This window comes from Bidens hawaiensis, unplaced genomic scaffold (assembly GCF_021521415.1).
Source record: "Bidens hawaiensis isolate Kalapana, Puna unplaced genomic scaffold, B.hawaiensis_p1.1 tig00019471_1, whole genome shotgun sequence".
Classification (NCBI taxonomy): Eukaryota; Viridiplantae; Streptophyta; class Magnoliopsida; order Asterales; family Asteraceae; genus Bidens; species Bidens hawaiensis.
In genome coordinates, this window is record NW_027492959.1 from 308,992 (window position 1) to 369,939 (window position 60,948).

General features: G+C 37.5%; 3 protein-coding genes and 1 pseudogene across 3 annotated transcripts; 2 read left to right on the forward strand and 2 right to left on the reverse strand.

The window, feature by feature from the left end:
* Positions 1-40,430: 40,430 nt before the first annotated feature.
* LOC143558451 (uncharacterized) lies at positions 40,431-42,874 on the forward strand. Its single transcript, XM_077047289.1, has 2 exons — positions 40,431-40,973; positions 42,364-42,874. The coding sequence occupies exons 1-2, from the start codon at positions 40,431-40,433 to the stop codon at positions 42,643-42,645; spliced, it is 825 nt and encodes a 274-aa protein (XP_076903404.1). The 3' UTR covers positions 42,646-42,874.
* Positions 42,875-43,951: 1,077 nt separating this feature from the next.
* Positions 43,952-44,715, reverse strand: LOC143558440 (dynein light chain 1, cytoplasmic-like). The gene is made up of 2 exons (XM_077047280.1): positions 44,290-44,715; positions 43,952-44,207 (listed from the first exon to the last, which is right to left on the reverse strand). Exons 1-2 carry the CDS (start codon positions 44,425-44,427, stop codon positions 44,022-44,024), a joined length of 324 nt encoding a protein of 107 aa, XP_076903395.1. The 5' UTR covers positions 44,428-44,715; the 3' UTR covers positions 43,952-44,021.
* An 8,233-nt stretch (positions 44,716-52,948) lies between these two features.
* LOC143558452 (F-box/kelch-repeat protein SKIP11 pseudogene) lies at positions 52,949-53,852 on the reverse strand (annotated as a pseudogene).
* Positions 53,853-55,887: 2,035 nt separating this feature from the next.
* On the forward strand, positions 55,888-59,438 carry LOC143558441 (small ribosomal subunit protein uS7m-like). The gene is made up of 3 exons (XM_077047281.1): positions 55,888-56,013; positions 56,738-57,407; positions 59,207-59,438. Exon 2 carries the CDS (start codon positions 56,773-56,775, stop codon positions 57,361-57,363), a length of 591 nt encoding a protein of 196 aa, XP_076903396.1. The 5' UTR covers positions 55,888-56,013; positions 56,738-56,772; the 3' UTR covers positions 57,364-57,407; positions 59,207-59,438.
* Positions 59,439-60,948: the final 1,510 nt, after the last annotated feature.

Below are 60,948 nucleotides of genomic sequence, written 5' to 3' on the forward strand. Positions count from 1 at the left end.
CTTGAGGAGGAATTCTGGAACTTGAAGCAGTACAGTGGCGAAGCGCGCGAGTACGCGACGCGCTTCCACGAACTAAGTTTGCTTGTCCCTCACCTTGTTACCCCTTCCCGCCGAGCCATCGAAAAATTTCTTGGGGGTCTTCCCATGGAAATTCAAGATTCTGTATGGGCGAGAAACCCAGTAACCCTCTCTGACGCCATCGAGTTGGCCGCTGTGCTCAGCGACAACCATGTCAGAGCAGGAACCCTGTTCCTGCGGGGAACTGAAAAGACCAAACCCACCAAGACTGACCCAGAACCAACAGAAACCAAGCCAGAACCCTCAAACCATAAACGAAGGCGCAAAACCAATCATCAAGCTTACGCGCTTACTAACCCACTCGTTGTCCAGCAACCCCTTTACCAACCCCCAGTATACGCGCCTAACCCACTGTCTACCTACCCAACTCCCCCTGTAGTCCATAACTATGCCTTAACTAATCCTGCACTCCCTACCCCGCCAACTAAGAAACCCTACACAGGAAATCAGCCCTTCTGCCCAACCTGTAAATTTCATCACCCAACTCAAGCCTCGTGTAGGCAATGTAACCAATGTGGCCGCGCTGGTCACTCTGCTGAGTACTGTAGAGTCCCTCCCGCCAACCCAATTGTGCAAACACCACCAACCTACCCGCAGAACCCACAACCAACATACCAGAATCCCCAACCAAGATCGTGCTTTAACTGCGGTGATCCCAGTCATTTCCGGAACGCGTGCCCGAGGCTACAAGTACAGATTACGCAAGCGAATCCGGTGAACCAAATTTCGAACCAAGTGACGCGCTGACAAACTTTTAATATAACCGCGCACCAAGCGCAAGCGATTAATGACGTAGTTAATGGTACATTTTTTTTAACGGGCATTATGCATCTATACTTTTTGTTACTGGTGCCGATAGAAGTTTTATTTCTCGCGCGTTTGAGCAGAAGCTCGCGCGACCGCGCATTAACTTAAGGAAAACTTCTGTTGAATTGGCTAATGGCGAAACTATTTTAATAAACTTTATAATCATGGATTGCACGCTTAACCTTAATGAAAACGATTTTTTTTTTTTTTCTTTGATCGACCTTATCCCCGTACCTTTTCTTTGCGCATCCTACTTCGAGATAAATTTCGGGACGAAATTTCTTAAAGTAGGGGAGACTGTAACATCTGCCCGAATCCGACCCGACCCAGATACCCGTTTTCTGATCCGATTCTTTTTATGATTTAAAAATTAATTATAATCTTTATAAATCTAACCTTTAATAAATCTTTATGTATATATATATTTTTAAAATGTTTCTTCCGCCTCTCCTTCCTCTTCTTCTCTTTTCTTTCCGCCGTCCCGCCTTCTTTTCTCTTGTCGCCATCCCCCCCCCCCCCCTCTTTGTTTAACCCTTGAGCCTTGAACCCCTTTTTCTCTTAACTCCTTGCTTGTCCTTTGGCTCTTCCCGCCTAAGGATGTCTGCGCAGCTCCACGCGCTAAACTCCTTACAAGGAAGCCTGCGTGAAGATTGACTGTTCCTGCGCTACGCGCTAGGAACTATAGTTCTTCCCGCGGCGCGCTAAGAATGATACTTCTCCGCGCGACGCGCTAAGAATTGTAGATCCTCCCGCGACACGCTGTAAATTTGTAGTTCTTCTCGCAGCGCGCTAAGAATTGTAATTCTTCCCGCGACGCGCTAAGGATTTATGTTCTTCCCGCGACGCGCTAAGGATTTCAGTTCGTTCCGCGACGCGCTAAGGATTTGTGGTTCTTCCCGCAGCGCGCTAAGGTTTGTCTGTGTCAGCCTTCTGTGTGTGCCTTCGCGCTCGCGCACTCAGCTTTCTCGCGCTAAGTCTTGTGTCTTTTATCTTGATTTATCCAGCCGTTTACCTTTGGTGATATCTTATCTTTTGGGCTGTTGACCTAACTTGCTTTGTGTCTGAAAAGTTACTTTCGGCGCAGCATGCGCGTCAATCCTATTGGTTGACAGAAAAAGGTGACTGACAATATCTTTTGAGATCTTCTTTTCCTTATCTTGAACAGTGTTTGCCTGACATATCCCATGTGCTGTGAACAGTAACCTGACAGCTTTTTCCCCTTTTCCTGCTGCCATATCTTTTGCTTAGATTTGGTGAGATATTTTCCCCTTTTTCCGGGATTATGTTCCCTAGGGTTTGCCTATTTATACCCAGCCATTTTCTTTAACATTTCACACGCAGACACTTAATCTCTTCTCCTTCTCCCTGCTGAAGATCCTCGCAGCGCAGCCGTCAACATAACTCCAGCTCTCCTTGCCCCTGTTTTTCTTTCTCTTCTTTTCTGCCCAGATCTCGGTTAGTAAATGTTTATAATTTGTTTAAGTAAATCGATGCATATTACCTATGGTTAGTTATAATCAAGACACTAAAACCAATCGTTAAACCGATAATCTTATTTATAGGTTAACTTTGCTTGTTTGGTTCTTGCTTTATTTATCTTCATCGCACCGTTTATCATGTGAGTTATCTCGTACCTAATCCCTTTTTATTTTTAATGTTTTGGGATGTTCATGTGTTCATACAAACTTAGAGTCTTAAACTGTTTATGAACTTTAGTCGCGCAGTATCCCATGTGTTGAGGATGTTTACTTGGCTGTTATTTGTATGTGTGTATCATTAACCGCTTTGTTCGGCCTATTCCGAAGTTTTCATGGATCCATTGGATGAACACGGGAGACCTATCGTTTACGGTTTTTCTTTGTTTACACTTGCACTGATGTTTTCTCGTTTTTGTGCTCAATTGGGAGCACGGATTGAACTATGAGCTATGATCTATCTTAGGCTTGATCACAATCTGATTACACCCTTGCTAAACTCTAGACATACACGTGTTGCGCGCAGATTTACTGTATTGCATTAAACTTGATTTCTCACCAACACGCAAGTGTTTGACGTTTATTTTAACACATGTTCAGGTTTGCAGTAGCTGTTTTGGAGCTTGAGGTCACGTAGGAAGTTTTCTTTTATTTTGGACCTAGATTAAAATGTATCAAGACAAGTATATGTTGATCGAATACTTTGCTTTATTATATAATGATTTTTGTTGATTTATGTTATCTTGTGTTGCGCTGCGCAGCGCGCGATAAATGTGTATTAATAAATATTGACACCCAATAGTGTCACGGGTAATGAAACAATATGTGGCGCCCCGATGTATAATCCGCCTTTGGTCGGGGTGTGACAATAAGGTCCCTCCCAGTTGGGAGACATCTTTCCCGGGGGTATTGCGCGACTAGCTTCATTGTTTCGAAGGACAAAATCATTCTTCTTGAAGTGGCATTCTTTCACGCGCTGATTGTAGTATTTTTCTAGCTTTTTCTTGTATTTGGCTTCATTGATGATAGCCGCCTCTCTGCGTCCTTCAAGCAAATGTAGATCCAACCTCCTTTCTTGCTCGTTATCCGTCTTACTCATTATGAGCACTATATAGGATGGGCATCCAATCTCTGCTGGAATCATAGCCTCAGTTCCATAGGTTAGGCTGAACGGGGACTCGCCATTACTGGTTTTGCTTAATGTCCTGTGCGCCCACAGGACATTAGGTAACTCCTCGACCCATGCATGGGACTCTCCCTCCAACCTTTTCTTCAGCCCATTCAGCAAGCTTTGGTTCGCGCGTTCCACTTGACCATTCTCTTGAGGGTAGACTTCTAAGTTTTTTCCAAACTGCTCGTTGAAAATTGCATCCATGAGTCTTTGGTAAGTGGCTCCTGCATTCTTCAAACCAAAGGGCATTTTTGTGTAACAGAAAACACCCTTGTCAGTTCTGAAAGCAGTCTTGTCTTCATCCTGTGGTGCCATTTAAATTTGGTGATAGCCCTTATAGGCATCCAGGAAACATTTGAGCTTAAATGGCACCACAGAGTCCACCTTCATGTCAATGTTTGGGAGGGGGTAACAATCTTTTGGACACGCCTTGTTGAGGTCCTTGAAATCAATGCACATTCTCCATGACCCATTGCTCTTCTTTACCATCACAGGATTGGCTACCCATGTTTGATATCGTATTGGGCGAATGATATTCGCGCGCAGTAGATCTTCTACTTGCTTATTCATGGCCTTTGTCTTCTCGTCTCCCATGACTCTTTTCTTTTGAGCAATTGGCTCCACGGACTTGAATGTGTTGAGAGAGTGCTGCGCCAGGTCTCGCGGAACCCCAGTCATATCAGAATGTTGCCACGCGAAGACTGACATATATGTTGTGAGCAATCTTTTCATTCTCACTCTTGTGTCATCTGATATCGTAGCTCCGATTGTGATTGTTTGTTCTGGGAATTTTGGGTTGAGAATCCATTCCTCTGGCGCGTTGTTTGCCACTGGAAGCTTCATTCTCCCCTCTCGAGGTATACTTATTACTGCGCATAAGTGATCTCGGTACACAAATGTTACTCCTGTTGGTGTTGGGAACCCCAACGCGCCATGCGCTGGTGACGGTATGGCGTTGAATTGGGTAATCGTTCCTCTGCCCAAGATCATACTATGGCATGAAGTGGTGGGCAAGACCAGGAAGTTGACAATTTCAGCTCGCTTATGCTTCTCATCCCCCATAGTTAGTTCGAATTGTATCTGACTTAGGGGGTGAATAATTTCGTTTGAGACACCCGAGATTGGTGCACTCACAACTTTAAGCCTTGCTTGGTCTTCTGGATCCAACTTCCTGAAACATTGCTCATACATGATGTCTGACTCACTACCGGTGTCCACCAGGACTCTTGACACCTCATAATGAGCGATGTGTGTAGTGATGACTAGAGGGCTGCTGATAGACGGGCCTCCTCTGATTCTTGGAAAGATTACTTGTTGCTCGCGCCAATCCCCTTGGATTTGCGCGCTTTTCTTTCTCGATCTTTGCCCTTGCCTTCTTCCTTCAGCTACACAGATTCTTTTAAATTTTTTACTGGCTGAGGCTCCGTCTGGTTGTTCGTTCTCTGGTCTTGGATTTTTCACCAGGTGAGCCAACTTGCCTGATTTCACATCTTTTTCGATCGCATCCTTCAAATGATGGCATGCATCAGTGTTGTGCCCTGTGGATTTGTGAAACTCACAATATTTGCCACTGTTCGGTGGTCCCTTATGGAGTAATGGTCTGAGGTTTTTAAACTGGACATTCTCTGTGCTTAACACTTGCGAAGGCATTTTGGTGATGGGAGTCCATATTCTTGGTAGAGGTCTGTTAGGCTCTCTGCCGCCTTCCTTCTTGTCACCTTCTCCGCGATTAAGAATGTCTTTTTGGGTTTGGGGTGAACTTTGTTGCACTTGCTTTTCTGTAGGAGAATAATTGGTTTGTTGCAACCTGGACCATACGGAGTTTTGTTTGCGCCTCGTTTCATTGTAGCGTGGTGCTTCTGTTTGATGCCCTTTATCTCTTGCTCTGTCTTGGGCAATTTGTTTTTCATTTCGCGCGAAGACTCGCGACGCTTCCATAAGCTTAGCCCAAGTGGTTGGCATGCCTTCTCTGCTCACGAGAGCTCTGCGGAGTTGATCACTGCGCGCACCTTGTATAAAGGCCACGCGCAAGAGTTGTTCAGTGATGCCTCCAATTGCAAGAGATTCCTGATTGAAACGAGTTATGTAGTCTTTAATGGTTTCATCATTCCTGCGTACGCAGTGCATGATGTCATCGGGGTCGCGCGTGTGTCTGCGCTGCTGTACAAAGTGAGCCTGGAACTTTTCCAATAGCTCTTCGAACCCATCGATTTGTCCTGTCGGCAAGCTATCAAACCAGACACGCGCTGCGCCCGTGAGGCAGCGAGCAAACATGTGACACCATGTTGGCATCGTCCAGCTTTCTAAGTTTCCAGTGTTATAAAAACCTTGTAAGAAATCATCTGGATCTATTGTACCATCGTACTTGCCTAAACCACTTGGCATCTTGGTTTTGTGTTGAATGGGAGCCTTCGCGATGCTCTAGGCGAATTTTGAATGTTTTACCAAGATGGCTGGCCTATATGGTGTGGTTACGTCTACTTGCTCTTTCGCTTGTGGGTTGTATGGTGTGTATAAATCCATATCAGCTTTGGCTCCAGGTGCTATGTGCATGTGTGCGCGAAGCTGTGAACCTCCTGCATGAGTATCTCGCGTCTTCTTCATGCTGTGCACCTCTTCCTCATCACTAATATCAGCTTGTTCGGTGTGAACAGAATGACCGTCTTCCAGCGCGCGCGTCTTTTTTGTTGTTCCCTGAATGGTTTGTTTATCAAATGCGAGCCTTTGTGTTAAATCGGCTAACTTTTTGTGTTTTACCAACTCATTGTATTTGTCCATTAAACGCCATTGTTCGTTTATGAGCCAATCTTTAGGGTCATTGGTTTAAACTTCCGGGCCCATTGGTCCTTTTTGTTTTGCACCAGTCAGATTTTGGAACGTGACATCGTCTGGGGGAGTTTCAGTTTGACTATGAGGTGTTGTGTTGAAGGGATGGTTACTGGTGGTGCGCGCAGTGTCACGCGGCGCCCTCAGAACCTGATGTCCCTCATTAACATCCTCAAGCTCATTATCCTCCAGAACTTGATCATTGTTTCGAACACCGGAAACCATGGTGAAGAGAAAATTGATGAAATATTAGTTTTGTTGCCGTTGTAACAGGTGATGGCGCCAATGAAGAAGCGTGTATCGACTTACTTGTATACGATCAACGTTCCTCGGGTACGAGTGTGCTATATCACCGATGGTTTTCCGGGATACGAGTTCTTCCACCTACAAAACGAACAGCACCGTGAGCTTACCCCTCAGAAAGGGACAGAGGGGTCCTCTTTGGGGTAACCCTCCGGTGTGAGAATCAGGTATTGTAGGAGAAGATAATCAAGATGTGAAAATGAGTAAAGGACTTAGAGTATATTTTCTTGCCTGCCTCCAGCTGTGGAGGGGGTGTGGTATTTATAGTATTAGGGTTTCCAATGATTGGGCTCATACCCAATTAGGGTCTTTTTGGCCTCCTCCTATTGCTTCGCGCCACGTGTACTTAGGACACCTGGTGCTTTTTCATTGATTATTCTCTGACCAAGGTATTTCACCTGACCCATGTGCCATCACGTGGTGGCACATGGGCTTTGCTGAGTTGTCCACCCTTCATAGGCAGCTGTCAACATCAGCACATTCTTTATTCCTTAAAAGATACCTTCTCGAAGGTTGCCTGATGAGTACAATCATGGTTGTCCTTATCCTGATTTGGATTAGACTATTGTCTCATTTGTTGTGTGTCGCTTACGCGCGGCCTTTATGCGCCTATCCCGGGGATGCGCAAGGTCTTCTCTTTATTCTCACAGATGTTTCATACGCTTGCGCGTATGTGATATGCGCCACGCGCAGATGTTTCATGCGCTTGCGCATAGGTTTTGGCTTTGTGTCTTCATGACATCCTGATTTCAAGCCTCTTGTCTATATCTTGTGGGTTGACCCGCCCCGCTCGATGTTAAGGCGGGTGCATACCCCTTCACCGACGATGCGTTTATGTTGCTAATATAACATATGGTTGACGATGCGTTTATGTTGCTAACATAGGGTAGCAGCGATGCGTTATCAACTAATGCATCGTGGATCCCTGCTTTAAACATTAACGCATCGCTGCTAGCCTATGTTAGCAACATAAGGCAGTGTTAACCCAATGTAATGTTAACACATAGTTGGTGTTCGCTAACATGTCACCGACGACGAGATACCAAAAGGACAAAGTTGGAAACTTGAATTTGGAGGAACAAACTTGAAACCATATTTTATAAATAGACTATTTTGGGAATTTCCCCACTAAATTATTTGTCTTTATCACAATTTTTTTTGGGACAACTTGAGATGCACAATATAAGTGACGCTATTTTATATGGGAAAGGTGGAAAATAGACTCTTTAAACATATATAAATTCCATTTACTTTTAATACGGGGAAAATCACATATTTACACATTTGAATAATTGTTCATGAGCTAAGCCGAACTGAGTAAGAGCTTGCTCATTGCTTGACTCGTTTACAAATTGAACCGAACTGATCTGCTTAAATCAAGGCGAGCCAAAATCAAACAGAGTCAAAATCAAGCGAGCAATTTTCAAGCGTTATTTAGCCATTTTCTAAGCATTACTTTTTTTCTTTTTTACCATTTTTAAATTTTCTTTTATAAAAAATAGATATGAAGTTGAATATAATGTAAATTGAAATAAAGTAACATATTTTAAACTAGTAGTAGCATGCAAACTTTTATAAAATTTAAGTTTAAAGTTGGATATCAAAGAAAATAACGGTTGAGTTATTCTATAAAGGCAAATGAGAAGTTTGAGAATTCATAATTAATTGGTGACCAAATAAAAATTCATAATACCGTAACCCGAGAAAAAAAATGTTTACATATCTACCCGGACTGTAGCCCAAGAAATCACAGATATAAGAACTGAAGGTCGACCCCTTGGGTCGCTTCGGGCATCGGGTACCATCGGTCTTGGCGCTTCGGGTAGAGAAAAGAACGAAACCGGTTGAACTTCAAGCAGACTATAAGAGCAACCACAACGGTTGATGAGTAAAAAGAAAGTAAATGCGTCATATCGGCTATCACATCAGATTTTCACTCATCCACTTTAAACATAAGAAAATCTCATTTCTTCTCTAACACTACATCCACTTTTGAACACCCCTATATTTTACAATATAATCACCTACTAAATAAAACAACCACACCAAACACACCAAAAAAAATTATTAAAATTAGATAAACAATAATATTTTTGTGTTAAAATTTTTTTCTGTTGAAAGTAAAGATAAACAAAAAGAAATTATTTTTTAATTTAAAAGGAAAGATAATTAAAATTGAAGGTTAAATTTGGTTTCAAATTTAAATAAAAATTAATTAAATTGAGCCTACTTATCATGTTTACTTACATCCAATTTTGTGAATATGCTTTAAACTAAATATCATCTTCATGGTATATTTATATAGTTTAGAATTTTGAATTTTGTCATATCAGAACTCAACACCTATTAGAGTTGCTCTAAGTTTGGATATCATCCTCATCCAAATTGCTTATGAACGCAATGTAGAAGAAAGTAGGGATGAGCATGGTATCGGGCCGGTACCGACCGGTTCCGATCCCGAAAATCTCTAATTCTTGGTACCGGTACCGGTATCGAAATATTTGGTTCGGTACCGGTACCGGGACGGTACCGGGATTATACCTGTACCGGAGGTAATAAATCGGGAAATACCGGTACCGTACCGATCCCGAAACTTAAAACTTTGGTACCAATTCGATACCGACGGTACCATATCGATACCGATTTCGGTACCGGTACTGATTTTGCTCATCCCTATAAAAAAGGGTTGAGAAGTGAGATAATGTACTTTTAAGATAAAAAATAGAAAAAGAAATATAATAATTATTAATTTATAAGATTTTGGGTATGATTTTTTCATCGTCACTATCTTCAAAGTTATATGCATCAACTTTTTCAGGTTTCCAATGTGTTATCATGTAAACTTTTTAATTAAATTTCCTTTTAAATGATGAGTTGCATACATAAAAAAAACAAAAAAAAACAAAAAAACTTTAGTCTTTAATATGATGGATATTAAACAGTTTTCTTCATTGCTTGTCTTATTTGAAAGAAAACATTTTTTTTTTTGGCATTTAGGGATTCATGCATTTATCACGGGGTGTCTGGGATTTCTTATTTAAGTGAGAAAAAACTTTTTGTTAAAAGATCTTATTAACTTATAAATTTTTTAAAAGAAGTTTTAAAAAAATGTTTGGATTAGCTTATGTGTTGGAAAAAATTAAAATGACTAAAAATGACACTCTTTTTTAGAAGAAGTGTAATGTGTTTTGAGGGTTAGAATGGTGTAATAGGTAAATCAAACACATTAAGTTAATAAGTTAGAGATTCCTAACTTTTCAAAACCCCTTTATTTTGCTTTGCCCATAAGTTAAAACACATAAGGACTTATGATTTGCCAAACACCTTATATACCTTATTAACTTTTCAAAAAGTTTACATGTTATAAGTGAATGAAAATAAGGAATCCCAAACACCCCTCAATATCAACACTTCACAATATTTGACTTTCTACTATAGCCCTAGGTTAAAGGCTAAAGGCTAAAAGAAAAGATCATCAGAAGCCCACTAAAACCAAATAAGTGTTTTTTATATAATTACACTTGATTACACAATTTCAGTCATAGTACCGGATTATGGCCTGATACCCGACCCGAAATCAAATTCCCCAAAACACCTGACCTGATGAAAACCCGAATGTTATAGAGCTGGTCCCGGGGCAGTCTTTTTCGGTCACATGGTCACACCTATTTAATTTCCTCACAAACTTGGAGGATGGACCCACCACCTTGGAGGATTGAAAACTACATTTTTTTTCTTAAGAAAATTGAGTGATTTAGGAATGTTGATGGAATATAGAATAAACAACGTACCACTATTTAAAAGAAAAAAAGAAAAAACTATGTGTCTTTAGCAAATAATAACCATTAAAGCATAAATAACTTCATTTAAGAAATTGAAATGTAAGATACATTAAACGGTGTAACAAGAAATAAACAATACAAATGAAAAACTCATAACAATACTAACTAAAAACTAATATAAATAATCGTCTCGAAAGATACATTAAACAATGGAACGAGAAATAACCGATACTCATGAAAAACTCACAACAATACCAACTAAAAACTAAGATAAATAATCACCTCCTCGAGTTGATTATTTATCTTAGTTTTTAAGTGGTGTTGTTGTGAGCTTTTTATTAGTATATTTTATTGGACCGCTACATGGCCACGTCCTCCTCGGTCTCTCCCACGGGGGCCACGGCCTCTTCCTCCGCCGCCAAACCCACCCAATTCTAGATCGTCGGCCATCTCTAATCTAGTAATTAGACTATGTGAAGTGGATGAGTTATGAAATGTGGCGACTTGTGCCGTTTGACATCCGGTTAGCAAATGATAGGCTTTTATTTTACAGGTGTAATGGTGTTGTAGCCTTGTATATATATAATATATACACACATGTATATCACAATCACACATATACATAATAATAATAATAATAATAATAATAATAATAATAATAATAATAACCTTAGAGAGGAGAATTGTTAGGGGTGAGTATTGTAAAAAGATTGAGTGATATAAATAGAGAAAGTATTGTGTGGAGAGTGAAGTGAGTGAGACTGAATGTTTTGAGCGTTAATACTAATCGGTCAATTCTCATGTGAGTGCTCTTGAGTGGACTGGACCACTAGATGTGTTAGGCAGAGATAATAAGTTAAAAGGAATTATATCTAAATGTGTGTAATTTATAGGTAAAGAAACTAACATTTACAATTTGGTTTCAAACTAGTTGGACTTTTCAAAGTAAATTAAGATGAGTCATTTTCTAAACTGACCAAAATGATGCAGGCTTGCTTTTTTTATTCCCAATATACAACACATTTTTCAATAATATGGGGGCCAATACGTCCATGTATAGCTTGGAAGAGTTTTAGCAAAAAGAGACGGTATCCCTAGAATACCCCTTTTCTTTCTCTAAAGCTTTACGAAGAACGGGGAGTTCTTTGAATATAAAGAGCGGTGAAAAGAGTGATCTTCAGATCATATATAGTATGAAGATGATGGCGATCTGGACAAAGATAGGCGCTTGCATGGATGATGGAGACACACAAGAGGCTATTGGGTCGGTCTTTAGAAAGTCGGGTAAAGACCCAGAACTTACCCGAAACTGAATCATTTGAAACCTAGGACCGGTGGCCACCCGAAAAACATATATACGTGTCGGATTTCGGGTTATGTTCGGGTTACCCGATATTTGCACACCCATAATTCTAGATGTGTTTGTGCTTGTATATGTATAAACATTTGCATGTCACTCGATCTTGATCTAGACAGCTAGACATATTAGTTAAAGTTTACTTGTTTACGTATTGTTTTAAATTAGAAAAGTAATGCATTTATTTAGCCTTTTTATAGCTATTTAGGTGTTAAAAATACACAAACTTTCTAGCCAGTGAACTATGTATTACGACCTCTGTAGTGGTTTTGCAAAAAAACAATTAAAGAATGATACGCCACATCATCTCACGTAGGTAAAAAACGTTCACTAAAAACTCGTGTAATTGGTTCATTCAACTTATATAAATGAAATAATATCTATCTATACTCTTTAATAAAATGTTACAAGTTTTGTCACTTGTCACTTCCATATTAAACCTCACACTTTTTAACAAATTTATAATAGTAAAATAATACCATTTTTAAAATGTATGCTTCAAAACTTGTTAATTTAATATTTACTTCATATTTTTTTTTCAAATATTTGATATTTATAAATATCTTTTACTTTAAAATTGTTTTAAAGACTGGTGTGCAACAACTGTATTAATAGTATTAAACGGGTTTATTGTTTCTTATATACTGATTATTTATTATATATTGTATTTTCAGGAACTATTCGTGTAGTACACGGCCCTTAAACTAGTTTAATAATATAAATAAATACAAAATTAATAAATGGGTGATGGTACTATTTTACACAAATGATCCTAAATTACTTGTGGTACCAAAGTTTAAACTTGGAACCTCTCATCTAATTAAGAGGTACGTGTATTTATCAAGTGGGCTAACCCGACGCTGACAACAATATATCTTGTAGGAATATGAATATATTTATTGGGATAGAAAACTTGAAAAATCTTCCTTAAAATAAGGGGGAAAAAATTGGTTATGTACAAAGCCCAAACACAAAGGGTCAGTAGACTTGTATGCTCAACGGGCTTAGATGTATTCCAAGTCTTATGTCCAAGTCGAGAGATAGGACGGGCGTGGAAGATTAGTAAAAAGAGAATTTACTTTCTAAATAGTTTTGATCAAATGATTCAAAATCAAGGGTAAGGTTAAAATATAAAAAGTACAGTAAAAAATGAGAATGATTAAAAGGAATCTAATCCACTGATATTAGATTTGGATGATGAATATTAATTTAAAAATAAAAATTGATAAGAAGGGCATAAATGTAATAACTCACTTATGATAACTTTCTATCTCCACATGCAAGATGCATGTTAATTCCTCAATCATTTTAAAACGTCTTTAACTTTTTAATACGACATTTTTTAGAATTTTTTTTCCATAATAACAAATGTTTTTTTATCTTTAATACCATGCCGGGATATGATTAGATGAGCCTGAACGAGTGCCCCTAGAGTGTGTTCACGAGTGACGATGTTTGATAAACTAGCGAATCAGTTATATTGGAATGTTATTATTATTGTTTTTAATATTTTATTTTGATGTTTCATTTAGCATTTTAATTAAAAAGAATTCTCACAACTCACTCGGTATAACCGTATAAGTACCCATGGTGAGTGAGTGTCGTTTTTGCCTACGTGGTAGTCATCATAACCCACCATTAACTAAGTACAACACGTGCCCTAAAGGATTATCCCGAACACAATATGTTTAATAACATAGTTTATCTGTTTAAATTTGAAGGTTTTTTTGTTTCTGTTAGATGTTACTATTTTGACTGTAAAGGGTTACCTAAAAGGTAAAGGGTACTTTTATTTTTAGTTTCCTTTTAATCATTTGAGATGGTCTCATTAATTGTTAACAAGTGACTTAGTATCCCTTTAATTCGTAAACAAACATTAAAAGGGCCGACTTGAAACACAACTTGATACTCGGTGTTTTTGGGTTAGGGTTGACGTGCTTAACAATAATAACTAGTTGTATCCGGGTTCAACCCGCCAACCCAACATATGTGATACCCTAAGCAAAGCGTAATGAGAATTCATTTTGGGTTGACATATTGGCTTTGGCATTTATTGTTGAAAAATTGATGCTAAGTTTAACGTGTAGCATACACACTATGGGTTTGCTTTCCTGCTGTCAGTTTTTAGTATTATCCGTCTTTAGTTGGAATTTGTTTGGATATTATATAGGTTTTGAGTTCAGATATTATATTTCAGAGATGAAATTATTTATCATTCTATAATAATTCAAAATTTGTTTGGATAATTTATAGGTCTTGAGTTAAGATATCATATATTCGGACATGAATTTTTTTTATCTTTATTTTAAACGAGTTTATTATGATTATTCTTGTAAGAATAAAATAAGAAATTAATCTTAAGAAAATGGTCAGAAAATCTGGTATTTACAAATTAAAAATAAGAAATGCATGTATTACCTTATCTATTATACACGAGCTCGTTATCTTTTTCATGATTTTACTCCCCCCACGGCTGCGCAATGCCTTAATACTAGTTAAATCTCATCAGCACTATATACAATTAAAGAAATTTATATTAAAATTTATTATCTACCCCGGGTTCTAAAAAGTTGGAAATTTGTAATAAACCTTTGTTTTAAATCGGGCTTACCCTTTTGGGCCTAAGGCTATTTTATTTGTGTATTTTGACCCTTGAAAATTGCATGAAATCATCATATATATATATATATATATTGAAAGATAATCATATTATAAATAATGTGCTTAGAGAAATCTTTAATGATGTGCTGTTGTTAATCTTAGATTTGTCTCGAGTAAGATACTTGATGAAAAGTAACACGTAGCTTTGACTTTCAATAGCTGAAGTCATAAATAATATTACCATTTTGAAAAGTACATAGAAAATATGTTTTTTGCCACGTGCACTCACACATATGTTAATGCCTAATTGTAAGCTTATTACTTTATTTAGTTTGTTTTTTCGTTTTCTATAAGTTCTATGTAAATTGTTGTTTAATAAGTAAAAATATAATTAGTAATCAGTTATTTTTTTTTGTTTTTTTCTTTCAGAGTTAAAATTGTATTAAAATGTATCATACTTGACATCCTATTATTCCAGTAAAAGAAAATAATTGTGAAACATGTCACTTTGTAGTTAAACCTTCCAATTATTTTCCCTTTTAAACTAAGATCTTAATTGACACAAATATATGTTATAAATCAATAATTATTTATTTTTCATTTACATTCTATTTATAATTTATCTATACATTTTTATAAAAATAAATATTATCATATTATATTACTATATATTTCAAAATATACTTTGTGAAATCTAAAAATCAACAACAAACCATGTTTATTAAGGATTGAAAAGAATATAATTTCAAATGTTATCATTAACATATTATACTATGTATATTGTTGAATATTGTAAAGAAAACAAAACTCGAATATGCTTTCATCTTACAAAGCAATTTTTTAATCATTAAATTATAAATATGTGCTTAAAAGTCGATCCAATTTTTTTTAAATCAATACGTTTATCTATTATTATTATTATTTTCAAATTCTCATATAAATTTATAAATTATAAATAATGCTTTAAATCAATCCATTTATTTTTTCGATTAATTTAGTAACTATATACATGTTAAAATGTAAGGACAGTATATACAATTCACTCTCATATATAACAAAGTTTATTATATTTAATTTCTTGATTTTTATACCAATAATTGTTTCAGGTTTATTGTGGAGCTTAAACTTGATTGTTGCGGGTCAAAAGTTGGTAACTAGATTGCTTGATACAAGTTAGCTACATTTGCGCAAAATTTGTTGCGGGTTAAAAATGATAATTTGAGTATTTTTAAAAGTTGGAGAATGCAAATAGGTTTATCGTTAAATTTGTTACGGGTTCAAAGAGCTGAATTGAAAATGCCAAACGGATAAAAGTTAGAATTTTAACACTATTCGGGTTTCACATTTATTTTCAATGGCATTTTTGAAAATAATCAAAGTGTTCGAGATTTGGAAAATTGACTATTTTTTCTCGACTATTAAAATTTAAAAAAAGATGACGACCACTTTCGACACACCACCCCAGACCTATCAGTGCTTTAAACTTTTATCCAATTTAAAATATTTTGTGAACAATAACTTTTCCTTAAATAGTTTTCAGAATGTTGTAAGGGTAACATGTCATGCAAAACTATGCTTAAATGAAGCAAAATATCAATACAATTGAATGAGTTAATTAACATGTTATTTTTATCTTTTTATTTTTGGTTAATGTGGAGTGGTGACGAATTTTATTTTTATTTTAAATTCTTAATTAAGGTTTTTTATTTTATAAATATAACTATATATATTGTAAATCCCGGCCTCTACATCTTCTCCTTCATATTTTTCTTGACACACAAAAAATATGATGAGACTCAATTTGAAGATTTAGTGACAACTCGATTTAGATAAAAATCACATGAGTGATATAATTAAAACATTTTTAAAATCAATTTACAATTATATTATTTATTATTTGACATTTTCTCAACCTTAAAAATTACTGTTATTTAACTTATTTAGATAACGGACGACGACTGAACCACTAGAGTATGTATTATTTAATTTCACATTTGCTATTGACAAATCTATTTTTTGTCATGTAGTTAGTATTAAATTTTTTTGACAGTAGTTTCGTAGGTCTTTAAAATATAGAAAAATATTGAGGTTGACTTCTTGCAGTCAAAATAAATTAGTAATAAACTAATAACTGTTTAAATGCAAAAGATGTAAAGGTGTAAAGAGTATATTAAGAGTAAGATTTGGCGTGAAAATTGGAAAATCCACATGCTACTTTCACAAGAGCCCACATGGCATGCTACAAATATTTCATTAATCTTAGTACTTTTATCATAAAACAAAGATCATACGCGTACCCTCTTTACTAATCAATCTGATTGACTTGAATATTCTAATACCAGATAGGCTTGTAAATAGGTCAAATGAATACTAACGGACTTATTTAGTTATTTAAAAAAAAAAAACTGACGATCTACCTATTAAGACACAGAGTTTACTAAGCATATATTGAGTTGGTGTTTTGTGTTCGTTCATTTAACTTTAATTAAACAAACAAATGAACAAAAACAATCAAATAAACGGATTTTCTTGTTCATGTTTGTTTGTTAAAAGAATGAGCATGCTCATGTAGTTGACATAGGTAAATGAACTAACATTAACGGATGGGCATAAATATGAAGAAATTTTTATTTTTTAAATGTACGTTAGTAGATTACGCAAGTTGTAGTTTTAAAATATATTTGTGATGATGGATCGATGTATGATGGACCAATGAGCATCACTGATAACTCATAATTAAATTAAGTATGTAAACTAACATAAACAAGTGGCACAAAGAAACATAAACAAACATAAATTATTGAATATAAATGAATGATCATCAACTTAAATGAATGAATGAAACATGTGTTCAGGATTTTTCTTTTTGCCTAAGTGACGAGATTTTTTGTTCATGCTTGTCAGTTATTAAATGCATGACATTTCCCCCAAACAGTTTACATGCTAATGCTAGTGCTAGTGCTATACACCCATGTCCATGGGCCATACACATGTATACCAAGTGGTATTTAAGAACTATGCGTCTATATACCATAGATATAGTCCGTATAGTAGATCTAGCTAGACGTTCTGATAACATATTAAATGACTTATGTGATAACAGAAGAAACATTTTCACTAAAACCCTTTACTCCTTTAGGGGTGTACACATAGTAACCCATCTTAACCAATAACCATGATAACTATCTTAACATATAACCTCATAAAGAAAATCATACATTCGTACTTTTATTATAAGAAAATGTATCTATATAATCCTAAAGTAGATTGAAACATATGCATTCATTCACAAGCTATTATAATTGTAAAACATGTTGTATAAATCATGAGATGAATTTGCGCAGAGAAAAAATATATAAAAATAAGACATTTGTTATAGTAAAGGGAAAGTTCTTTTGTACGTAAAAAGCTTTGACTTCTAATTTCTTTTATCTGACAATCGTAGATATTACTTGTTGCTTACATCTTTTCTTATACATATACATAAAAAATATGGTAAAAAGTTGATTGTGTTTGTGTTAATGACGGAACTTATAACACCATCATGAAATCCTACTAATCCTTTTTTTCTTAATCATCAGATGTATTTTAATACTTTTTTTATTATTACTTTCTTAAACAATTGAATTATGTAATTAATTATTAATATATTCGTTTACCAAATTAAATATAACTAGCGTTTCGTTCCACGATATGTGTTTAATATATAGTTATACCATCTCTTTTTAACTTATTTGGAATAACGATTAATAAAAAACATGACTATTCACACCAACAAACAAAATGTAAGATTCCATATATTATTGATACCCGACCAACAATATAATCATTATGACATTGTCTTAATCTATCTATTTTAATAAATAACTACTTATTTTTGTCACTTGTCACTCTTATAGTCTTCTTCACCCTTTTTTCAACATTTCAACATATAATCCTTATATTTTAAGTTATTTCAATATATGAATTCGAGTTTATTTTTATTAAATGTAAATCATATTCGATTCATTCATTAATATTAATGGTGAAACATAAGAAAACAAGGAAATATCAAAACTGAAGTTGCAGATCTATTATAATAAATTTTAAAATCATAGGTAATTAAAATCATAGTAAACAATAATTTATTTTTAAATTGGGATTGGAGCAGTCGTGCATAATTTTTTACATAACATTAGTTTCAAATTTGGATTTAAAACTTTCTCATATGTATTTGAACTTAAAAAAATGTGTATTTTCTTCATTTCTCCAAACATTATATATAAATATTGCAAACATGAAGAATATATATTATATATATCTGGGTATTTAGCATTAAATTATTGAATTTGAATATTATAATTATAATCCATATGAATCACGATTTACTATATGAACTATCTATCTATCATTTATTTATATAACTTTTTTGTGTAGTATAAATGGTTAACAACAAGAAGATCAATATTTAGTTTTTAATATTATTCTTTCATAACTCAAACAGAAATGTTCCACAAACATATATTTTATGATTTGATTTATTCATTTTTTATACATTTAAATATATTTAATATAATATGTCTTATAAGACAAATTACTTAATTAAAAGCATTCAAATTTTTAAACCAAAAAATATGTTTCAATCCCTTTCCACTATTTTCGCTTTCCAGAAATCATTTAGGATATGAAAACCTAGAATATCGTTTTCATCAGTTATTTACGTCACTTCAATATTATATTAACTTAGTAATTTTATTTTTATACAAATACAACGATTTGAGGTTATGTTAGTGTACGTGTTTGGTAATACATAATTAAAGTGTATATTAAAGTTTATATTCAAAATAATAAAGCTATACACAAATTTTTTTTTTAAAGTTACTGTTAGTTGAACATGACTTTAAGGTGATTATTTCTTTGTAATTTTCCACTCATATGAAATGAAACAAATAATTTTGTTAAATTTAAATTTTGGGTTTTATATGTTTCTCGATTATACCATTGTTAATTTTAATACATAAAATTAATTAAAATTTGTCATATGCAGTATATTAATAATAACTAATAATTTATCATGATCAATCAATTTCATATTCTAAAGACTCTAAGGATGATTATATCATAAAAGTTTAGATAATCTGTTTTTTTTTGGAATAATCATGTTTTTTTTTTATAAACATGTGCGAATGATCTCAAATGACATCATATATATTAATTGATCAAAATGTATGACATTTTATGTGTATGAATAATTTTTTGTTAGTATAATGGATATATATTATCATTTATCTAGGATCGTGGTATGTACTTGAATAATCTTAGTTATCACACAGATAACTATACATGGCTATATCAAGAGTTATAAGCAGACATATATGTTACCTTAACAAGAGTTACAAGCATACATGGACTAAAGATTTTGATTTTTGATAAACAATGTATACCAACCAATACAATCACAAATGTAGTATACAAGAAAAGTTTTGCTTATTTATAACATATTTGTGTAATCTTATTTATGTAATTTCTGTAATTTTTATATAAATTGTATTAATAATAAATGATTATTTTGTTGACTGTAATTCACTTCATAGTTAAAATTTAAAATTTTCATCAATTATCCGTGTAATAAGGTTGTTGTTGAAATGGTTGGGTTGTGTCGGGTTAATCTTGTAACCGAAATCTCGTCGATTCGCCTAGATTTTGTCGAACCTTTGGTCGGGTTTGGGTTTTCTTTGAACCCGAGACACGTTTCTTAGAACCCTCCATTGGTATGATGTTAAAATGTTGTGTGTAGTAGAAGATTTGAGTTGGATTTGAGTTGAATTTGAGTTGGATTTGAGTTTGTTTTGAAGATATATTTAAGTTATTTATAGGTAAAATAATTTTTTTTTAATTTAAAACCCCCTCCCTCCCAACGGTCAAAACATCAACGGTACAATTTCTCGAATATCACCGTGCGTGATGAGAGGGCTGGCGGCGGTGTTTGCCAAGCCATCACGCGTGATGGTTGGCTATCTAGCTCCACCCCGTCTCCCCTTAGGTGTTGTGTAACATCTCAGGAGAATTAGGGTTGTCCAAACTGCTTGCCGCTTACTCGATAATTGCTCGATAAAAGCTCGTTTGTTTTTGGCTCGGTTTGAAAAAGAGTTGTCCGGTTTGAAAAACAAATCAATCACGAGCAAAGACTCACTTGGTTCAGTTCGTTTTTACTTTAATTATTTTTATTTATTATATATATATATTATGTATACATATAAAAATAAAGTATTTTTTTATGTTTTTAAAATTTCCCTCTTTTTTTTTTAACTTCAAAGTTGAATTTTAAATTATAGTTGCTTGTTTTATATATGGTTTCTTGTTAACTTTTAATTTTATACATTTTAGGGTTGAAAGTCTAGACATGTTAGAGTTAAAAGTCTTGAATTAATTATATTTTTTACTTTTAGAAATTAAAATTATAAACTTTGTACGAAACCAAACAAAACCAAGCCGCTCCTAAAAGTCTTGAATTAATTATATTTTTTACTTTTAGAAATTAAAAATTTTAAACTTTTTTCGAAACCAAACAAAACAAAGCCGCTCGGTTTTAGGCCAAACCAAGTTCAAACATAAAAATATTTCTCGTTTCTTAAAATTCAATCCGCTTGGTCCAGCTCGCTTTAAACCAAATCAAGTATGAGTAAGCATGCGTTCGGTTCGGCTCGGTTTGTGAACAACCCTAAGGAGAATACATAGTAAGTCGTAAATACAAGAGATTTTGGGTCAATAGAAGATTGCCTTATCATATTTTTTTTTTGAAAGACATCTCTTTTACATTCCAACACTCGAATTCAAGATCTTTGGGTGTTTTACAGATTTTGTTTGTGTCATTGAACCATCAATCTTAAGGGGGTGTTTGGTAGAGGGATTTGATTGGGGATAAATGGAATTAGAAATATTTCTTTTGTTTGTTTTCCACTTTTCATTTCTATTTCTCTTTCTATTTCTTTAAAACTAGAGAATTCCATTTCTCTTTAAAACAAAGAGAAATCCATTTCTCAGCAGCCTCCTCATAGCATGTCACCACCTCGTCTCCGGCCACCACCTCGTCTCCGGCCGCCACCTCGTCTCCAAGTCTGCAACCGCCACCCCGTCTCCGCCGTTCGCAGTGGTGAACACAGAGATAGTAACCGGTTGTAGGTTGCAGGTGGTACGGGTGAACGGAGATTAGGGTTTCAAGTGGTGGTTCGTGGTAGGTTAGGGTTTTCAGATGGTCGGGTGATTGTGGTCGCAGGTGGGTGACAGTGGTGGTGGAAATCGGCGGTGGTTGCAGGTGGCTTCTGATTATCATCATCATCATCATCGCCACCACAACCACCACCACAAAATCTCCAAAGAGGCAGTGATGACAGATCTGAGCCTCCTTTTTCTATATCTTATGTTCCAAAAATTTGAATCTTTTTAATTTCTTGTGTACTGTGGTTGAAGAAGGGGGTTTGGTGGCGGCAGCCGGTGGTGGTGGGCTGTGGTTGAAGAAAGGGCTGTGGTGGTGGTGGTGCTGTGGTGGTGGTGGTGGTGGTGGTGGGGCTGTGGTGGTGGGGCTGCGGTGGTGAGTGGTGTCAGGTTGGGTGGAGGTGGGGTTGGGTATGGTAGAGTTCTCTGTTTATTTTCTCGTGTACCAAACAAGAGAAATGATTCTCATTCTCCATACCAATTCTCTTTCTCTACAATTTCATTTCCATTTTTATTTTCTCTCCATTTCCATTATCTGTACCAAACACCCCCTAAGATGATTGTCTTACCATATATACATATATGTGACGTTTTTAAGGCTAGCTATAAACACAAGAAACTATATCATAACTCAAGTAATTATGTTTTTATGTGCATTAAATAATATCAAAACTAGTGGTTGGGTAAAGCGAAAGATACTATGAATGTTGTTTTGAATACATTTTAATATTTTGAGTCTTCCCATCAATAAATGTTTCAAAACTTTCGGGTAAGGAATGATAATGAAAAAAATTAGAAACAAGTGTTAATATAACAATCAATATCAACATATCTTAGACAAGTAGTCATGTGGGCCACATTCAATTAAAAATAAATTTTAATCTTTACACGACACAAATAAATATTGTATGTAGACATTAACTGCTTTAAATAAATGATGTATATTTTATTAGAATACATATCTCTAAACAGACAGTTAATTTTTAATGTATTTATAAAAACGATTTTATACTTTATAAAAGAATAGAAAAACAATTCGGCCACAAGGACGGTGGTAAAAGTAAAAGAAAATTAATAACTTGGTCGAAACAATAAATTAAAAAAATAAGGTACTCGTAACAATAGTAGTATATATATTTCTAAAAGTTGAACAATGATTTATAAACTAGAAGTAAAAAGGAGTTAATGAACAAATTGGATGGATGTAAAATTTTTTGCAATTAATATAATTATTAGTTATATTATATTTTATTTCGAGACCTCTAGAACTAAATTAGATATACATAAGAATAATTCAAGAGTTTCTATATTATTTATATCACGTATATTAAATATAATGGTCCCATACCTTCTTCATGATAACATACATGTCATCTGAGTGTAATGTATATTTATAGCATTTTTGTATAATTGCATTGTTCCATATTCATGCATTATCAAATAAGTGAAAGGTCTCATGCACTTGACCAGAATTCATGGGTCTCATCAAACCCATAAAACCTTAAACATGTTATAACATCTTATTAAATTAAAATTAATCTCACCAAATATTTGATATTAAAATTTATATAAAATAAGGATATATTAAAAATTAATATCCTATTTTTTTAAAAAAAATTATTTATTTGTAAAATCATTTAATCGTCAAACCCTAATTACATTATTAACTTCTTACAATAAATTAAATTAAAATCTAAAAAAATATATAAATATTATAGAAACGAATAATGTAAAACAACCCCGTAATTCGGAGGATAAAATCTAATATATATAAAAATCTCGTTTTTCTTTCAAACCGAACCACAAAATTCGACTTTTCTAAAGACTTATTCGAACCGTTGAACTTTTTTGTTTAGCTTTACTTTAGATTACATTAGTCGAAAGTATATATAAAAATTGATGACATAAGTCATAAACTATCTAATTTATTATAAGCCCTCCATTGAAAAAGTAAATCCAGAAAATTACATCTGTCACCAGAGAAGATAATTATAGCGGAACCATACACCCAACTTTAACATACTTTAAATATAACGAATTAACTATAGTTGTCAACAAGTTGTAAAGAAAGTAATGAAATTTATAGTTGTAAGACAAGTTTCGTTTAATCGATAAGATATAATTAATGACTCACATCAAATTTTCGTTTTCTTTTAACGGTGACATATATGTATAAAAAAAGCTAGCAAAATGATATCCAAATATAACATGAATGAGATAAACACTAATGACGAAAAAAGTGTAAGCTTAACTCTATTCTGAATCCAATCAAATGAAACAATTATGATATCAGAGACGTTTTTTTATAGATGTCGAGCCTTCTTATAAAATAATAAAGTGTTCATCGTTTACCAAACATGCCAATTATGAGAGCAAATCAGTTCCGAATCCCAATTAAATGAAATAATCATGATAGCAGTCTTTTTTTTTTTATAAATGATGACCCTTCTTTTAATATAACAAAGAGTTCATCGTTTTTCAAATATGCCAAATAGTAGTATTAAATCAGTGTAGTTAATCATATCGGTAGCAAACAACTTTATTAGAACGGCCTTTTTCTCCATTTTATTTACCTCGGTTGTGTGAGGGACGCTTGGGATTAGTTTCGTCTAGGCTTTGGCCGTCGGACCAGCCTCTACCTCTGCCTTGGTTTCCTTGACCTAACTAGCTGATGAAACCCTTGGGAAACTGGTTGGAACAAGAGTTGTTTTCATACTATTATGTTCGGCATTGGTAGGACACGGGTCGATTGTTTTCTTGACTTGGTGAACCTTCAAGAGAACTTTCATTCTCATGCCCTACATGGTGTAGTTGGTGGAAGACAACATCAGAAATTTTACTAATAACAGCCTGGAATCTTTCACCTTTGGTGGCAATGACAAATATTCGTTTATCTCTAAATCTTGTGCAAACTTGATTACACACCAATATTTCAAATAATTGTATTATCAATAGATGTGATAAATAGACCCAAAATAAAGAATAAAAATGAAAATAAACAAGAACAACCTTGATTCAACTAATAAACATAATCATATAGATATTAGCCAAAGATACAAAGTTGTAAGATCTTGCTATTCAATCAAAATTAGGAATCAAAGTAAACTAACACGAGCCCTATACATAGTAATTCAACAACTAGGCTAAATGAATAAAACAAAACTATCTATTAGCAGGTCAAGTGTCACATATATACTTATAGTGACACTTGAAAGTGTCATAATTAGCATGTGCGACACTGCAAGTGTTGCAACACTTCAAGTGTTGTTACCAGATATCAGAAGACATTAGCTTAGGAAATACAAGGAAGTGTCACAATTTGTCTAGGCGACACTCCTAGTGTCAATGGGAGTGTCCTTGTTAGTCCAAACGTCAAAAACTATATCTTTAGCTCATTTTCGATCCGGTCTTCGATATTATCGATATGTAGCATCTTCTAAGATCCTACGCTATCTAACATTGACTTATTCAATTGAAAAAAAAATAGTGGTGGTCTGTGCTTGGTACAATGATTGACTGGTTGTGACAACAACCCTTAGACTTGGTTGCGATCACAAGCCATATAGCTCATTTGAGTCCTTTCTCGAAAGAAGGATAATCCTAGTGGCGGTTGGAACATTAATTTGTTAGATTGAATAACACACACACACACAATATTTAAATAACTCACTTTTATTATAGCAAGGAAAACAACTCAAAAATCTTAATACAATAGACTTTAATACCATAACCTCATACTCGTTGTTAGTATATACAGTGTTAACCTGACTTGATTAACAAAAACTTAATTAACCTGAAATAGCGCTAACCCGAACCGAATTGCTGAAATATCCCGGACCTGCCCTCATGGCCTTAACTCGGTAATTGGCCTACAAAATTGTCGTTTCTCTTCCCTTTAGTTCTTCATACAACACAAATGATAAATGATGACACTTAAAATGCATTCAATTAACTTTGAAGAAACACGGATCTACTCCCCACTAATGGGTCCTAGATCCAATGAATCCATAAGGTAGGGTATGGTTAACTGCCAATACGATATGAACACAACCTCTAAAGTCCAGTGATGTGAATCCTGCAAAATAGAACACCGTGAGCTCGTTACGAGAAGGATGAGGTGGGGGGTCTTCCCGTAACCACCCTCCGACGTGAGAATAAGTACAGTTCCGATGAGAAGATAAAGTACTTAAGTAAATTGAGAGAGTGTATTGATTGTGAATGGATACCTCATGATGATCGAGAGGGTATTTATAGCCGAAGGATGTGGGAAGGTTATTGGGCCAGCTGTACTTTAGGAAGATGCCTGCATAACCGTCTGGACACGTGTCCTTGTGTGATAGGTTTAGCTTATACGTTGCATGTGCATGTATAACAACCTGGACACGCGTCCTCTTTCCATTTGTTAATGGGAGAATATTGGACATGTGCACAGTTATAACGACCTTGCCAGGTGTCACTAGCTGATTGGCCAAAAGATCACGTTGCCCAAGAAAGCATCTTGGTAAATCTTCCAGAAGGTAATTGATTATTGACAGCTGTCCCAGAGCATTACCTCGTGGTTATTTACGCGGAAGGTTATTCCTTCTTGCGGATGACTTCTGAGGGTGCTATGATGCTTCCGCATATGCTATGAGAGTGTTTCTTCCTCAAATGATTATGCGGATGACTTGTGTGCTTCGCGGGTGTCTTATGAGGGATTTCTGAGTGACCCGCGGGTAGTCCTTAAGGGTATTTGGGTCTTTTTGGTACCCTACCTCTATACGATATGAACACAACCTCTAAAGTCCAGTGACGTGAATCATGCAAAATAGAAGACCGTGAGCTCGTTACGAGAAGGATGAGGTAGGGGGTCTTCCCGTAACCACCCTCCGGCGTGAGAATAAGTACAGTTCTGATGAGAAGATAAAGTACTTAAGTAAATTGAGAGAGTATATTGATTGTGAATGGATACCTCAACTGTTCAAAATGAATAAAAATTTAGTTTGAGATAACGAACTAGGCCATACGTTATAGCGAATGAAGGAGGATTTGGTAACGAATTAGACAGTGAATTGATAACGAATTAGCCAACGAATTAGGCTTAATTCGTTATAGAAAATGAGTTAACGAGTTAGATAATAATTAAAAATCCTAATGGAAAATGTGACCTGGCGGCTCGACCCTAGCCAGGGGCTCTGCCCCTTGGACCCTGCTAGGGGCTGCCGCCCCTAGACCCCGTTGCCAGGGGCGCTACCCCCGGACCCCCGTTCGTTGAGGGTAATAATTTAACTAGAAACGCGATATGAAAAGTGATAGTAATCAATAGACATAATTGTTATACAGTTAGCCGTGCACAGCCAAAGAAATGAGTAACCATTAACGGAAGAAGTAACCGAGTTCAGTTGAGTTTCTAGCCCCATTTCCTTGTTATGTTTCGGGGCTGTGTGCATACTCGATGTGACAGTTAATACACTTAACTTAAATGGTAAGTGTATGCCATGTATGATATATGTGTTAGATACGATTGATTGCTTGTCGGTACGTGAACGATCTTCGGATATTGCAGGTACCGTCAGATTATAAATAAAGATGTATATTGTATGTAATGCAGGGATGATTACTTGTCGATACGTGAACGATCTTCGGATATTGCATGTATTGCCAAGAATAGCGATGATTGTCTCCTTATATGGATATTAAATGATAACTTATATATAAAGTTCCCTCTACGGATAATATATAGAGTGTTCCTTAAATGGAAAGCATAGTGTTCCTTAAATGGAAAGCCCAGTGTTCCTTAAATGGAAAGCATAGTGTTCCTTTAATGGAAAGCTCAGTGTTCCTTTAATGGAAAGTCCAGTGTTTCTTTAATGGAAAGCATAGTGTTCCTTCTATGGAAGTATATAGGATGTTCCTTTTATGGAGAATATATACATAGAGTGTCCTTCTATGGAGAATATAAGTAGTAGGGTAATAGTAATAATTCTTTTAATATATATTATGTGATGTCCTCTTATGGATATTTATACAAGGTTAAGATACGTAAGTATGTAAGATATGTGTATGTATTGTATGTCGCCTGATTAACTAGAACTCACTCAACGTAGCTGACTTTTAGTATGCATGCATGTATACATGTTTATTGAGAGAGCATGAGGAGGACACATGGCATGGATTGAACGGCTGGCATCTGAAGATGGAAGAAATGATGTTTAAAATATGATGTTTTAAGTTGGTTTTAAAGAAAAGAATAAATGTTTTGTAATAAACTGTTACAATTTTATATTCCGCGAAAGTTTTAATAAACTCTGATTTGTAGAACTGTGTTTATGAGTAAATCCGACGCTAAAGTAGGGCTACCGGGAACGGGGCCTTACAAGTTGGTATCAGAGCATAAGTTCGAGAGATTTAAGCATCCTACATGCTTAGACTCGAACAAAGAATGAGATTTTAGTGAGAAAAAAAAGAAGAAGCCAGTTCAAGATGGCCATGCGTCACTCAAGCAAGCTTAGTACCGGTAAAGTATGTTAAATAATGTAAAAAGATGTTCGCTTAATTGTTAAAGGAAGGATATATGCAGGTTAGGGATATGATTTCTTGATTGTTTGATTGATTAACTGTTTAAAAGTAGAAACTAGCACAAGTGAAATCACGAAGGAAAGTATGTAGAACATGAGGAGTAATGCAAATAGTTAATCACACTTGATCAACGTCATTAACTACTTACCTTACGAATCATGTGCTAAATAATTCCTAGAGTGATAACGTTTGTGTTTCCTTATAGATACGAATGGCTGGAGCAAGAAGGTTTGTTGGTAAAGGAGGTCATACTGGACGTCCTTGTGGGCCACGTGTTGTCCGGGAACCTTCTGAAGAACCAGTTACTACCACGAGAAAGGAGAAAAGTGAAACTCTGCAGGGACCAAGCAGTGATGAAGGGTATCAGCTGGATCATGTTGTTCAATATGCCATTTCCTACGCTGTGGCTGCTGCAGAAAAGAAATTTGGTGATTTCAAGTCTATTGATGGCCATGCAAGGGCTACTGAGAGGGCAGGGAGACGGTAAGAAAGTGGATGATAATAAGAGAGGGGCGAAAGGAACTAAACGGCCTGCAGATGTCGTGAAGTATGCGGAGAAGAAGACACCAAAGATGGCGGCCAAGGAAACATGCAAGATGTGCGGAAAAATGCACCTGGGAGAATGCAGGACTGGGTCGGACATGTGCTATCGGTGCGGGAGGGGCGGACATTACTCTCGAGAATGCCCTGATCGCACAAAATGCTTCGTATGTGGTAAAACGGATCACATGGCAGGGGAGTGCAAAGGAACGAAGGCGGGATGCGCGAAAGGGATAGGAGTATAGGCCAAGGAAGGCTGCTGAGATGAGCGCTCGATGGAGGAATAATTACTTAGACAATAGTTTGATTTCGTTTTAAGTATGATTGCCTAAGAACTTGTTTTGTGTTAAGGTTTAAAACTTATGCTTGTCTATGACGTGTAATATATTGAGTTTGGTTATGAATGGTATTTATGTTATGATAAAATGTCGTACTGGACAATAGTGTTAAATAGTAGGATGGGTATCGTACTAGACACCGTTTGTGTTTCGTTTTAGAATACGATGGCTGGAGCTGGAGAAATTGCTGGAACTGGAGGTCGCACTGGACGTCGTGGCAGGCCTCGTCTTGTCCGGCAACCCTCGGTAGAAGTAGCTTCCAACACAGGAGACGATGGAAGCGCAGTTGGAGGAAACCCGAGCAACAACGAAGGGGTTCAACTTGACCTTGCGATTCAAGCATCCATTGTTCAAGTTGTAGCCGCTGCTGTGAAGAACCAGAATTCCGAAAGATCCGCTGGAAGTCATGGGAGAACTGCTGAAGGATCAGGAGAGAATGGTAGGAAAGACGGTGAGGGAGTGAAGGGTGACTCAAGTGAAGCTGGGTCTGTGAAAGCTGATGATGGAAAGAAAGGCCGATGTGGGTGTAACTACAAGTCCTTCAAGGGCTGTGACCCGCCGAAGCTGACTGGTTTAGGAGACGCAATCGCTACTATTCAATGGATAACCACAATGAACAAGATTATCCGAATTAGCGAGTGCCGTCCCGACCAAGCAGTGGGTTATGCCACTCAGACATTTGAAAATGAGGCAATGTACTGGTGGGAGGCGGTTGAGTAGAGGAAGGGTCGGGAAGAGGTTAAGGCAATGAGATGGAATGATCTAAAGGAGTTGGTGATGAAGAGGTTCTGCGCTGATACTGAAGTTGAAAGAGTGGAGATGAAGTTTCTGAACGTGAAAGCGGGAAAGATGACACACCGGGAGTTGTGTCTGGGTAACGAATCAGATGAAGATAAGGTAACGAATCAATTAGCGAATCAGGCTCAATTCGTTATCTGAATTATGACGAATGGTGAGTAACGAATCTCCTGATTCGTTATTTGAATCATAGCGAACTGGGTAGCTGGTTCGTTACCTTGACAGAACGAATGGGCGAGTAACGAACTACCTAATTCGTTATCTTAATTATAACGAATCATCAAGTTCTTATAACGAATCATCAAGTTCTTATCCAGACTTTGACTCGAGGGTCAAAGTCAAAATCGTCAAGAACAATAACAGTCAACATATCTAAGATCCGCAATTAAACCTTCATTTCTTAACGAAAAATCATGATTTAGGTATCATTGGAATCGTCTAAGCAGTGCCTACAAACCCTAACCATTCAATCGTTCAAGTAGTCGTGTTTATAGGGTGCGATTTAAACATATATATACAGGTTCTTCATACCAACAATTAGCCTATCAAACTGTAATGGATTTCAGTGAGGTTTGCTTTGTTAGGCTCGTTTTTATCATATATATACAGATCTATGACTATCTAAAAGAATCCGGATCTAAAGGAACGATTTCTAGTTATAAACGTACCTTAAACGAGTCGGTTTACGAACATAGTTAAGCCTCAATGTTGTTTTGGTTCTTCACGACGATCTAGCACCGACGGGATCGGGTTTCCACCTTCGAATCTTGGCTCGGGTTAAAGGATGGTGTTTGTGTGTGTTTATCAAGGTGTAGGCTATGGTGTAGATTTGGATAAAAATGGAAAGAATTAGGGTTTAAGGGGTATTTAGTTCCATCTAAAAGCCCATGGACCTAAGGACCATCTTTCCCTTTTGGTCCATAATTAGTTCCATCTAAAAGCCTACTTATCCTATCACATGTTATTATTATTATTATTAACCGAACGAAAAAATTGGGATGTTACTCTTTTCAACGCATTTCCAAATAATATTAAAACACAAAGCATAATCAAATGAACTGATGAACGATATAAGTGCCAATGTGCCATACGTTTTCTCTAGATTTATAAAATGAAAAACATAATGCGAAATATAAAAATAATGATTTTTATTCTTTAGGAGATGAACACTTGGAAACTACGTATGCTTATTGCCATAATTAAGCACATTGGTTCTATTATTTCTATCCACTTTCAAATTCTTTTAAAGGTTCTTTTACAAATTTACATGTGATATAAAATGGTAGTCGAAATTCTTTATTCTGATAACCAATATAACTACAGAGAAATGGAGATGTAAAACGATGAGGGTAAAACCCTTAACTTAAAGTATCTCTTTTAGCCGAAAATAGGTTCAATCATACTAAATGATTGTTAAGTGTCACTATTTCACTTGTCATCTCTCTCTGACTATTTTAATTTTCCAATTCCGTAAATGTTTGGATTTTTTTTTACAAAAATAAGAAAACAAGATGATTGTTATTTGTTAAGTTTGAGGAAAGGAGATAAGCACGTGGGATTTATAAATAAAACGACATAAAATGTCGAAGATTAGGCTACGGATTACAAAGTCTATGGGTATCACATTTTAATACCCTTCTCAAAGGTTATAACTAGAATGGTCCCTTTCCTTAGCGTATCCTTTCCGGCATAAACATTGGCTAAATCCTGTACGTTTGATGTTTAATATAACATTTATAAAGACACATACCAGAAAGTGTGTTCCATAATTATACATTCATGCTCGACAATATGAGGCTTTCAAGTAGCTTTCACCCCGCTCAACCATTTTCCTTCTCATAGTTAAAACCAGTTTTAAAAACATTTAAACGTGAAGTCACCTTTCGCTAACATTTATTATGTCTAAATAGGGGTGGGACGATTGACATCTGGTAATGTCCCTATAAAGAAAAATGTGTTTAATTAGTAAACCATATGGCATTTTAGCTTCCTGCGAGAAATACATACAATAATATGACATGTGGGTGCTTCAAGAAATGATGCATAGCGTATGCATGCATCAGTTTTTCTCTTGAAAATCTTTTTTTATATTGATACGAGATTTGATTATTTTTTGGTTGATGTCTCATAGAGAAGTGAGGTATCTAATAGGGGGGGGGGGGGATGTTCTCTAAAGATGACCGTTGATAGATGTTGAGGTTTGTTTCTTCATCGTCATAGAGGATTAAGGAGGTTGTTTGTGAGTTTTTGGTGGCTCATCTTTATTGTTTGTTGCTTGGTTTCTTAGACAACTAAATTTTGTAGTTTGTGAGTCCTAAACTAAACTTGTAAGGCCCCGTTCCCGGTGTCTCACTTTAACGTAGAATTTACTCGTAAACACAGTTCTACAAATCAGAGTTTATTAAAACTTTAGCGGAATATAAAACTGTAACCGTTTATTACAAAACATTAAATCTTTTCTTTAAAACCATAACATAAATCTTCATATTAAAACATCAGTTCTTCTATCTTCAGATGCCAGCCGTTCGATCCATGCCATGTGCCATCCGCGTGCCATATCAATAAACATATTCACCTACGTGCATACTAAAAGTCAACTACGCTGAGTGAGTTCTAGTTAATCAGGCGACATACAATACATACACATATCTTACATACATACAATATCTTAACCTTGTATAAATGTCCATAAGAGGAACATCACATAATATCTATTAAAAGAACTATTACTATTACCCCTACTATTTGTATTCTCCATAGAAGGACACTCTATATACATATATTCTCCATAGAAGGAGCATCCTATACACTTCCATAGAAGGAACACTATGCTTTCCATTAAAGGAACACTAGGCTTTCCATCAAAGGAACACTGAGCTTTCCATTAAAGGAAAACTGGGCTTTCCATTAAAGGAACACTATCCAAGGAACTCTGGGCTTTCCATTAAAGAAACACTATGCTTTCCATTTAAGGAACACTCTATATATTATCCGTAGAGGGAACTCTATATATAAGTTATCGTTTAATATCTATATATGTCACACCCTCAAAATCCACTAACAGAGTTTTACCGTCAGAGGGTGTGAACTAACAGGATCGGAATCATTAGTTATAATCAAACCATAAGAACGTTTAAATGAAAATAAGTGCGGAAGCGTAAAAACCAAAAGACAAAAGTTGCGTCACGCAGGACGACTTAAAAACCCAAGTAATAATAGTTAAAAACATGTTTGCATATCAGAATGTTCAAAAACCATGCATGATCCTATACCGCACGCCCGCCTCGGCTACCTGAGAATAACATACTAAAAGTGTCAACACGGGGTTGGTGAGTTCACAAGTTTATATCAATAAAGCGTTACGTTTGCGTTCAGCGTTTTGCGTTTTAGCGTTTTGCGTTCAGCGTTTAGCGTTTTGCGTTCAGCGTTTTGCGTTACCAGATAGTGTTATGTCAATTATATATCTATAGGTAGCTAGCCTATAAAACAAGTATTACTAAGTGTTCGACACCGAAGCTGACTGTTTATCATTTGCCTTGCCACCAGGTCTATCCCGACCATGGTATGTGTTTAGCCAAGATTACACCCACTCGACCTCCAGTCGAGTTTAGCGTTGGGTGGGGTTTGTCAAACCCAGTAGTACTACTCAACAATGACTCGCTATTATCCAATATTAAACGGTTCGATGTGAATGAAGGACTTTAGTTATTGCGTTTGCCACTTAGTCTTTACAAGTGATATATAATCTATATTAACAAAATCTTAAATGCGTTTTCGGAGTATGTTATCTCCCCAAGTGAAAAGCGTTTGAAAACAGTTTAAAAGGGGTAAGTGAACTCACTGTTTGCGAAGAATTCCCAAAATAAATCACCAAGTGATGCGCGTCACAGAAAACTCTCTCTAGCGTTCTAAAACAACAAGGAGATTTTCTAAGTATCGGAACTAATATCGAGTCTCTAGACCCGGCACATAATTCCTAATCACAAGATACATTTCGTGTTTGTTTGTGAATCGTGTGTGACTTAACGAGTACATTTGTGATACGATACGCGTGCGAGCAATTATTTACGTGTCATGTATTAATAATGTACATCACTAGCAATTACTCCCCGTAAGGGCAATTTGGTCACACATAACAATTAACTAGAAATTATTCCCCGCAAGGGCAATTTGGTCAAAACACGACAACTATTTAGCAAGTATTCCCCGCAGGGGCAAATTGGTCAAAATATAAAATTTACTAGCAATTATCATGTTTCATGCATTTTCACAAAATTCAGCAGCTAGTTTCACCAAGACAGAAATTCTACTTGAAAGATTGTACTATTCCACCGATCATAGCATCTCAATTAATTTACCAAAAATCATCACTAAAGCATACATGTGTTAGGTTTCCAGAACATATTTTATTTTATTTTTATTCCACATAGATTTCTCATAATGATCAAAACACTACAGCAAGCTCATAACAGTCAAATTCATGCGCAACAGAATGTTATTTGAAATTCCCGTTAAATGAAAACTCCAACAAATGCAAGACCACTTGGGTTAGGTTCCTAACTCAATAAGTCAACTTCCAGAAGTGGAACCAACCCAATTGGTCTCGTAGTTCATGAGATATAACATTTACAAAACAACCTAACAGCAGGTCTAACAACTCAGCTTTGCACAACGTTTTTGTAAAATCATAAAGGTTAACTTTTACACGTCCAAAAATTACAAATTTATATTCTTTAGAAACTAGACTCAACCTAGTTTACTGTAGTATCAATTATCTCAACCAATTTTCACATTTACACCCCGTTACAGTCAAATGAACATCAACAACACAATCTGTCCAGAAACTGTTTGCATCCAAACTCAACATATTAACTATTTATGGACCACAAATCATTCATATAACATTCTAGACACTATAATCACTATCCATGCATATCAATTACACCATACATACATGGTTAGGGTTTTATTTGAATTCAAAATCAAGAACACATCAATTAAACATGTAATAATACCAATTCTAGTTATCAAATCACAATCAATCCATCATCAAATCAAGATAAAACATATGAACACATATACATATGAAAATCAGACCTAGGGTTTGCAATTATACCTTCAAAAACACCAATACAAGCAATAGGAAGGTAGAGGATGGCTAGAAACGGATGTAGGATGCTTCAATTGTGAAAGATAAGATCAAACAATGGTAGTATGTGTGTGTATGAAGGCCGATCGCAAGGGGGTGGGGTTAGAGGCTGCCGTCGGGTATGAGGGAGAGAAAGAGGAGAGTTAGGGTTTATAATAATATTATTTAATAACAATATATTACACTCAAGTCCCTCAACTTCCACATGTTACTTCTCTAGCTTAAATAATTAGTTCTAGCACATTAAGTTAATGTTCACATAACACATAAGTCTAACACATAATTATCACAAAATTATTGTCTTGACGTTTTTCGTTTATTCACCAATCGTTTGCGTCAACTCGTTTGCGTTTCGGTGCAATTCCCGAACGACTACACATGTAGTAACTGTTAAGCGTCATTTAAACCCTAGTTTAAATGTAATGAGGTGTGCGTTATAGATTCAGTAATCTTTAAGTTTAAATTGACGGAGTTGAGTTAACGGAGTTAACGGAGTTAACCTAAAATTGACGATTGTCACATCATTCCCATGTTAAAGAATTTTCGTCCCAAAAATTTGAGTCAAGTCGTGATGAGTGTCTGAAAAAGTAAGAAAAATTTTCAGTTTGTCATATCATCCCCTAGTAGAAAGAAATTTCGTCCCGAAATTTAATTCATACCTTCGGTGATTTCTGACGGTTTGTCGGGTTTCGCGGTTTTCTGTGTTTGGCCAGCCCTTCAAAAAGGTGAGGATACTTTTTCATCATTTGATCCTCGCGTTCCCACGTGAACTCCGGTCCACGTCTTGAGTTCCAACGAACCTTAACGATTGGAATTTTGTTGTGCTTGAGTGTTTTGGTTCCCAGTCCAAAACTTCAACTGGTTCTTCAATGAAGCGTAGCTGTTCATCAATTTGCAGTTCGTCCAAAGGGACTACTTGGGTTTCATCGGATAAGCATTTCTTCAAATTGGATACGTGGAAAACATTGTGTACACTGCTGAGTTCCGCTGGTAAGTCCAGTCGGTACGCCACCGGACCAATGCGCTCAGTTATTCGATAAGGGCCAACGTATCGTGGGTTGAGTTTGTTTCGCTTCCCAAAGCGAACCACACCTTTCCAAGGTGAGACTTTGAGTAACACTTGACCGTTCACTTGAAATTCAAGAGGTTTTCGGCGCTTGTCGGCGTAACTCTTTTGACGATCTCGTGCTGCTGCCATGCGGTTTCGGATTTGAACAATCTTTTCCGAAGTTTCGAGTACCAGTTCTGGACCAGTGATTTGGCTGTCACCCACCTCTGCCCAGCAGAGAGGTGATCGACACTTCCGTCCGTACAGTGCTTCAAACGGCGCTGCTTTAATACTTGTGTGGTAGCTGTTATTATACGAAAACTCTACCAAAGGTAAGTGAGGTTCCCAACTTTTTCCGAAATCCAACACACATGCACGCAACATGTCCTCTAAGGTCTGAATAGTTCGTTCACTTTGCCCATCCGTCTGAGGATGGTATGCTGTGCTCATATCAAGACGGGTGCCTAGTGCGCTCTGTAGTGACTTCCAAAAGTGCGAAGTGAAACGAGAATCTCGATCAGAAATGATTGAGACAGGCACTCCGTGTCTAGACACTACTTCCTTCATGTAGACGCGAGTCAGTCTTTCCATTTTGTCCGATTCCTTAATCGCTAAAAAGTGTGCCGACTTAGTCAACCGGTCAACGATCACCCAGATGGTATCGCATCCCGTCGGTGTTTTAGGTAATCCCGTGATAAAATCCATTGAAATGTGTTCCCATTTCCACATTGGAAGTTCCGGTTGTTGTAGTAGGCCAGACGGCTTCTGATATTCTATTTTGACTCTGGCACAAGTCAAGCATTTGCTCACGTAGGTGGCAATGTCGGCTTTCATATTCGGCCACCAGTAAAGTGCCTTTAAGTCATGATACATTTTATCTGAGCCAGGGTGGATAGAATATCTGGACTTGTGTGCTTCGTCCATCACCAGAGTTCTCAACTCTCCGTACCGTGGAACCCAAATCCGGTTCTCAAAATATCGGACCCCGTCCGATTTGGTTTCAAGTTGCTTGTTCATGCCCCGCATAAGTTCCGATGGAAGATTATCATCTTTCAAAGCTTCAAGTTGGGCATCGCGAATCTGGTCAGGTAAGTTGGTATAAATCGTGAGTTGCAATGCTCGCACTCGTCTGGGTTTATCTGTTTCTTTTTTGCTGAGAGCGTCGGCCACTACATTGGCCTTGCCAGGGTGGTACTTGATGACACAATCATAATCTTTAAGCAGCTCGACCCAACGACGCTGTCGCATGTTCAGCTCCTTCTGATCGTAGATATGCTGGAGACTCTTGTGGTCGGTGTAAATGGTAAACTTGGTACCGTACAAGTAATGCCTCCATATCTTAAGGGCAAACACCACAGCTCCGGGTTCTAGGGGCGGCAGCCCCTAGCAGGGTCCAAGGGGCAGCCTCTAACCGTCTTGACACACTTTCCGTTAGAAAATTAAATTATTATTTAATTTGCTAACTAAATCTCTATAACGAATTAAGCCTGATTCGTGGTCTAATTCGCTATTCTGATTCGCTATCTCATCATAACTTGATTCGCTGTCTGGTTCGTTATCCTCACGTAACGAATTGGCAAGTAACGAATCACCTGATTCGTTACTCGATTCGCTATGCTAATTCATTGTCTGATCATCATCTGATTCGTTACCTTAGCATAGCGAATGAGCATATAACGAATTACCAGATTCGTTATCTTATCTATCGAATGGATAGATAACGAACTAAGAGCTCATTCGTTATCAAGTCTCACGAATTGGATCCCATTCGTTATGAACGCGTAACGAATTGGTCAATCATAACGAATCATCTTTGTTCTTATCCAGACTTTGACTTAGGTCAAAGTCAAAATTGTCAAGAACACCCAACAGTCAAACTATATTAGATCTGCGATTAAACCTTCATTTCTTAACGAAAAATCTGATTTAGGTATCATTGGAATCGTCTAAGCAGCGCCTACAAACCCTAACCATTCAATCGTTCAAAACATCGGGTTTACAGGGTGCGATTTATGTATATATGTTACGGGTATTCATACTAACAATTAGCCTATCAAACTGTAATCAATTTCAGTGAGGTTTGCTTTGTTAGACTCGCTTTTATCATATATATACATATCTAAGACTACCTAAAATGAATCCGGATCTAAAGGAACGATTTCTAGTTATAAACGTACCTTAAACGAGTTGGTTTACGAACACGGTTAAGCCTTGATGTTGTTTTGGTTCTTCACGACGATCTAGCACCAACAAACTCCGGTTTTTACCTTTGAATCTTGGCTCGGGTTATAGGATAGTGTTTGTGTGTGTTTATCAAGGTGTAGGCTATGGTGTATATTTGGATAATAATGGAAAAGATTAGGGTTTAAGGGGTGTTTATACTCCCTTAAGCCCATGGACCCAAGGACCATCTTTCACTTTTGGTCCATAATTAATTTCATTTAAAAGCCTACTTACCCTATCATATTTTATTATTATTATTATTAACCGAACGAAAAATTGGGATGTTACAAGTTTTCCCTCCTTAAAGAGGTTTCGTCCCCGAAACCTAGCTTATTCATTGTAGGAGGAACACTTCTTTCATTCACGCACTTTCTTGGACCGTCTTTGCTTTGTGGGTCACCCTTCTTACTCCTGACTTGCAGTTACCGAGCTGTGTTCATGTGCTTTAGCTATTTAAGGTAGCTTGTCCATGAGACCACCGATATTACAAGTCTTGTTTCGTCCTTCCAAGGGACCATGTTTCTAGTTAACACTATCGTTTAAAAATAACATTTATCGCAACACAATAATCATTCATAATCAAAATCAACTCATAACAGTTTCTTAGCATAATTAATTCAAACAACGCCAGTCTATGCTTTAAAATAATACATAAAAAAACACGCGTTAAGTCACCGATAATTAAAACACATATTAAAACTTATGGCTAGTAACTAGCCTTCTTGAACGGTCTTTCTAAGCATAACAAGGAAACTGTTAAACCTCAAGCATTCATCTCGCTTCTTGCCCTTCCTTCGGCTTCTTGCAATCCCTTGCTAGGTGTCCACGCTCTCCACAGTTGTGACACCTATGATGATCTTTGCACTCCCAAGAGGAATGTCCTGCTCTTCCACACCTGTAGCAAACACCTAATCCCACTCTGCAGTCTCCTGGGTGTCTCTTCCCACATTTTTCACAAGCGGTGAACTCCTCCTGCCTTGCCTTCTTCTTACGTGGACCCTCTTCATTGGCTTCATTCGGTTTTGGGGTTGGGTTCTTGTTCTTCGGCTCAGTCTTCTCCTCTTCACTGATGGCAAGGTCCTCATAAACCATCTCGGCCAATTCCACGGCCGAGTCAAATGTTGCGGGTTTACTAGCCTTAACCAAGGTGCGAACACTCTGCGGAAGCCCCCTTATGTAGCACTTGATCCTCTTAACTTCAGTGTGCACCATGTCAGGTACCAACCTAGACATGCGATTGAATTCAGTAGTATACTCCCGGTGAGTCATCTTTCCCGCTTTCAAGTTCAGAATCATCTCCACTCTTTCAACTTCGGTATCAGCGCAGAACCTCTTCATCACCAACTCCTTTAGATCATTCTATCTCATCGCCTTAACCTCTTCCCAACCTTTCCTCTGCTCAACCGTCTCCCACCAGTACATTGCTTCTTCACCGAATGATTGAGTAGCATAACCCACCGCTTGGTCAGGACGGCATTCGCTGATGCGGATAATTTTATCCATGGCGGTTACCCGTTGAAAAGTGGCGATTGCGTCTTCCAAACCAGTTAGCTTTGGCGGGTCACATCCTTTGAAGGACTTGTAGTTGCACCCACCTCGGCCCCTCTTTCCATCATCAACTTTCACAGATCCAGCTTCACCCGAGTCATCCTTCTCCCCATCACCATATTTCTTACCATTTCCCTCTGACCCTTCAGCAGTTCTCCCATGGCTTCCAGCAGGTCTCTCGGGATTCGGGTTCTTCACAGCGACGGCTACAGCTTGGATAATGGCTGCTTGAATCGCAGGGTCAAGTTGAACCCCTTCGTTGTTGCTCGGGTTTCCTCCAGCTGTCTAAACTTTGTTACCTCAACTGATCAAAATGAATAAAAAATTAACAAATTAAAAAGAAAAAGATGTAGGTTGGTTGCATGAATAAGCCATAAACTATAAATACAAATAAAATATTATATTGTAACTTATATATTATATAAATAAATGTAAGTGTGAACAATATCTGTCTGCGGGACATACGGTTGTGTGTAGTTAAATATAAATTGGAAGGGCACACCATCCTTCATTAATTAGCATCATTCCAGATCTAACTCATTATTATTATTATTATTATTATTATTATTATTAACAACCTGAACCACCTTCTATTAATATCCACATAATTCTCTCTTCACTCTCACAACACACCATGAGGCACTTGTCTCTTAAACTCGCCCTTGTTTCCGTCAGCGTCGTATCCACCGCTGTACTGATCAATCTCTTGCAACCCACTTCCTTCATATCATGGCTCAAACCACCTTATCTTTACGTTGTTATTAATTGTATTATTATTACCATCGTTGCTTCTTCAAGGTTACAAGCCAAGGGTGACGGGTTTCACGACCCGCTCTCGACGTTCCATGTACCGGTTCATGAACTGGTCAATGAACCGGTCAAGAACGTCGAGATACCACCGGTTCATGAACTGGTCAATGAACCGGTGGATATTGAGGTTGATGGGTTTGTCGGTGAGACGAAGTTTGTTGGTGAAATGTTGGATGATGATATGAAGATAGGTAAGGAAGCTTATGAAGAGATTAAGAGAAATAGGGTTAATAAATCGGTTATTTCGATGTCGGCGTGGACACCTTCGGATGTGAATCATGTTGGTTTGGTTTCTCCGGTGGAGAAACCACCGGCTTCCGCAAGATTTAGCAGCCGGAAACTTGCAAAAGCCGTTCCCGAAGGTAATTAACATTCTAATTAAACTAAACTCTAATAATAGTTATAGTTATAACTAAAAAGGTTTTAAATTTAAAACTAGATTTACTGATGTTATATACATAAGTTGATGGTCAAGTGACAGAAACAAAGTCTCTCGAAAATAAATAATCAGCTAAAAACAAAAAATTGTCTTAAAAAAAGTAAAAGATTTACCGAGAGAATAATAACTAATACAGTAATAATCTTAGACTAGATGCAATCAATAGGTAAATAGTTATAAGCACCACATGTTGCAATTATATATTTAAGCCTTGTATAATTATTTTCTTGTCTCTTATATCAATTTTTTGTATACAATGTAACAAAACATAATATATAAAATATAGCAACTTATGTGAAATATTTAACCTTAACTATAATAACTATTAGTTCCTAACTTATACAACTTATATATGTTGAAATATCATTTTGTAATCCTTAAGTTAACTCAAGTAATAAGTTACTAAGTGCTTTTTGACCTAGTAATTAATAAATTCTAGATTTAGAATTAGATTAAGAGGTTTGAGTTAATGGTTAACAAATAATTAATTAACATTTTTATGTATTATTTTCACATGCTCATCATTTTAAAAAATTAAAAGTATTTTCATCAGATAACTTTTACCCAACATCCTGCGTCGTCATCATCATCGTACTCAGTATATCCCACCAATAGCATAGCTATGGTAGGGTCTGAGGAGGGTAAGATGTAGGCAGCCTTACCTCTACCCTATAGGGATAGAGAGGCTGCTTCCGGTGAGACCCCCGGCTCGATAGTAGTTTTGCATCAAGCCTTGGACATAAGGCACATAGGACTCAATCATCGGGACACCGGCTGATCGGTGCATGTACCCTTATCTTTCAGCTATCAACGCCACTACATAATGCCTGATTAACCGTCCGTCACTTTTAACGTTATTTTCACGAGATTAGTAAAATAACGACAAAATTAGTGCAATTTCACTTTTGCCCACCCGAGGGTTCACACATATATACATCATATGTGCGCACCGCAAGCAGGGCTAATCCTCAAAAAGTGTTCCTATAAAAGAACCCCTAACACTAAATTTGAAACGATAAAGCTAACCGTCATGGAACATTGGTACCACACTATGAAACATAATGACATCACTTTGTTAGATTTTAAGGTTATTTGTACAAACTTACACGTTGGACACCAACAACTAATTCAGATAGATATTTTTTGCAGTCGGTAAAGCATTGGGAGTTGCAAAACCAAAGCGTCAAGACACGCTGGAGACAATAACCGAGGGTCGGTCAGTTCCGTTAACGAGACACCTACGTAAATCCGACACGTGGGAGACCCGTGAAACTCGTAGCTCAGAGAATATCTTAATTAATAATAATATAATAATGATATTAATATTAATAATAATAGTGATATTAATAATATTCACTTAGACAAGATGAAAAAATCAGAAACGTTTGATGTCAACCGAAGCCGAAAACCGGTTAAACCACCTGCGCCACAATCGAAACTGAACCAGACTGGTGGGTTAAAGAAGGAACCGTCGTTGGGACAAGAGGAGTTGAACCGGAGAGTGGAAGCGTTTATTAAGAAGTTTAATGAGGATATGAGGTTACAAAGACAAGAGTCGTTGAATCAGTATATGGAGATGATTAATCGTGGGGCTCATTAGGTGGAAGATTGTTGTTTGGTGTTTTGTTCATCGATTTTTCGATCAATTCTAGGATTATGTTTCAGATGAAGTCGATTTTTGTTTTACTTGTCTTGGTTTTATATATGTAATGAAAAGCTGGTGATGTATGTAAAATTTTAATATAGTAGAAGTGATGTAAAAGTTTTATATAGGACATTGTATATTAGGATTAACATCGATAGCTGGTGCTTATTCACGTCGTGTTATTTATTTGATATTTTTTTTCATATTATTTTGTTATTAGCCATTTAGTTCGACCTTTATAAAAATAAAAATACACTCTTTCACTAATAGTTATAACGTTTTGGTTTGTGTGTTCCTTATTTATATTAGGGAGCCATCTGACGACTGTATCAATTCGTTTTCACTGAAAAGAGCATTTCATTCTTATAGAACACTTTCTGCCTTACCCGATTATTGATTTTGTATACAAACAATAGTTTTATATGAAATTGCGATATACACAATTCATAAAGTTATTCAAGTCATGAATTGAAATACAAAACCTATAGACATCATCAATGCATGTTAATTGATGTCACAAGTATGATAATGATAATAAATGTGACTCACATTATCAAGTTCATGCTTTATTTAATTTCAAGAAACTTGAGTTCGATAAGGTGATTGAGAAAATTCTATTTTACAACCAACCCAAACAAGTGGTAGATGTGATACTCGCTTAAGGCATAATTTAAGAAATCATCATCCTTGATTAAGTTTTTCCAGCACCCAGAATGACTCATTAGTGACTTTAATACCTTTAGAAAAATTTGTCTCTCGTACCACGCATTATTGTTCACTTTGCTCATGTGAAACTCATTTATTTGTTTATGGGTGCCTGGGTGAAAATTTCCAACAATGTTACCCATCGTGGAATTACTCTTACCCAATCACGTTTAACTATGGAGTTCTCGTACATCAACAACAAAGACACCCAAAACAGGCTAGTGGTATTTGAGATGAGACATTTCTTATGTACCCAATGTATCTCTTGTTTCACGTGATGTGAAATTTGCCTAGATTATAGCACTCCTACTCGTTGTGTTAGTCATTCGTTCTCCTCTCTCTTTGCATGACTTTGATTTCAATCTGACGTGGTATAGGGAAGAGGAATTCAATGGCTCGTTGAATTGTTAAAAAGAGCTTTTTTTATAATAAGTAAAACTCGATGATCCAGCTTTATCGTGATTTTCAAGCAAGTCAACTCCTTCAAGCCCCAAGTTGACTTGATTTGTAAACGAATTGAGCTTGAGCTCAAACATCAACATGATATAAAGATTTCAAGTTTTCAACTTTGAAATAAACATGTTACAAGATAAGGACACTAAAGTTCATTTAAAACGACAACACGATCATGCTTTTACACCATCCAAACTCGTAACTTCATCAATCTCCGGAGCTGCTGATCCTCTAAACAGCAAAATCGCAAGACTCCCAACAGAAAAATGAATGAAAGACCCACAAGAATGAGTCACAAATGACCCAAAGTTAGTCCCTACAATACACTGCCATCCACCTCCATACATCCTATCGAATTCCTGAAATTATACGTATATAAATTCATTCGATAACGCTCCCATTATATTCAAATTTTTCTAGAGAGAAAACCGGATTTTGTACCTGTTTGACTACACGTGCTATTTCAGTAGCTTCGGTTACATCAAAGAAATCAAGTGCTTTGGCTGTGAGATGAAGCGCTTCATCTTGCATGGTTTGAAGCATATCGGTCTCCCCTACCACAGCCTTACCTTCTAACATGTTTACGAGTTTTTCGACACAATAAATAGTTAAGTGTTAGAAAATGAGATGAATGTGGATGTTTAAGAGGATAAAGGATGAGAAGTATATATAATGGTTTTGTGTATATGATGACATTTTTTTGCCACGTTGGTCTATCGAGTTTTCGTGGTTAAAATGTTAGCAGCCAGTATCTAACAAGAGATGAGTTGGGTGAGGCTTTGCCACAAAATAATGTAGTGGCACAAAATTAAATCCTAGGAAGACAATATATGTGTGGTCGTTTATCCTTTTTAATCTTGTTTTCACCATTTGAGTGGCTAGTTAGATTTAATTACCGAACAGTCTTTAAATATATGTGGCTGACATGTTTTGGAAACGAATCTAGGTTATGTTTTATATACCGAGTTATAGTATGGGTTGAGTATGGGTTGTAATTCAAGTTTTTTGAGTTAGTTTTCTTTAATAATAAAATAATGAAGAAATTATTCCAAACACTATGATCTTTTATTCTATTAATATCAATTCATCTCGTGATTGCTTTGATAGTGTTTTTGTTAGTTTAATAAGTTTAATTGGGATTAATCAAAATATACATTTATACACTAGTTCAAATTTGCTAAACTCGTTAACTAAGTTAGATCAACTCCTAATGAACCGTCACCACCCACGCAACTAAATACAATTTGATATGCGGCTCAACTATAAAAAAAATATAACCGATGTTTTGTGCGCGTATTTTATGAGGCCCTCACTTTATTTGATTATATATATAATTAAATTCGTATCATTTTCCGATTATTTGAATACGGATATGCAATCCTTGCAAATAAGGTGTCCATCGGTTCGGGTTGGGTGGACCTGCAAATCAAGCCGAAGTGAATTTAGTAAAGCTCAAACCAAACCAAATCAAACCGAACAAGAATTTGTCCGGTTTGATTTCAATAATTTCCATCCAAATAAAACTAATTATTTTTTTTCTTATTTCTTGTCATTTTAATATTTGGGCTTCGATGAGCTAAAGATAGTGAATTGATGTATTAGGACTTAGAGAAAACTAAAGAGAGTGGGCAGAGATAAAACCAATAAAGAGACCCGAATTAGTATATGATTTAGACCAAAAAGGCCACCTACGCCCGCGGTCACAAACATTCATTGATAAAAGACCTGACACGCCACCAAGTTCATAGGAAACCCATCACCTGAAGACCCACTTAAAACTTATGTCTTGCACACGACATTTTATTATGAACGAGACTCAAACTGATGACTTTTCATAGAAAAAGTCACCAAAGTACCCCTAGATCATAGCTTCGTTAGTACCTTCACTACTAGCTTGCCATATAAAAAAAACGTGCTCTTACCTAAATACACTAACTCACATATGTTATCCCTTTCTATTCATCTTTTTCTTACTTTGGCATTTATTGATGTTAAGCATTTTTGTATAACTAGATTAACTTATCGACCTATTTGATCAAAATATTTATTAAACAAGTCGGAGGTGTTAGACGCACGCTTATTTGAGTTTATTATGGTGTTAGGGGCCGAAACCCCTAACTAACGGAAGTTCCAAGGGGGTTGCGCCATGCGCATGCGCCTCCTTTGCAAGGGTCCAGGAGTAACGTCTTTCCTAAGAGGTCCACGGGCAACAACCCTTGACTGTTAGTTATATTAAAAATTCATTTGGAAATGAATTTTTTGATATTGTCACTTTTGTATCCTACAAACTAACGATTATTTTAATGAACTTGAAATTCAAAATGGTAACTGCCCAAACACGAATATGTAAAATCTCACCCTGTTCATTTGGTCGAACACACACACTCATTCTCAGGTGCTCTTAAAATCACCAAAAAATTACATAATTAATTTTGTCTGTTCTGAGTTTTATCTGGTTGATTTATTTGAAGTAGAACCACCAATTAATTTCAATCTCAAACTACTACACGACTCTCTGATAATCCGAATTATTATTACGAAATTCCCCAACATAAATGTTCTTTCATTAATTCTAGCTAAAAGAGCATGGGACATGTGGTTTATGTTAGATGCAAGTTATGGAGTTGTATAACTTGAACTTTGAATTGATTCTAAGCTACATAGTTGTACTACAAGTGGTGGCCTTTTTTCTTTTAAGAGCCCGGGCTTTTTGAGACCAAATTGTAGTTCTTTTTTAAAACGTTTCATTTATGTTATACACTATGCATTAGTTTATGTAGAATTTTAATTCCAATCTCCATTGCGAGTTCATAATAAAGTTACATTTATGCTAAAAAATAAACATTATAAAAACTATATCAAAAAACAAACTTTTTTTTTCATAAGTAGTAATTAGAAATTTCTTTGAATTTATATACCTTCAATTCTTGTGAAATTTAAATTTTAAATAAATTTATTTCAAAAAACAGCAAAATTGGCACCTACAAATTAAAGAAGTTGTCCAAGATATTAATATTTGCTTACTATCGTTATTTCTCGGGGATGAAATGGAGTATCTAAGTTCATATATATAGCATCTATCTATCAGATTATATTCAGGATAAATTTGATCAAAGTTTATACTCACCTGATGTTCCAAATAGCCTTAAACTATGAAGTTTGCCAATTCATGAGGTAGTTTTGAATGTTGGTGTTCCAGTAATGCTATTAACTAACATTAACCATAAATGTGGCTTATGTAATGGCTAGCTAGACTACATGTGATCTTCGTAGTCGTGTTATGGAAGCAATGATCATAGGATTCTTGTACGAAAAATAATTAAAAATAGGTCGACCGGAAATTTAAAAGAATTAATTTCTTTTTCTCAAACATGAATTGATAACATTTTTCCTTTACAGCTTTCTAGGGTAAAATTTATATTAATCTCTTCTAATAAAATACATGAAATTGAGAACCAATTTTCCCATACCTTGAGGTATAAGCTACAAGCTTTAGCAAGCTAAAACGGGCCTGTCACGTCAATGGCTACCACTAGGAACTGAACATTCCCAGCTGCTGTTGGAAATGGGCCTGTCACGTCAATGGCCCACTTCTGAAATGGCCACGAGGAAGTGACAGGAACAAGTTCATTTTTCGGGCGATGCGTGTTGGGTGCGTAAAGCTGACAAGATCTGCATTTTCTGATGTATGCCAACGCGTCCATATGCATACCCGGCCAGAAGTATCCCGCGTTGTTTAGCTTGGCTACCACAGCGCGGGGGCCTGCGTGTACTCCACAGATGCCTTCGTGAACCTCCCTTAGGAGGTAGTCAGCATCTTGGTTGTCTACGCATCTTAACAATGGGCCAAGAAAGTTACGTCTGTAAAGGGTGTCATTGACCAGCTGATAATTCAGTGCTTTACAGCGTAGTTTTCTTGCCTGTGACTTCGACTCTGGTAACGTTCCTGCTTCAAGGTATTTTATTATTGGGGTCATCCATGTTTCTGTACCGGTTTGGATGACACAAATTTCCTTGTGCGGGACTGATGGTGTTTCGAGGAGTTCCACGCGGATGTCCTTTCCCAAGTGGGTGAAGGCCAGTGATGCAAGCTTGCTTAACGCATCCGCAGATTTGTTTTCGCTGCGCTTGACATGTATCACTTTACAATCATTAAAATCGCGCATGATGGCTTTGGCCTGGGCGAGGTACAGGGCCATTGTGTCATTTACAGCCGTGTACGTCCCGTTTATTTGGTTTGCCACTAGCATGGAATCTACATGGGCTTCCAAATTTTTTACACCCATTTTACGCGCAATCCTCAATCCGGCCAGGAATGCTTCATATTCAGCTTCGTTATTCGTACTTGGGAAATCCAGCCGAATAGCATAAGTATATTCCTGGCCTGCTGGGTTTGTTAATTTTAACCCTGCGCCTGAACCCTCGTTACTAGCTGCTCCATCAGTGTAGAGTCGCCAGACCTCATCGATTTCGTGTGCTGGGGAGGGTTGAACCTCCTCCTGGCACTCTTTCTCCCGCGCAGCGGGGACTTCTGCAATAAAATCAGCCAGGACCTGGCCTTTAATGGCTGGTCTCGGCTTGTATTGAATCGCATATTCTCCCAATTCAATTGCCCATTTGGCTAGGCGTCCCGATAACTCGGGTTTGCCTAGAACATTTGAGAGTTTGAAGTTGGTGAGAATAGTGATTGGGTGACCCTGGAAATATCGTCTCAACCTGCGTGAAGCGTGTATAAGTGCCAAGACCAGTTTTTCCAGGGTAGAGTACCGGGTTTCCGCGTCTGCCAGCACGCGGCTAACATAATAGATTGGCATCTGGATGCCTTTTCGTTCTACAAGCAGGACTGCCCCGGTTGCTCTATCTGTTGCGGAGAGGTATAGGATTAACTCCTCTCCCGCTTGTGGTGCTGTGAGTGTTGGGAGTTCGATCAGGCGTGATCGAATCTCCTGGAAAGCTGCTTCCGCTTCTGGTGTCCAGCGGAAGTGCGTTTTCTTTAAACAATTTCTTAGTGTTGACACAAATGGGAACGACCTATCCGCATGGTTTGCCAAAAAGCGGTTAAGCGCGACTAGTCGTCCGTTCAGTGTTTGAGCCTGTTTTATGGTGGTAGGTGATTCCATTTTGACAATGGCTTCGACCTTTTCAGGGTTCGCTCTGAAGCCATCTTTAGTAATAATGACTCCCAAGAACTTCCCTTCTTCCACCCCAAATGAACACTTGCTCGGGTTGAGCTTCATGTTTATCTTTCTAAGCGTGTTGAAAGTTTCCTCAATGTCTTTCAACATCGCCTCTGGCTCGGGGCTTTTGATGACCAAATCATCCATATAGACTTCCAAGTTTCTCCCAATTTGGGCGTGAAACTCTTTGTCCATTAGTCGTTGGTACGTGGACCCGGCGTTCTTAAGTCCGAATGGCATCATTTTATAACAAAATGTGCCATCGGGCGTCCGAAAGGCGGTTTTGTCCTGGTCATCTACAGCCATGTGGATTTGATGGTACCCCTTATACGCATCCAAGAAGCATTTAAGGCGAAATGGTGCCACCGAATCCACCTTGAGATCAATTTCTGGTAACGGATAACAATCTTTGGGGCATGCTTTGTTCAAATCTTTGAAATCTATGCACATGCGCCATTGTTTGTTATTCTTCGGTACCATTACGGGATTTGCAACCCACGTTTGATATTTGCTAACGCGCACGATGCCCGCATCAAGGAGTTCCTTGACTTGGGTTCTGCACGCGTTGGTTTGCTCGGGCCCCATTACTCTGCGCTTTTGTACGATCGGCGTAACGGCCGGGTCGCATTTGAGCTTATGCTCTGCCTTACTCCGGGGTACACCAGTCATGTCGGCTGGTGTCCACGCGAAGATGTCTGCGTTTCGCTGCAGTAAGCGCTTGAGTAAGGTGCGTGTTGGATCAACAATTGTCGGGCCAATGGTAACGGCCTGATCGGGATATTTCCCATTGAATGCCCACTGTTCAGGTTCAGTGATGGTTTGTTTGGCCATCTTCGGTTTGGGTTTAGAAGAGACAGATGCGATGCATACCTGGGGAATGCCCGTGATCATCGCTACGCCGTCAGTTGTTGGCCATCCCATCATGCCGTGGACTGAGGATACCACGGCGTTGAATCTTGCCATCCCGTCTCTCCCGAATAGGATGTCATACGTATGATGTGGTTTTTTCATTACAACAAAATCCACATCCTCCGTGCGTGAATAATTCCCATCGGTGAGAGTGACGGGGAAAGATAGGATGCCCAAGGGAGTGTTCATGCTGCCGTCAAACCCCTCCATTGAAGCGTAGACCGTCTCCAGGCGTTCCTTGTCTTCATCGTCGAGCTTGTCGAAGAACTGCCTGTACATCACTGTCGACGATGCGCCATTGTCAACGAGTGTGCGGGAGGTGATGTAGTGCCCCAGCTGGCTTTTAATGACAATGGGGCCTTCTTTGTTTGGGCCTCCCGGCACTCGCGGGAAGCGCACTTCTGCTTCCTTCCATGCGCATGGTTCGGTCATCGGTCTCTTTCTTCCTCTGACCTTACCATGGACCATGTTGATGCTGATGTCGACGGGCTTTCGTCCGTTACCCCTGTACCTGTTGTCGTTTCTTCCCCCTTTCTTGATAGATGCCACGAGGTGTTGCAACCTCCCATCCTTGACGAATGTCTCGACGATGTCCCTTAAGGATGTGCACTCCTCAGTGCTGTGGCCCTTTGTCCCATGGAAGTCACAAGACTTGCTTTGATCCGCATTGGGTTTCTGTCGGATCGCTGGGGCTTTTGGCCATGGCAGTTTTTTCCGTGGCAAATATCTCCGTGACGCTCTTGGTGAGTGGCGTCCAACGGTTCTTCCGGTTGGAAGGGTGCGTGTTGTCCCTTCCGCCAACCAGAGGGCGAGAGCTTGATGGGGTGTCAAAGTTAATCCTTGACTGCCAAATACCTTGCCGCCTCTTTTTGTTTAGCCGGGCGGCTCTCACATTGTTCTCCCTTGTCCTCTGTGTGTAGAGGTTTGTATTCTGGGGGAGATCTCTTCCCAGCTGTTTCTCCGTTTCGGCAAAGCGCTTGGCTGCCGTCATTATGGCATCCCATGTGGATGGCATGCCGTCTTTACCCGTCAGAGTGCGGATAAGTTCTGGGTACTCAGCGCCCTGAATGAAAGCGGCTGCGAACGAGGTCTTCGCTGACGTTGCCCAGACTCAGCTTCTTGGAGTTGAAGCGGGTGATGAAGTCCAGTAAGGATTCATCCTCTTCTCTCACACAGTTGAGGATCGTCCACTGCTCCTCAGTGTGCTTCCTCTGTTGACTAAACTGTTGACTGAACTTGTTCTGGAAGTCTGCCCAGTCATAAATGTGGTGGACCGGTAAACGGTCAAACCATGCTCTGGCTGCTCCTACCAGAGTCATCTGGAACATGTAGCACCACGTGGGCTCCGTCCAGTTACTGACGGTTGCCCCCGCAATGAACCTGTTCAGATGGTCATCTGGGTCGGATAGACCATCGTATGTGCCAATGTTGGACATTTGTTTGGCACTCCTCGGGGCGATTGCTTCTGCAATGTCCCTAGCAAATTTTGACCTTCCTGCGTTTGTGGCAGTAGGTCTAAAGGCCTTGGAGAAGTCACGCGAGCTTTTCTCCGTGACTGGTTGGAATGCTTCCCCAAAATTCCTTTTTGGCTGGGGGTCCGTTTCCTTACGCTTCCCTTTCGCCCTATGGCGAGGGTTCGCGTCGGTGTCGGAGTCTTCCCTCTCGTCGTCTGAGTACTCGCACTCACTACTCATGTTGAGGTGCTGGCGAGTACTACCGAATTCCTCAGCTTGTTGGACTGAACGCAAGCGTTCTTCCAACTCAGCCTGAAATTCTCTTTGACGTGCCTCGGCCCATGCCTTCACTTGATCAAGTGTTTGGCGAGGGGCTCGAGTTCGTTTTTCCAGCTGGGCATCAGTGAATCCCAGTGGAATATTTACTCCACTTGCCCCTACATGAGTGACTGGGGTAGTGTTCGTAAAATGTACTTCACTTCCCCCAGCTTGGGTGGCTGGGGTAGTGTTTGTAAACATTGTGTTGCCGGTGTTTACCCCAGTGGCTGGGGTTGTGGTTACCGGAGTTTCTCTAGTCATCTTGGAAGTTTTGAAAAACTGGAGAAAGATGTAGTTCTAGCTTTTATGCACGGATGGCGCCAATGAAGAAACACTAAGTGACCCCGGGCAGATTATAGGTAATCTGGGGGCTAAGTAATGTTTCCCACGAAGGTTAGGTCCAGCAGAGTAAGTTGTACTTCAGGGAACCTGCAAAACAGACACCGTAAGCTCGTCACTGAGAAGGGGGGGGCTCCTCCTTGTGACCACCCTCCGGCGTGAGAATCAGTCTATATTGCTCTTTGAATATAAAAGTATATGAATACTATTAGAGCAGTTATCAAGTAAGTTATACGAGATAGTAGATGATGAAATGATAATACCATTTGCTGTCTTTTATAGCCGAAGGTGAGTATCCAAGGGGTTTAGCCGGCCCAACACGTTACCAACTGTAACCTATGCACGTGCCCTGCCTGTGAGTGGTGGACAGGTAGCGTCTGACATAGAGCAGGCGTGCCGTGCACTCTTCGTCTTCTACCAACTGCAGGCTAGGCACGTGCTCTGGCAGGAGTTGGTGAGCAGGCGGCGGCTATTGGTCACAGTGCAGTGGCGTGCTGTCTGCCACGCTGCTGTCAGTGAGCTGTCGCATTCTTGGTCAGATCTTTTGTCTTTACCTCGTCAGGTATCACGCAAAAGATCCTCCATCATACGGACTGGCCCATTTTGGCGGGAGTTTTTCCCCCTCCCGCCTTTGCTCATTCTTTCAGGTGACACTGTATTTGTAAGTGTTAAGCCTTATGCGTGTAGCTATGCTGTGCGGGTAGCCTTCCCTGATGGCTTGTATCCGCAACTGCGGGAACAGGCGGGTTACTTTACCATTGGGAGGCTTTTCCCTGCGTATGCAGCTTGCATACTGCGCGTAGGCTTCTCTGAGCATGGTGGGTCCTGCGGGAGTAGATGGTCTTTGCGCAGACATCCCTGTTCAAGGTGAGTCATGCGGGACCAACTGAGCCCTGCTGGGACCTACCTCTTCAGAACCCATGCATATATTTCAACTTGAGCCTCCTTCTCTAGTGTCCAGTGACCACTAACAATTATCACCCAATCTCCACACCCTCTAAAAGCAATACCCCAACCATCCATATTATCAGCTCTTTCAGGCAACTTGCCTATGCCATCCCACACTTTCGCATTCTTGTCATACCTTTTTACCTCTTTCGAAACAGAATCTGCAGCATACAACTCGTTATCAACCACCGCAAGCAACGGTGGAGACATCGAGTAATCACCACCACCACCAAAGGGCCACATACCAGGAACCTCCTTCCACTTCTTGGCCTCCAAATCATACTCCTCACCACTTGAAAGCGGCTTCATATCCGCCCCACCGCACCCACCCACCACATAAAACTTCCCATCTATAAACACACCAGAACTCATCTTTCTTGGCTTGAGCAGGCTAGGAAGCGTCTCCCAAGCGCCAGTTTCGCTGTTGTAACTTTCCACGGTGTCCATGGCCATTCCCTTTCTGTTAACACCGCCTGCGAAGATTGCGATCTTTCCAAGACTCGCAGACCCGAATAAGGACCTTGGGTTGTTCATTTGCGGCCCTTCGGTCCATGAATTCGTCAGCGGGCTGTACTTGAAGACAGCCTGGCCAGAAACATGTTTGCCAAGAACCAAAAGCTCGGTCCCGACCCCCATGGACTCTTTGTCCGAATGAGCAAAGCCTGTATCGCCATCGATCATCGGTAGATGCATCCATGTCTTGCTAATGGGATTAAAGGCCTCCCATTTCAAGAGGTTGCAAGAAAAATAAGCCCAGTATTCAACAGCTGGATTCTTGTTTCCCAATGAACCCCCTGACATGTTTTTTTGATGCTTATGTCACAAGATCTTGTAACTGTCTTTGATCACCTGCAAGATTTCAACAACATATATATTAATTATCATAATGACACAAGAAAAAAATAGGTAACTAGAAATGTATAATTAATTTGTTACCATATGATCTAGCTATCAACAATTAAATATATGCCTTTTTTTTTACATGAAGATACATAAAACGAAAGAATTTAAAACATAAAACAAAAGATTCTAAAACATGTAAATAAATTAACAAAATCAGAGAAGCTAGAATGCTTATGCAACTCAGACATAACTATAAAAAAGAATAACCCTAGTCCTAATTGCAAGATTGATCATGACCAATATAACTTAATAGAAGGAATTCGAAAGATAAAACTTATCAAAGTGGTAAAAACAACATAAATTTTGTTTTTACCTCTTTCTCTCTTACAAATGTATGCATATGTAACAAATTATTCATCAACCGGTTACTACTTATATAGGAAAGAAACGCTGGAGAGAGAAATAATGGTGTGGATGCTGACAGTCAGTGACATGCTAGGCGTGATACTCAGGTGGGGCCCACTTTCACGCGGTACAACAATTGTCTTGAAGTGGTGATTGTCACTTGTTCATGTGTTCCAACGACTGTTGTTAAATCTATGGACATAATACAGCTGTATAAAGTATACCCAATATATCTGTGTGTTGCTTCCACGATATCTATGTATGTCTAACTTACAAAGCCAGTTCTTATGATCTTTCCTTTACTTTCTTTTGTAAAAAAAAAAAAAAAAAAAAAAAAAAAAACTGGCTTTTAACTTTCAAAAATATTTAATTGTTAAATTTTACAACCCTTACGTTACCTTCTTTTGTACTAAAAGCTGGCTTTTAACTCTCAAAATATTTAATTATTAAAATTTTCTGTTACCTTCTTTTATACAAAAATCTGGCTTTCGGTTCTCAAATACTTATTTATTAAGTTTAATAAACTAATCGTTACAATCCTATAAAATTTATGTAATTAAAGGGGTGGCACATTGGATATAAAGCATAAGACCGATAAGAGCATTCACAACATGTCTTCTATATTTATATGAGTGGGTTCTTTATTTTGTATGGAGTGGTAGTAAGTGAAAGAAAAATAAAATGTTATTATTTATGAATAAATTTAGAAAAACACTGTTTATACACCATAATTTTTTTAATAATTGTCGAAAGTGATTGTGAGTAGAGTGGAAAAAATGTAACAATAAAGCTATGAAAAAATATTATTTTGAAAAAAAAAGAGAAAATGTAATTTTTAGTGTAATTATAGAGATGCAGATAAAAGACCTGCTGGGAATGCTCTAACACACATACATAACACACATACAGGGCCGTCTGCAAGGATTTAATACTTCGGCCGAGCCAAAATAAAAAGGTCTGTAGGCCTTAACGAATAACGAATGCAAGCTAATTTTTATAAACGATGATTAATGTTATAACAAAAAATATAACAAAAATATAATATAAATGTAATACCCAATTTTCGAAACCCTAAAACTTAATGCGTATACGAGTTATTAATACAACATATATATATATTAAAACTAATATAGTTATTTTAATATATACTCAAATTTTTAAAATTGTTTAAAAGATTTTAAATGCTATATTAAAATAAAAGTTAAGGGTGAAGTATAACTAAAACGAAACTAAAAGGGGTGAGTATGTATATAACATATTTTATTATAAAATAAAGAGAAGTGGCTATTTTTGTCATACTTGAAACTTGATTTTGTTGTCGTATTCTCCACCAAGACTTCCCGGTGAACCTATTTTTCCGGTGACCTTTAAATACCAAAATTAACGACCGATTCGACCAATTGACGATGCCGCTTGACTCAAGATCTTTTATATATCAAACATATATATATATATATATATTTATAATAAAGTTTCCCCCCCCCCTAACTTACGTGCCCCGACCGGGGGTGCGGCTCGCACACCCCCTTGTCACCGCCCGACACACATATATAGGGACCATTTCCAATTCAAAACCGAACCTTACACCCTCCAACACCGCTTTTAAAATACAGATAAAATAGAAAAGGGCATAATTGTCTTTTAGAAAATAATAATCAAAAGCCTTGTAATGAATATCGTCTAAACCCTTGTACTCCTCCGCCGATCTGCTCTCATTTCTAGGGTTCCGATTACCCTCCATTAATCAAATCTTTCAATTTTACTGCTAGCAGGTACGTTAATTCGTCCTTTTTAACTTCTAGATTGAGTAAAATGAGTTGGTATTTGTATTCATTATGCGTCAATATGTGCACAGCTACGTTTTCGCGTATTTATATATGTTTTCATTCATGTTATATGTTTAATTCACATATTAATGTTTCAGTTACCATCATTTATAGACCAGTTCTTTTGATTATGAATTTAGGTGTGCAAACCGGCCTCGTTTAACTTACACAGAGCTCGAGCTCCACTCGTGAGTAGTTTTTCAAGCTCAAGCTCGGCTCGTTTACTATTAATTAATTAATTTTTATTTTTATATATTTTTATACAATTATAATTTTATATATAACATTAACATAATGTATATAGTTAGTTGTTTTTTCATAACACTTATATATATATTAATTAATAGTTATTTGGGATTTGCTGAGTACGATCATGATGATGATGATGATATGTTATAGTCGCTTGTGATCTGGCTCGAGCTCGATAAGTGAAGCTCGGGCTCGTTTGTAAAATGAGCTTACTTTTAGGCTCAAGCTCGGGCTCATTTAAGCTCGGCTTGATTGAGCTTTTTCACGAGCCGATCTCGAGTAGTTCGCGAGCGTCGTGACTTGTTTGCACCCCTAATTATGATGCTATTTAGCTATGATGCTATTTAGCTACTGGTTATAGGCGTTTTTTTGTTAGGCATGTTTATTAATTATATATACGGTTTATTTTTGCTGATTGCAGGTTCTCAAATCTAATAATTAAGTAGTTTAGGAAAGATGATTCGAGTTGCCGGTAGGCAGTTGAATGGAATTGTAGGAGAGCTTCAAGGTTCGGGTTTGGCTATCGCACCACTTCTGTTGCAACATTATTCAACCGCGAGTTCGAAAACAGTTTACACCGGCTCAGAGATTCTTAACTATATGGGAGGATTAGACGGAGAGAAAAAACAGTTGATTCACAAATTGGTCAATTTTCGCATGAGGCAAGGTAAAAAGACTAGGGTTCGAGCTATATTTCATGAAACGCTGCATCGTTTAGCTCGTACTGACCGCGATGGGATCCAGCTTATATCTGATGCTTTGGAGAATGTGAAGCCGATATGTGAGGTGGCTAAAGTGAGAATTGCTGGTAATATTTATGATGTTCCTGGGGTTGTGGATAAAGATCGTCAGCAAACTCTGGCTGTTCGTTGGATTCTTGATGCGGCGTTTAAAAGGCGAACTAATCATAGCTCAAAATTGGAGGAATGTTTGTTTGCTGAGATTATGGATGCTTATAAGAAGAGGGGAACTGCACGTAAGAAGAGGGAGGTTCTTCATGGACTTGCTTCCACCAACAGGAGTTACGCTCATTTCAGATGGTGGTGAAAGCGGACACAAAAGAGCTGCTTTTCATTCAATCTAATTATCCAGTAAGACACTGCTCTTTTGAATTTTTGCTGCAAACTTCATACGTATTTTCTGTTTCGTATTGTTTCTTTGGTTATATTTGAACCATAGGTACTAAAAGCTCTCGCTTCTTGCGCCTAGGCCAATTTTCTAGGCGAGGCTCAATAAATGTGCTTCTAGTTCCTAGGCGAGTGCTTCAGCATTGTCTATGCAAGAACATGAGAACATAAAAGTCGAGCAAAAGAAACACAAGGGTTGCTATTGAACCTTAGATCTAGGAGAAGCCAAAGGCATTATATTGATTTTTTTTGTTATTCAAGTTTTGGAATCACATTTGAATCTTGACTATTTTAGAACTTTCGGTACTAATTAGATGATATTAGATGTTATATAATAACTTTTGTTTATTTTATTCAAAGAATAGTATTATTTTTCATATACATAATATATTTAAAATGTTTTATTTAAGCGCACTTATTTTTCCTCAGGCCCTCGCTTTTTTTGCGCCTTGCACCTAGGCCCTAGGCGAGGCCTATGTGCCTTGACTGCACCTAAGGCATTTGATAATTATTATTCGAACAATTTATAAGATTCACCCACTCATTATGACAAGACCTTGAATAACACTATGGCCTGAGTTCTAATTCTGGTTATTAGTCTTTTCTTTACACTTATTTCGTTGTCATCCACACCTAGTCACCTAGCACTTCTAAACTATTGAGAAAAAAGTTTTAGTTCCATAAATGCTTATAAAAATTCTCTTGTAACTTATACAGAAACAGCAAATTAGAGGTGCATTATACAACCCATTCTTTTTTGAAAAGCTATAATCAGACATGCTAATTGGCACTCACGTTGCTCATCGCTAATGTGCGACAATCGCTAGGTGCTAAATGATTGAAAACTTGTATTTTAGGCAAGCATTTATATGTGTTCTCATTCATATTTGTTTCTTATGCCTTTCCTTCTTTTCATTCTTGAGTTCATATGCCAAAAAATGCTTCATTTGAATATATATACAAAATCATGGTTCTTTGGTTCGCTTTAAAAGATTGTGTGAAAGGCACAAGTGACATTATTTCAACACTAGTTGCATGGCCATTAACTCGTTCATGAAACCACCAATTTGATTTGGAATCCTGGCCTGTTTTATCACATGTTAAAAAATCATAAAAGTTATTGCCTAATCTTTTGGTCTTTTGACCAACTACCCTGACAAATCTTTCCTGTTACGAGAGTACAACAATTTGATCTGTACTTTTGGGTATGTTACACAAATCAATCTGCAGTATGTCGATTGTTATAATATCACCACATGCAAATCTTGTATTTGATCATTCAGCCTGGAACTCAAATAATGTCATTTTTTTTTACGTTTCCTTGTGTCTGGAGGACTCCAATTTCCAATCAAAATGAGTGATTAGGTCTTGTGCTTGCTGTGTTGTAAAATTGGCACGACCAAACTTTTTGTGTGCTACAAAAATTCACCAGTAATGATTTTAAGTGTCCTCTCACCAGGATTTTTTTATAGTTAATGCTTAATTAACCATCAAAAATAAAGCATATCTGTTAGTCACTGGTCATTAAGTCTTCCAACTTTGATTATATAATTTTAAATTTATATATATGCTAAATGTTGTATACCAGAATTTGACTGGGAGATACTGAAATGAACCATTTATGGTTCTTCTGCTTAATGCATATTATTTTTAGTTCCCAGCAACACAAGTTGCAAATTGGATACTTTTAACTACAACTAAAAGAAAGGTTATATCGACTTCTTGTGTAACATAATCTTTCCTTTCGTGTTTGAATTTTGTAGGTTCTACATTATGGACCAGTGAAGATTGATGATGTTGGAGAATCCATAGCAGAAAATAAGTGAAATGTTCACCGCGACTGGTTGCTATTTTATTAGTCTCGAAATGTGCACTTAAATTCTCATTTTACAAGTTTCATGCACACTTGAACCTCATCCTGCTGTGGTCTAATGGTTTTGTTTATTCCTTTTTGTCTGCAACTTTTAATATCTATTTCAAGGACGCATTATAATCAAACGTTACACATGTTTTAAAATAGGTGAAAGAGTGATCGGTTAGCTTGGTATACATGTTAACACCCTACCTGCTTCATCTCCCTTTCCCTCTATGCAACAACTAACATCGTCTACACTCTACATTGTCACAAGCTTACAGCAACCCCTGTGATATTCATTAGAGCAGTTTATTGTTTTAAAGTATTTCTTGCGCCTTTCTTGGTTATGTCCGTCCTACATCTCCTACAAGCACCTTTACTACTGTTTATACGACCAACTTCAACATATTTCGCTAACATAACAAATCAACTGCATCATGAGTTGCCGTGTAAAAGGCTACATTTTATGTACCTAGTAGTTTACATCAAAGTTCCTAGGGGTATGTTGCAGGCTTGCTGCTAGTCTTGTCAAATAGTTGTAAACTTGTAATAACATTCCTCTCCCTCTATCGTCTATAATCTATATGCGAAGTATGTGTTAACATTATACAAAGCATAACATTAAAATTTAAAGAGAAAATTATGGTTTGCTTTTATGTAATTAAGGAGAAAATTTAAAGAGAAAGTTCATCTCCCTCTTGTACTTTATTGGCGGGTGCACGTTGCAAGTCTAATTCTCAAACTGATTGATTGACACCCTTGTGCTTTTCTGGCGGGCGCACTTTCAATCCTTCCGTCAGTTTTTACACGTTAGCAGTCATTAAATTTAGGGGTATGAAGAGGTAGGTCCCCGCAAAGCCCAGTTGGACCCGCAAGACACACCTTGAAGAGGTACGTCTGCGCAAAGACTAACTGGCCCCGCAGGACCCACCATGCTCAGAGAGAAGACCTTACACGCAGTAAGCCAGCTGCTCCCGCAGGAAAGCCTCCCTTGGTATAGTACCCTGCCTGTTCCCGCAGCTATGGGTACAAGCCAAGAAGGAAGGCTACCCGCACTAACGGTAAGGCTACACGCATAAGGCACTAACTCTTATACTTCAGCAATGTCACCTGAATGAATCAAGGCGGGAATATTCCCGCCCAAAAGAGCCAGTCCGTACGCTTCTGGAAGATCTTTTGTACTATACCTGCCAAGGTATGGACAAAATAGACAAGATCTGACCAAAACAGCCCATAAACCAATCACAGGGTGACAGCTCACCGACAATAGTACGAGGAGGAGCACGCTCTAGTACAAAACGTCACTATCAGCCGCTGCCTACCCACCAACTCCCATCGTGGCACGTACATAGCCCGTAGTTGGTGGAAAAGGAATAGTATACAGCCGACCATGTCACTATCAGCAGCTGCCTACCCACCAACTCCCATCGTGGCACGTACATAGCCCGTAGTTGGTGGAAAAGGAATATTATACAGCTGGCCGTACCTGCTTGGAAACCTACCTTCGTATATAAATACTCCAACACCTTGGAACGGTATCATTATCTTATCTTCTCTAGCTATTTCTCTTAATATACACTTATATTCAGAGCAACTTAGTCTGATTCTCACGCCGGAGGGTGGTCACAAGGAGGAACCCCCCCCCCCTTC

Coding starts and splice junctions, on each gene's coding strand:
- LOC143558451 (XM_077047289.1), top strand. CDS start 40,431: ATGAGGCACTTGTCTCTTAAACTCGCCCTTGTTTCCGTCAGCGTCGTA. Junction 40,974..42,363: donor AAGCCGTTCCCGAAGGTAAT/TAACATTCTAAT, acceptor TATAATAATGAT/ATTAATATTAATAATAATAG.
- LOC143558440 (XM_077047280.1), bottom strand. CDS start 44,427: ATGTTAGAAGGTAAGGCTGTGGTAGGGGAGACCGATATGCTTCAAACC. Junction 44,208..44,289: donor TAGCACGTGTAGTCAAACAG/GTACAAAATCCG, acceptor GTATAATTTCAG/GAATTCGATAGGATGTATGG.
- LOC143558441 (XM_077047281.1), top strand. CDS start 56,773: ATGATTCGAGTTGCCGGTAGGCAGTTGAATGGAATTGTAGGAGAGCTT.